We start from the raw sequence: 72,089 nt of genomic DNA, 5'->3' as shown, positions 1-72,089 counted from the left end.
CCACGGTCATCGCTAGTACCTGAAACCCTTAACACAACAACTGTAAGCATAAATGCTTAGTGAATTCCCCAAAATACTACTTACGCACATACGCCCTTGCGGTCCATGACCTTCCGGTCCATGTGTCTCAGGGGACTTCCGTCCCGACCCGGTAAACCTTCCGGTCCTACCCACGTCGAGCTTACGGTCCACATCACAATGCCTTTCGGCCCATAACATATACGCCTTCCAGCCCATATCAAGCGTAGCATACATAGCACATACAAACGGTTAACTTATCATATACAATGCATACAACTCATAACATATCCGACCTTCCGGTCACACAATAATACCCTCCCGGGTACAGTATAGTGAGAAAACTCACCTCGTGGAAAGTCTAGAATATCACGTGCTCGCTATCTCCGAATCTTGAAACGAAGACCCAACCCCGCCTAATCATAACGAAATATCAGTCTAATTAATATAGACTTCTAAGACTAGGCTTCACCCTTTTTATTATTCCGCAGAGGGGTAAAAGACCATTTTACCCCTCCTTGACTCAAAGTGCACATGTTGACCAAAACCCCAAAAGTCAACATATCACAGTACGTGGGGCGTACCGGATTCTGTACGCGGGGTGTACATCGCTGAACCACAATCGGGGTCTCAACCTTGTACGCTGCGCGTACTGGGAGTTACGCCCAGCGTAATACCCAGATTCAGCCACACCTTATTTCTGGTCTTAAATGGTTAAGACATTTCTTCAACTTCTAGATCCATCTCTCTTTAAGCCTCTTAACCCATAAAGTCGAAACCTTTAAGCCTTGGCATGGCTGTAAAGGCTTCTACACTCTCTAATACCTTTCCTTTTCAACTCAAAAGATCTAGATCTCATGCATAGCTAATCATTTACGTCCAAGATTACATTTTTATGAACATACAACTCAAATGGACCAAGAATATGATATATCTAAGCCAATGGAGACTACTTGCTCATAAAGTCTCCATCTTTGGGACCAAAACCCTAGAAATTGGTCCATGAAGCATACCATAAGAACTACAAGGCAAGATCTGAACTTTTTACCTTAGGAAGAAGCTCCAACCTTTGCTATCCACGGATCTACACTTGTACACCAACTTCTAGCCTCCATAATGGACTCCTCTTCTATTTTGCTATCTTGAAATGACACCTCAAAGCTTAGAACACTCACAAACAAGCTATGAATGAAGGAACAACTCTCTTAGGGTTTCTTTTTGAAGGATGGTGGCTGAGGAACCAATCCATCTCATTCCTTTTATAGCCAACAACCCAAATTAGGGTTTTGGGTCTTGAACGGTTACACCCGGCGTAACCTTGGGTACACCCACCGTACCCGGGTGATGAAGCGTATTAATGAGGCGCGCGAGTATGCGTAGCGTAGTCCTTGTACGCCCAGCGTACTCGCCCAACACAAAATCCCAAAAATGACAAATGAATAAAAGATGAAGGGCTAATTGGTGGTACCTGAATTTTGGGTTGTTACATTAATTAAGTTTTACTTGGATTTGAAACTCCTAGATCTTTTAAGATTCATTGAACTGTTCAATGTCATATTTCAATCTCGAGTGCGCCCTTCAGGTTTTGTGATTGGGATGCCAAGGATCACAAAACAAGGTGTGAAGTAACCATGCAAATATACTTGGTACCCTTAATATTTACCCCTTAATCGATGTGTCGGTTAACCACACACGCTCCACCGATACTATGTTAAATATTAACTTACCCTTTGCCTACGTTGTTAAGTCCAGGTTAGTGTGCCGGTTAACCACACACGCTCCACTAACCGACTTAAACAAAGTGAAAAGTGTAATTTCATGGATTAGCACCTTATTCACTTTTTCCTAAGTAACTAAGGTTGTGTATTTATAAAAGGTTTAGTTACTTAGTATTTATCATTAATACTTTTAATGAAGGGAGAATTATAGTCCTTATCCTACCCGTTCGGCTAACGACCCTCCACCGGTCAAGGAAGCGGTGGGTGAGAGTGGATACCCATTAAACTACCATTTTATAGGCAGTAACCTTATACCCCCCTTATAGACCGGCTTCGTGAATGAGGCCTACTAACGGTAAGACTGACTTTACTCTTATAGATATATATAAATATTATTAACTTATAATATTATAAAATATAAGGGTTGAATTTTAACTTTTAAAATTCTAAGGGCTAACTTGGAATTAAAGTATTCATAAGTGAAAAATTTTCAAATTCCAAAACTTGAGGGCAAGTTTTGAAACGATTCAAAACTAATGTATTCGATAACTTATGTGTTTAAAGTAGTTTTAATTAATAGACTCTTTAAGTTCCATAACTTGAGGACAAGTTATGGAAAACTTTAAACTAATAAAAGAATGTAACTTTTCTTTATTTTTGAACTTATGGAATTAATTAAGGTTACACATTTTTTTATTTAATGAAGAGACTCTTGAACCTCCATAACTTGAGGACAAGTTATGGAGTCATAAAACCATTTAATGAGTACAAGACTCTTCATTTTGTAACCTATTACAACTTTTATGAGTTTTAAGAAACTTAAATGTGACTTTTCAACTAACTTGAGGACAAGTTACAAAAGCACATTTTAGAATCAACTCTTAGATTAAAATGGATTAAAAACATATTATCACATAATTTTCTATTAATCTAAATCAACTCATAAGATCAAAATAATTAAAAAAAAAAAAAAAACTTTTGGATTCAATAACTTATGGAGTTTAATGTTTGTTTAATGATGAAACTTTTCATGTTACATAACTTAAGAACTAGTTATGGAATTCTTTAAAACATTAACACCAATTTTTATAACTCCATAAAAAAAAAGCTTTTAATCAATTTTTTTTTAAACTTTTTCATATCCATAACTTATGGAAGTTTCAAAAAACTCTTTAGATCAAACTTTTAAAACTAATAAAATAATCATATCATTTTATCTTTTACTAAATTTGACCAAATTTAACTCATATAGCAAATGATTCAAATTTTACAAATAATTAGGTTTTCACAAAAACAAGTAATTATCTTAAAATTTGACAAACATCGATTTTTTTTCCAACTTGGAAAATAAAATATTTGCATCAATATAACAGAAAACAACCCATGCCTCTGATACCACTATTGAGTTTTGAGCATTCTAACACTCCTAAGTGTACATGCAACCCTAAATACCTTGGATCTATGTATTCACTATTATACATGCAAATATGAACTTTCCAAGGTATTCATCCTAACTAGCAAAAATAGCATCGATTCATATGGATATCTGAAGGTAGAATTACATACCTCTTTGATGTAGAATGTCTTCATGAATCTTGAGTGCCTAGTGACCCAAGTGTGACACCTCAAATGGTTCACACAACCCCAAATGCACATGGAATGACTTGAGAGAAAGTGGAACACTCCTTGAAATCGTGTAGCCCTCATATTCACACACTAGTGCCCGATTTCTTGAGCCATGGGATTCTTTTATATGGTGGTTATTAGGATTAAACCATGTGACTCATAACTTTACCCATTCCTTATGCTCCATGGATTTTAACCTCCATGCAGTATCCATGGGTGACCCCATAAACTTAGTCCAACATAAGGAATCTTGGATCACAAGCCCACATATATAAGAATGAATGATTTACACAATCAACCCATATATTTAATTAGTCTCCTTTTGATCACTTAATTAATTCCAAATTAATTCTTGATCAATACTAAATAAATAACTTATTAATATATTAGAACTTAAAATATAATAATTATCCTTAAGTGTTATTTCTCTCATTATAGTTTATCCAAATGCATGATGCCATGCAACCCAAATGGACCATGCCGGGTCGAGTCAAGTCTTACCAATTATAGTTATGGACTTAGACATTAATCAAACACTAACATACCAAATGATGAAAAGGACAAGCTACAATGTATTTTAAAGGCAATGAGAATAACTTGATTTGCTCTTCCTCCTGACACATTCCGTCTTGTCAGTTCATATGATACTGCAAAAGGAATACGGGACAAACTGAAGGAATTATATTCAGGAGATGACAACTTAGAACATTCTCTAGAAACAACACTTTTATCATAGTTTGGATACTTTGTGCAGAAACCAGATGGGTATCTTGAACAAACTATCAATCGCTATAATCAATTGTTGAGCAAAATACTTAAATACAAACTTGAGCAACAAGTTATTGAAGAAAAGGTAACATTCATGAATTGTCTCAGATCTAAATGGAAGCACAAGCAGGGAAAATCACCCAAATAAGTTCTTCAAGAAGAATTTGTCTAGCTTTTGAAGCAAGTACAAGTAGGGAAACTTACACTACGAGAAGCCAAGAGAGGAGAGTTATAAGAATTCTCAGAATGACGATGAGAAGAAAGAGAAGAAGTAGCTAGGTGATTCTTTCTATATGACTGCAACTATTGTCATGGAAAGAATCATTTTGCAAAAGAGTGCATGCTACGTAATCAGAATGAGAAGAAGGAGAAGGATAAAATCAATCCTACTACACTCAGAAAATAGAAGAACTCCAAAAGAAAAATGCATCAACTGCGAAACGTGTACTAATGTGTAACACCGTAAATTTTCAAATTAAATTTTCATTTAAAATCGCATATTTCTCATAACATATTTCACATAAATCTCATTTATTTAGTTTACAAATCACAACTACATAATTTTTTGATTAAAATCCAGGATCTTCAAAACATAACTATTTCACTAGTGTGTGTACAATCAAGCCGGTGCCTTCCTGTGATCCTAAGAAAACCTGAAAAACATAACACATAAAACGGTAAGCACGAAGCTTAGTGAGTTCCCTAAAATACCATATATATCACATTAACCACTCGAGGCTATAACACTGTAAGAACCTCCGGTCCGTGTTTCTCCGTGGGACCCTCTAGTCCCATGGCTCATTGGACCCTCTAGTTCGGTCTAAGTGAGAACCCTCCGGTCTCATAGCTCGTTGGACCCTCTGGTCCGATCTTAACATCAGATAATATAGCACAAATATACATATCACATAAACAATGCACAACTCAAGTAAGCACATAAGACCCTCTAGTCACACATAAATACCACTCTAGGTAAAGTATAGTGAGAAGACTCACCCCGACAGCAAGCATGCATTCCTATACTCGAATCTCGAACTAGCCACCGCCTACACCTAGGGTAGTTATCTCAATAAATACTCGATTCTCGACTCTAAATAACCAAAAGTTATTCTTCTCTCTTTAACTCTTGAACTGGGTAAAAGACCATTTTACCCCTCCATGGTCTCCATTACTCATTTTGACCAAACCCTAAAGTCAACAAAAGTCAAACTTGAGTCAACAGTCCATGTTTGACCCGACTCATCAAGTCCACTCGTTTCCTCAGAAGTATCAAGAAGGTCCAGCTCAACTCGTCGAGTTGACCCACAACTCGCCAAGTTATCGCACAATCAAACGCATCGGGACAAACCTTCACTGATTCGCCGAGTCAGGCCATGGTCTCGACGAGTCCCTTCGATCTGATTCCTCATTCAGATGATTTCAAATAGATATATCACTCCTAACACTAGATCTGTCATCACAAGGCTCAATAAGAACGTAAAGCTTCGATCTTTACGTTCATGCATGATGTTATTGCTCCAAAATGCTAATACAAACCCTTCATGAATGATTAAGCCCAAAAACCCTCATATAGATGAATAAAGCTGGGACACCTGGACTCTAAGGACCTCACAAGGTCCAGATCTGAGGTCTAGACTCTTTGATAACTCATGCTACTCAAAAACCCAAACAAAAGATGGAAAAAAGCCCTAAAACTCCATAGATTTGAGATCTATCCAAAATAAAAAGAAAGGTGAAGACTTCATACCATCCTCAGGATCTCTAGAAAGGAAATCACTGGATCAATAGCCTCACCTCCATATCCTTGCTTGATAACCTCATCCTCTTCCTCAAATGATGCACAAGAACCACAATACGAGCTTCTCTCTCACTCCTTAGCTCAAATAGCAATTAGAGTTTGCTCTCAGGGGTGTAGGGTAACTAATGAGGCGGAAATGGGGGCGTAAGTTCCCTTATATAGGCCCTAACCCCAGTAAATTAAGGTTTCTCTGCCCAACACCAAATCAACAAGTCTGCCTCTCCACTCATCGATTCCATTCATTAATTTCCACACAACAACTCGACCGTACTCAGCGAGTTGGATTCCCAACTCGTTGATTCACTCCATAAATCTCAAGAACTCAATCATACGATAACATACCTGAAATTCCGGATGTTACAATTCTCTCCCACTTGAATTAGATTTCGCCCTCGAAATCGCTCCTCAACCACACATATCTCGAAAACTATAACCTGAAAAGCACCACTGAAAGGTCCTTGTACCAAACCCGATATCCTTCTCCATGGACACCCGAATCCAAACAAGGACTCCTAAATCCATAACAAAATCGACCTCTCTGCTGGTAAGATACCTCTTTCTGGCTTTCTAAACTCTGGAAACTCTAGTGGCCTGACCCACTGCCCGACCGACCTCTCAAGATATTACCATGTTGTTCACTCCTTGAATAACAGACCCCGATAACTCACTACCCCTCCGATTCTCACAAAACAAGGTCCAACAATCGACTACCGATCACTCATACCAGACATACTAAACGATCCAAATCACACTCAAAGGAACGAAAAGGTTCACATTACACCAGAGACCCATCCACTGCTCTGTAATCGAAACCCACCGGATCAATGAGCTCTCAATTCCATGTCCTCAGACACAAGAAATAATCATGCTCACTCAGAAATATCCTTTGTCGTCTAAAATCATAAGCTCCAGCTTCCTCCCTAATATTCCATTCAACACTTAAGCACCAAGTCAACTCATAACACATCAGTTGAACCTCCAAATCTTACCCAAAGCATGTCCCATAAAATCTCATCGACTTCCTTCTCACAACAACTATCTCGACCCATTGTGACACACAAGTCACGAAGTTCTCTTTACCCAAAGCGAATACTACAATCCAATTGTAACATCCAGATTTCCAGGTATCATAATTTAAGTATTTAGATTTCAAACTCATTTACAATTGTGTTTCAAACAAATGTTTCCTTATACTTAAACTGTTTTATGAAACCCATGCTTCCAACCTATTTTATAGATTGACATCAAGTCGATCTTTTTTTAGATATTAATTATGTCCAAAGGTTTTACAAAACTTATTTTATACTTTTATCATATAAATTGCATGCCCATATATGTATAGCTATATAAGAAATGTTTAAAAGACTTAGGAAGGCTATCCGCCCTATTTCCTTTTCGCGCTTGAGATGTGGTCTGGTGGGACATTGGGTACCCGTCCGAAGTTCGTTTAAATGTTAGTTATATATCATGTGTACATATATAGTCATAAAGGTTCTTCCAGTTCATTCAATACCTTGGGTAGCAAGGGTATACGCCCATGTTCATACGTACCAGTTACATTACTAGTAAGCTACCATAAGGGTAGTTCAGGAAGATACTAGAACTATTACTAGAACACGATATCATACAATAAGTCAGTTCATTCATGAGTCAATACTTGCTAGATAGAGAGAGATCACACGTTACAGCTAGTACACACAGTACATTACTATACATGCTAAATAGAGAGAGAACACACGTTACAGCTAGCACACGCAGAACATTACAGTACATTACTATACTATTACATAGATAGGTTTACATGATTACATTTACCTGAGTACATTTACATAAACACGCTTACATGAGTACATTTACATAGATAATATATTATGAGTTATTATTACATTTTATATGTATAGATTATGTTATATAATCCTCATTCTTAACTTTACCTTGTGATACAATCACATAATCAACGAGATAGATTGGATTTAATATCCTAGTACCAAAGGATAGTTTGCGGGATTAACCATTCCTAGAATCTCTGTTAGCTACAAAGATAAAATCACATCCTCGGATGTCAACAGTTGATACCATTACAGGTATACTTTAAGGGATTAACTATTCCTACACCCAGCTGTTAGCAACAGAGGTAAATGTACATCTACGGATGTCTTAAGTTAACATTTTTAGTTACCCTAGTACCAAAGGGTAATACTTAGGTTAGTTATATTATTACCTTTATCTTGTGACTCATTCACATAACCGATGAGGTGAATTATATTTGAGCATCCTACTACCAAAGGATACAATTTCTTATAATAATAATATAAATACCACAGTCGGGTCTTGGTAGAAGGCTACATTCACATAACCGATGAGGTGAATTATATTTGAGCATCCTACTACCAAAGGATACAATTTCTTATAATAATAATATAAATACCACAGTCGGGTCTTGGTAGAAGGCTACATTCAGAGCAGTTATGTCTTGGTAAAAGACTCCCTTTTATAATAGTAGGAATCATAGGGATTTCTAGGGTTTTTCAAACGTTACAGTTGTTCTACAAACATTTTCATACTTATACGAGCTTTCTTTCAAAACAATTTCAAGCCTTTCATTGCAAGTTTTACAAATTAAGACACATTAATACTTATGATCTCACCAGCTTTAAAGCTGATACTCCCTTTCAAAATAACTTGTATCCTCAGGTCAATGATAGACAGGTACCGATGCAAGGTTTAGAGAAGATGGAGCCCGATCAAGACTCATCTTTCATTTTGATTATACTTTAGTGTCTATTATAATTTGACAGAACACACTTGTATTAAAATTATATTATTAATGCAATGGATGATATTGTTTCTTGTTTACTACTTTTCATTGTTGTGATACTGTACATGACGTCCTCCGCCCCAGAACGTTTCCGTCGTTCATGGTTTTGGGTTGTGACAAGATTTAAGCATGCAATGGTCAAGGTTAAAGCTTTATACCTTCAATGGGTCAGAAATGGTGCCAAACTTCTGGATCTGCAAGCTCTTCCCACGTCCTTGCTTCTTCTCAAGCTTCCTTTTTCTTCAAAAGCACTATAGAACACCAAAAATCACTCAAGAAGCTCACAAATGCACTAAGGTGGCTTAGGATTCGAGATTTGCACTTCAAGGGCAATGGGGGTTAAAAATGTAAGTAACTTGGGGGACTTAAGGTCCTTAAATAGGGTACAAACCCTAAAAATTAGGGTTTGCTTCAGACATGACTACGCTATGTGTACACCACGTACGCCCAGTGTACGTGGTTAATGATCAGGAACCAAGCTGTAACTAGTACGCCCCGAGTACTAACCAAGGGACTAATAGGAAAGGGATTTATACTAGGGACCAAAAGGAAACTTACCAAAAACTTGGATGTTACAAATTTCATGTTGACACTAAAATCATCAACACCCGTCTTCACTCATGGTTAGTTATATGTAACTGTTTCGTGCATCACAAGTAAAAGAAGCTTGAAAGTACTCATACGTGACGAGGAAGGTCGTCCAACTAATAAAACAAAAAATGTTGTCTCTAAAGAAGTCCTTCAACGATTATAGATATTCATACATTTTGATTTTATTTTTTAGACTTTTCAATATAATCAATAATGCGAAGTTTGTTTCTGCTATTTTTTCTTTTTTTTTTAATTATTCTGTCATTTTTTAGGACTTTATATATATCTTTTATACGTTCCCCGCGTACACAAGTCATAATCAAGTTTATTAAAATAACTAAGCTTTGGTAATGCATTTTTAACTTTTAAGCGGACATATTATTTTTTTATTAATACATTTTTTAGAACATGTGATCCTTTAAATTGTTTTATAAAACTTATGATTAGTATTATTATGATAACTAGAAAGGTTACCCCCGCTACGCGGGGGCCAGAAGCTTTCAATGCTGTTTCTAAATCGATAAATATGACAGACGTAAAAAGTGCAATGATGAAAAACTCGGGCTTTGCCCCGGAGCATTTTTTCATGTTTTTATGAAAAAATGTAAAAGTTTTGACTGCAAGGACCAGAAGTGTCAAAATGGCTAAAGAACTACAGGGGTGGGAATTAGCAACTTTTTCGAAAATGGATCAATATTGTTAAACCATTAAAGTTTTGTGACCAAACTAAATATTGAAAGGTACTTAAAAAGTATAAAATTATTGATTGCAATGATCAAAAGTATCAAAATGATCAAAGAATGAGGAGCAAAGTTGCTAAAAAAATAGCAAGTTTATTATTCCTAAGATTCATTTCTTTAATATATATATATATATATATATATATATATATATATATATATATATATATATATATATATATATATATATATATATATGCAGTTAAGTTAATTATACACTACTTGTATTCCAAAGATTTGTGATATTTAATATAGTGCTTTAAATTCTATACATCTCTCTCTCTCTTTTATCATGGCAAACTCCTAATTTTGGTTTTGGTTTGTATATAAGATACTAGGTGTGAGCCATGTGTATTACATAAGTGTATTTAAAACAATTAAATATGTATAAACATTTGAGAAATTTGAATTTGTAAGAAAAATAAGGAAAAATATTGAATTACTAAAGTTAAAATGTTTTTTTTTCTCTTTTAAATTTAAACAAATCATTTAGATAAAATAATCAAAACAAATTAATGAGATTTTATTTTAAAATTTTGAAATTATAAGGAAAGTCAATTAATGAATTTGATATGCATTTATTATTAAATTTAAATACCATATGAAATTTAATAAAATAAGAAAACCACAAAATTACATATGGAATAAAAATTAATTCAAAATACCTACAAAATTAATGTAACAAAATGAATAAAACTATGACAAGTGGTAAAAAAAAACATTTATTTAGTAGAGAATATTTTTTTAATATGTGTAAATATGATAAATAATTAAATGTGAAATGCATTTATTATAAAAATTATTAAAGTTTTTTACATTTAATTATGGTAATAGTCTATTTATTTTTTTTATTTTTTTTAATGCATTTTACAGTAATATATATGGTAATATTCATCATACTAATTAATATAATAATTAATGTTTGTTATGTCCTATTCAAGCACATGTTAAAATATCCTTTTAAATAAACACATAAAAAATAGAACATTGAACCTCTCAAATTCATTAATGATGTAGGGATGTTTTCTTCAAATGGAGAAACATTATAATATAGTGTTTGATTCTTTAGTTTGATCCAACAAAAAGAGCTACTCCGAGCATAAATGGCCTTCCTCAGTAAAATATCTCACAAAAGAAGCTCCCCAACGATTGAGTTTGCTTACCAAAATACCCCACGCCTCTTAAGCCATACCAATTTTCAAGCTCCTAGCATCCGTATTCCTAGAAAGAACTGGAGCATTAATACCTCAGATCAGCTCAAACACTGTTCTAACTCTTCAAAAACAAATCAGTACTATTGCAACCACATGAACAGTACTATTGCTGAGGTAAATCGTAATTCTTATTAAGATTCCAGTTTTGACAATGTATATGTATAGATTTATCAGTCTTCTTAAAACCGTATATGCAGCAGGAAGAAAATGATGTTAAACATGCGGAATTGGTGAATCGTGTTCGTAAATCAATTGACAAAGTTAGTGATGAGGGTTTTGAAGATTTGATGATGATCGATGCTCTCCAACGTCTAGCAATAGATTATCACTTCAAAGATGAGATCAACTTAATATTGGAAAGGCGTAACATGCAATATACTAACACAGACTTTTTTCAGCATCAAAATCTGTATGAGATCTCCCTCTGTTTTCGAATTTTAAGACAGAATGGCTTTTTTGTGTTGCCAGGTAGGGTATTTAAGTTCTACTTCATTGTTTTCTGTAATTTAATTTTGTTCTCATGAAAATACCTTGAATGTCAGATTATTTTAAGAAATTCAAGGGAAACTTAAAAGAGTTCGACATAAAATTGAATAACGACATCAGAGGTTTAATGGCGTTATATGAAGCTTCTAAGTTAAGAATAGAAGGGGAAATCATACTGGATGAAGCTGAAACGTTTAGCTATCAGATTTTGCAGGAAAGGATGAAATTTCTTGATGAAGAACAAGCTACGATGGTCAGACGTACACTTGAGAATCCCTACCACAAAACGTTGCCGTTTTGCAATTTAAAGAACTCTATCAGGGATTATAACGGCACCGTTTTGCAAGAGTTAGCAGAACTAGAGTTCAATATACTGCAGTATATACACCAAAGGGAAATAAATCAGATCTTAAGGTAATAATCATTAAAAACACCGAAAAAACTAATCTCTCTCTCTCTCTCTCTCATCAAATTATCAACGTATGTAGGTGGTCAAAGGACCTGGGTTTGGCCAAAGAGTTATTTCTTGCGAGGGACCAACCTCTAAAGTGCTATCTTTGGGCTATGGCTGCCTTAACAAATCCCAAACTCTCGACACACAGGATTGATCTCACAAAAACAATTTTACTCATTTATATGGTAGATGACATTTTTGATGTCTATGGAACTATCAACGAACTAACTATATTCACGGAAGCCATAAACAGGTAAACGAAACGATCAAAAGCTTCTACTCTTTCCACTCGCTCTTTCTTAAATATGCTCATTTAATATATCAGATGGGATATCAAGGCAATTGACAAGCTTCCAGACTACACGAAGTCGTCATTCAAGGCTATTTATAACATTACAAATGAAATCGCCAACAATGTTTATGAGCAACATGGGATTAACCCCATACGCTCCTTGTGGAAAGCGGTATGTGTGTTAATTAATTTTTTTTGTTACTTTTTTGATATTATTAATGTAAAAAGCATGAAAGATAAAACTACAAAAATGACATTGCAGTGGGCAACACTTTGCAATGCATTTCTAGTGGAAGCAAAATGGTTTGCTTCTGGGCAAATTCCAAATGCCGATGAGTACTTGAAAATCGGAATGGTTACTTCAGGTGTAGGAGTTTTGTTTGTGCATATGTTTTTCCTGCTTGGAAATGCTACAAATGAGGAACGTTATGACCTTTTCAATGATAACCATGGGATAATATCATCGGTTTCAAAGATTCTGCGTCTGTGGGATGATTTAGGAAGTGCACGAGTAAGAAAACTCTTCAATCCTCACATTCATTATGTACAGAACATACTATAATAATTAATGATACACTAAAATTCTTTGAAAGATATGTTATAATGTGCATAACTGATTTGTACACCATATGGTTTAATGAGTCGTATCTATGTTACTATCGCCAATAGGATGAAAATCAAGATGGTAATGATGGATCATACATCACGTGCTTTCTAAACGAGCACCAAGGTTGCTCGAGCAAGGTTGCTCGTCAGAATGTTGTTAACTTGATTTCAGATGCATGGAAGAGTTTAAATAAAGAGTGCCTCGCTCCTTATCCCTTTTCAGCAACTTTTATGAAGGCCACCAATAACATTGCAAGGATGGTGCCTCTTATGTATAGTTATGATAATAATAGTTCACTTCCTCTACTTGATGATTATGTCAAGGCTATGCTACTAGAGAATAGTTGATTTTTAGATACGATATGAGTTTAGTATATGTAAAAATACGTAGTAAGATACAATCAAAACAAGCTATTACAAGCATGATATGAGTTTTAGTATATGTAAAAATACATAGTAAGATACAATCAAAACAAGCTATTACAATACAAGCATAGATACCTCGAATATACAAATAAACATAGCAACAAATTCTCTATTCTCTTTTTCCATTTAAAATTTTCAATATTTATATTCGTTTTCATTATAGGATAACAAGATGATTATAAATTCTTTACTTTGTTTAACTAGTTGGTCTTGATTTTGGAAATTTTTATCAATATATTGTTTCTTATACACACTCATCTCCATTATGGAATGGAGAATCATAATATCTAGGATTCGTTAGAAAATCAATAATACATTTCTAGGAGAAAGCCTTCTTGTATTGGGTATTAATATCTTTTAACGTCTAATTAGATAGGGTAATTATTCACATTAAGAACGGAAGCTCGTTGCTTTTTTCTTTACATATAATCAAAATGAAATTAATTGAAGTCGCAGGTTCTATCCATTTATTAATATGACCCATCTTGAAATTGACTTCGGTTTACTCTCTTTCACTAATTTAAAGAAGGTTTTGTATCGAGCCACAATAAATTATTCTTATGACTCTTAATTGATACGACATGCTATTTTTCATCAATTCCCTTTCGGGTTCGGTCGTGATCTTCCAAAATTCACCGATGGTATGATTGAATTCCTCTCTTCATCTAATGTTTAATAGATCCTAGCCGCATTAAAAAGTCGATCGAGTGCATTATCGTTGAGTTAGCAACCCAAATAAAAAATGGGTATGTAGATACAATCATAATAAAACAGAGTGATTGCAATAAAAGAATTGAACTACGAAATAAAAATATAAACCCCCTTCCCCCCTCTATATTATCCACCTTTTTCAATTAAAAATTTTAGGTATCAAAGCTAATACAAGGAACCCATCATTTGAATAAGTAAGGTAAAAATGAGATGGAAATAAATTAGATGTTTATCATGATGAATATGTAACGTATCTTCTCCTAATTAAACACACGAGACTCAAACACCGCCTCTTGAAGGGGCCAATGCCAAAAAAAATATATGGTCATGCCCTTTCCAAATGATAGATGATAGGGCAACCATCTAGGGCCCATTTTTTATAGAGACCCAAAAATTTTAAGGAGTTCATTATATATATATATATATATATATATATATATATATATATATATATATATATATATATATATATATATATATATATATATACGCCCAATTTTGAATCGCTTCATTATTCGGGATAGTGGCGTGATCATCAGTTATCATAAGGCTTAGGGCCTTGGGGAAGAAAGCTTTAGACCCATTTGGATTTGGGTGATGTTGGTTATGTGATGAAAGGGTTCGGTTTGTACTTTAGAACCCAAGGGTATTGGTAAAGGCGTTGGTTCCGGCCTTTTATAAATTTTGGCTTTTAGTTCTATTAGTTTTCAGGTTAAATAAAGTTGATAGAAGTGTAAGGGTTTTTGTTACCTTTTCGTGGATATAAAGAACGTCCAAACGGATAAAGGATGCAAAAGTTATGACCATTTGAAGTTAGAGGCCGGGGTGTTGGGCTAACGCGAGTACGCATGGCGTACCAGGTAGGAACGCATGGCGTTCAAAAAGGAAATTGGACATGAGGCAACTTGGGAACGTTGGGCATTCGTTGGGATGTTTCAAAAGCTCGATCTTAGGGTTGGCCCTTTTATAAGCATCATTATGCACCCAAACCTCTTCCATCTTTCAGCCTCCATCCTCTCTAATCCTAAGAATGAAACCTTAGTGTAACGTCCCGTTCCTGGTACGTATTTATTTTGATTAAATGTTTCTTTTTGGAAGAGCTACTCGGCGAGTTGTAGCCCTAACTCGCCGAGTAGATGTCGAGTTGGATGCGGGCTTTAAGTGATCTACTCGGTGAGTCCATGCCTTGACTCGGCGAGTAGGCCAGTCAGGAGGAAACCCTAATCCTTAGGGTTTTCACCCTATTTAAACGTCCTTATAGCCCCATCTCAGCCTCCATCACCCTCAGAGCATTCCTTATCGAAACCCTAGCTTCCATTGGTAAGTTTGAGTGATTTTTGCCTTGTGAAGGGACTTTTGGTGCACATTGGAGCAAGTGGAAGAAGGGAGAGGTTGAAGAGGTCAAGGAAGGGGACTTAGATCCAGAACACATTCGTTTGTGGTCATCCATTCTGGTAATAAAGTTTCCATCTTGATTATTGATCTATTAGATCTTGTTGTCCCTAAATTGTTGCTTTTAAGCCCTAAAACCCCAAATCCTTTGTAGAGAAACCTTATGGTTGGGTTATACTTCAGATCTGGACTCTCATTACCTTCTAGAAGTGTTAAGTTTCAGTCATATTTGTGACTAAGGTCCCTCTTGAGCTTAGAACCCCATTAAGAGCTTAGTTTGGACATTTGAAGCCCCTAAAGTTATGCATGCACGTAAAGTTTGCAACTTTACGTGATAAGCATGCCCTAGAAGCCTAGATCTGTGGTTTGGAGCCGCTGCATGGCTTAAATCAGGTCTGTATGGAAAAAAGACTGAATGAACTCGTCGAGTAGAACGTTGGACTCGGCGAGTCCTATGAAGATAGCCGTGAACTCGGCGAGTTGGATGAGCAACTCGACGAATCCGATGAAGATTGCCTTAGACTCGATGAGTTGTTCTTCAACTCGGCGAGTCGGATGAACTTGGACTCAGTATGTGTGCATCAAAGAAGAACGCGTCGAGTCTTCGCTAAGCTCGACGAGTAGAAACGGGTATAAAACTAGAACAGATGGAAGGGACTCAGCGAGTTGGTGAGCCAACTCGGCGAGTCCGGTCAACCACGAAGTTGACTTTGATCAGGAAGTTGACTTTGACCAGGAAGTTGACTTTGACCAGGGGGTAAAATAGTCATTTTACCCTAAGATTAGTTATCAGTATTTGACTTAGTGTTTATGGAAATTGTAGCCGGGGAGTTCCGGAGCAGCTGTCAGACAGTTTCAGATTTAGCATCTCGACAGTCAGTGTTACGAGGTGAGTTTCCTTCTAGTAGGAACGGGTGTAAAGCCACAATGTCGGCCCGTTGAATTAGTAATAGTTTCCGAACCTTGGTCCGATGCAGTAGTTAGAATATTTGATACCTACGTGGCTTAGACAGTGTTTATGTGTTATGTATTCCGGGCTACGACCTGATGCAGTATGCAATTTATGTGTTCATGCTAGTTGATATGTTTATACTATGTTATGTTATGCTCAGATAGTTCCCGGACTTCGGTCTGATGTAGTTAGTTCCGTACTTTGGTCCGATGCAGGGGACAAGGTCCCAGTCAGTTTCGGACTTCGGTCTGATGCAGTTAGTCCCGAACTTTGGTCCGATGAATAGGGCAGGCCCTGGTTAGTTCCAGACTTCGGTCCGATGCAGTTTCCTGACTTCGATCTAATGCAGTGGGCAAGGCCTAGTATGTGTTATATGTTATTGTATGGTATGTGGTAGTTTGGGGGAGCTCACTAAGATTTGTGCTTACAGTTTCAGTTTTGGTTTCAGGTACTTCTGCAAGTAAAGGGAAGGGCACGGATTGATGGCATCGCACACACCACAGCTTCAGTTTGTCCTGGGAGTTGTTTTAGTTTTTCATATATGTGTTTTGATACAGTCTTGATACAGTTTTCTCATGATACTTTGCTATGGTTTTGAGATATTGATGTATGGGTTTTATTTTATGATATTGACATGATGTTTTCAGTAATTATTAAACAAAAATTTTTGGGCCGTATTTTTGGGATGTTACAAGTTGGTATTAGAGCCTTGATTTGAGGGATTCAGGCACACTCTCGAGTGTGACTGGACTCAAACTGAGGAAATGGTAGAAAGATTTTCAAAAAAATGTTTTCAAAAAGATTTTGAAAAGAGAAAACCTAAAAAGAAAAAGAGTTTTGAGAAAAGGAAAAAAGGGTGTGGTGCATGCGATCAGCCGAGCTCAAGTAAGTACTCCCAAATTACCCATACAGGTTTATGTTATGTTATCAGTTCCAGTTTCAGTAGAACAGCATGATAGAATAGGACTAAGGATCTAGGAGGATGCCTTATGTGCCTGCTATATGTGTTTCAGCTTAATGAGACATTGCATGCTAGTTTCGAGTATACAGTAGAACGATAGCCTGTTTAGGTTATGCCTGATAGTATGAGCTTAGCATTGTATGCTAGTACAGTTTCTTGTTAAGAGGATAGAATTGCTTGAGTAAGTCTCCTGTGTCTGCATGTTGCTTGCTTTGTGCTTTGTGGGACTCTGAGTGATGAGAGTTAGCCATTAGGTGAATACGTCACATCACATGTGAACAGGGTTGAATAATCTCAAAGTGCTAGATTTGGCCCTATTGCGCAGCTCTTGTTTGAGTCTCACCGTTGTAGGGACGAGTCTTTTACTCGAAGGATTATATGAGCCTCGCCGCATGTGATGGTATTCAAGTGATGGCTAATTGGCATCAGAAGGAGGCTTTCAGCAGCTGAGGAATGGGTCAGGTAGAGTCAGAGATTTTCACTAGGGCAAGCCTAGGATAAGAGTAGCAGAGATCAGTAGCAGTAGTAGTGACTTGGTGGAGTTGAGGCAATTCTTGAGGAAGGTACGGATAGATGTGGAAGGTAGTAGGGGCCCATACTACTGAAAGAAGAAGATCCGTAATCGAATCGAGGAAAAACTGAGATGAGACCAGGAAACTTGTTGTAGTAGTGATTCCTCGAGATATATCAGTGTTCCTAACGTTTATTATGTTGTGTTTCAGAATGGTGGTATTACGCCCTAGACCAGCAGTCGGCAGTTCAGGTGCCGGAGGGGGATCAGGATCAGGCCCGGAGGCCGGGCAGTTGGATGAGCAGACTAAGGAGTTTCTCTCTTCAGAGATTACTCGCACCATACTTGAGCAGACTCCTGTGATCTTCGGTTCGGTCAAGGAGGATATTCTAGAGCTGATGGACGAGAGACTAGGCACATTTCGTGCAGAGGTGGCGGCCATGATGGGGTCGCGCACGCTTACTTTCAGGGAGTTCCGAGCATGTGGAGCTCCAGATTACCACGGGGCGCAGGACCCCAAAGCGAGTACTAGATGGTTAGCGGGTGTGGCCAATGCTTTCTGCACGAGTAGGTGTCCTGAGGGGGATAAGGTCATATTGGCGTCCTGTCTTCTAAAGGACAGGGCACGAGATTAGTGGGAAGAGGTCGGACATGCCATTGGAGATGACAGCTTTGGATGCTATGACCTGGGCTGATTTTACTACCAGGTTCAGAGCCGAGTTTGCACCGGTTATTGAGGTGTAGTAGTTAGCCAGATAGTTTCAGGATCTTACTCAGACTACAGAGACAGTGGCGGAGATTACTGCCAAGTTCAGGGAGAGGGCTCTTCTTGTTCCTCAGTATGCGACTAATGAGGAAATGAAGAAGGCCCGTTATCATGAGATGTTGCGGAGTGATATCCGCCAGTTTGTGAGCCGGTCCAGCTGTAAAATGTCGCATGACATGATTGCCAGGGCGAGAGAGAGAGAGAGAGAGAGAGAGATTGACCTTGAGATGGAGAGGAAGAGGAAGCTGAAGGCGGCTCCAGGTACAGGGAGTGCAGGCAAAAAGCCCAAGGGTTCAGATCACAGAGCTAAGAGTCAGCAAAGCCACGCTCGGTGTGGAAAGTGTGGGAGATTGCACGATGGGGAATGCAAGGCAGAGTGTCAGCTGCTACAAGTGCAGTCGGACTAGGCATATGAGCAGGGATTGAACAGCCACTACTACCGTCGTTGCGGCATCAGACCTGATTTGCTTCCATTGCAATCAGAGGGGACATAAAAAGTCCCAGTGTCCGAGTTTAACTACTGCAGGAAAGGTGTCAGCACCTGCTCCTGCTACTTTGAGGATTACAGATGGCCCTTAGAGCTGAGCTGAGATGCCAGTGGCAAAGAGTAGGGCTTTTCAGCTGACAGCAGAGGAGGCGTGAGCGACTCCTGACGTGGTGACAGGTATGTATTTTTCTCCTTACCTCTGCATTTAATATTGGTTGTTTCTTATGGTTATATATTTTTTATAGGGTCGTTCTCCGTGAACGGCATATCAGCTACAGTATTGTTCGATTCGGGGGCTACCCGATCGTTTGTTTCACTTACGCTTAGCAAGAGATTTAGTAGAGCTCCGGGGGAGCTAGATTGTCCACTTGAGGTTGAGATAGCAGCCGACAGGACCGTTAGGGTGGCAAGAGTACACAGAGGATGTTCTCTATAGTTGTTCGATGAGCAATTTCTAGTGGACTTGGTCCCTATTCCCTTGCGAGGGAATAAGGTTATAGTAGGCATGGATCGGTTGAGCCCCAATGGGGCGGTGATAGATTGTGAGCTACAGTTAGTGAGGGTTCGCACTCCCATTGGGGGAGAGTTGGTGATTCAGGGCGAGAAGCCACAATGCGGACCAGTTCTGTGTTCAGCAGTGAGAGCGAGGCGCTATTTCCAGCAGGGTTGCGCCGGTTATATTGCCTATGTTTTTTATGCCCGGGAGAAGGGAAAGACGACAGTTGATGATGTCTCGGTAGTGCGAGACTACCCGGATGTATTTCCAGAGGATTTGCCTCGAATACCTCCCGAGAGACAGGTCGAGTTCAAGATTGACCTGATCCCTGGTGCGGCTCCGATAGCCAAGACACCGTATCGGTTGGCTCCCCCAGAGATGCAGGAGTTGTCTACACAGCTGCAAGAGCTGCTAGACAAGGGTTTTATCAGGCCGAGCAGTTCACCCTGGGGAGCGCCGATTTTGCTTGTAAAGAAGAAGGACGGGTCGCACCGTACGTGTATAGATTATCGGGAGTTGAATAAGGTAACGGTGAAGAGCCGTTACCCACTCCCGAGGATAGATGATTTGTTTGATCAGCTACAGGGAGCGTCTTGGTTTTCCAAGATCGATTTAGGCTCCGGGTATCATCAGATGCTAGTCAAAGTTGAGGATGTGCAGAATACTGCTTTCAAGACCCGCTATGGTCATTATGAGTTTGTGGTGATGCCGTTCGGGCTCACCAACGCTCCAGCCGTGTTCATGGACCTCATGAACCGCGTATGCAGACCGATGCTGGGTCGGTCTGTAATAGTGTTCATTGATGATATCTTGGTTTATTCCAAGACCCAGGAGATGCACGAGGAGCACCTGAGGGAGGTGCTAGAGACTTTGAGGAGGGAGAGACTTTTTGCGAAGTTCTCCAAGTGAGAGTTCTAGTTGCGCGAGGTGCAGTTCCTTGGTCACCTCGTCAACCAGAAGGGTATTCTAGTAGATCCGGCAAAAATAGAGGTTGTGATGCAGTGAGAGGTCCCGAAGTCTCCATCTGAGATTCGAAGCTTCCTAGGTTTGGCAGGGTACTACAGGAGATTCATCCAGGATTTCTCCAAGATAGTTGTACCACTCACCCGACTGACTAAGAAGTCGGTGGTGTTTTGCTGAGGGCCTGAGCAACAGGCACCATTCGTGACCCTCAGGCGGAAATTGTGCGAGGCATCGATTCTTACCCTACCAGAGGGAGTATAGGATATTGTAGTCTACTTTGATGCTTCGATCGCAGGTATGGGAGCAGTGTTGATGCAGTGAGGCCGTGTGACAGCTTACGCCTCAAGATAGTTGAAGCCACACGAGGCTAAGTATCCTACGCATGATTTAGAGTTGGGGCAGTGGTGTTTGCCCTCAAGATTTGGAGACATTACCTCTATGGGGTCTGTTGTACCATTTACACGGATCACGAGAGTTTGAGGTACCTCATGGATCAACCGAATCTGAACATGAGGCAGTTGCGATGGTTAGATGTGTTGAAGGATTACGATTGTGAGATCCTTTATCACCCAGGGAAGGCCAATGTGGTGGTCGACGCCCTGAGTCGCAAGGTGGCAGCAGCCACGATCAGGGATATATGTCTGAGGATGATAGTGATTACTCCATAGTTGGAGCAGATCAGAGAGGCACAGGTCGAGTGCCTCAAGGAGGAGAGCCAGAAGTGTGAGAGGATCGTGGGCCAAGTAGCTTCCTTCGACTATGACAGTCGAGGACTGTTGACCCTTCATGGGAGAGTCTCGATGCCATACTAAGGAGGAGTACGGCAGGTACTGATGGATGAGGCCCACAAGTCTCGATTTTCCATCCATTCAGGGGGCACGAAAATGTATAGAGATCTTCGACCCTATTATTGGTAGCCCTGCATGAAGCAGGACGTCGCCTGGTATGTGGAGAGGTGTCTGACCTGCAGGAAGGTCAAGACAGAGCACCAGAGGCATCATGGCAAGATTTAGCCGTTAGACATTCCAGTGTGAAAATGGGAAGACATCACCATGGATTTCATCACTAAGCTTCCCAGGACCGCACGTGGAGTGGATTCGATTTGGGTCATTGTGGATTTATTGACGAAGAGTGCTCATTTTATACTGATCCAGGAGAGTATATCGGTGGAAAAGCTAGCCGATATTTATGTGCGACAGGTTATGGCACGGCATGGAGTGCCTATTTCAGTGGTGTCAGATCGAGACGTTCGTTTTACTTCCAGATTCTGGAAGCGGTTTCACAACGAGATGGGGACTCGTCTCCATTTCAGCACTGCTTTCCACCCTCAGACGGACGGGCAGAGCGAGAGGACGATTCAGGCTCTCGAGGACATGCTCCGGGCATGTTTCCTAGATTTCGGTGGCAGTTGGGATACGTATCTTCCGTTAGCGGAATTTTCATATAACAATAGTTACCATGCGAGTATTAACCGCCCTCCTTTCGAGATGCTCTACGGGAGGAAGTGCAGGACCCCGATTTGTTAGGGCGAGGTCAGTCAGCATGTCATTAGGAGCACCAAAGTGGTGCTCATGACGACAGAGTTGATCCAGTAGGTTCGTAGTAGACTGCAGACTACGCAAAGTCGGCAAAAGAGTTATGCCGACAGAAGGCGTTCAGACTTGGAGTTTCAGGTGGGTGACATGGTCCTCCTGAAGGTATCACCCTGGAAGGTTGTCATTAGGTTCCAGAAGAAGGGCAACTTGGGCCCCAGGTTCATTGGACCTTTTACGGTTTTGGCCCGGGTGGGTCGGGCCACCTATCGATTGGATCTTCCAGCAGAACTTAGCCAGATCCACAACACTTTTCATGTTTCTCAGTTGAGAAAGTGTTTGGTGGACGAGTCAGCAGTTGTACCCTTGGAGGATATTTAGGTTGATAGAAACCTGAATTATATCGAGAGACCAGTTGTGATCTTAGATCGAAAGGTGAAGACCTTGAGGAACAAGGTGGTTCAGTTGGTGAAGGTGTAGTGGCAGCACCGGAAGGGTTCAGAGTGGACATGGGAGGTGGAGTAGGAGATGAGGGAGCACTACCGAGAGTTGTTTCTGGAGACAACAGACTTCGAGGACGAAGTCTAAGATAAGTGGGGGAGAATTGTAAGGCCACGTTCCTGGTATGTATTTATTTTGATTAAATGTTTCTTTTTGGAAGAGCTACTCGGCGATTTGTAGCCCTAACTCGCCGAGTAGATGTCGAGTTGGATGCGGGCTTTAAATGATATACTCGGTGAGTCCACGCCTGGACTCGGCAAGTAGGCCAGTCAGGAGAAAACCCTAATCCTTAGGGTTTGCACCCTATTTAAACGTCTTTATAGCCCCATCTCAGCCTCTATCACCCTCAGAGCATTCCTTATCGAAACCCTAGCCTCCATTAGTAAGTTTGAGTGATTGTTGCCTTGTGAAAGGACTTTTGGTGCACATTGGAGCAAGTGGAAGAAGGGAGAGGTTGAAGAGGTCAAGGAAGGGGACTTAGATCCAGAACACATTCGTTTGTGGTCATCCATTCTAGTAATAAAGTTTCCATCTTGATTATTGATCTATTAGATCTTTTGTCCCTAAATTGTTGCTTTTAAGCCCTGAAACCCCAAATCCTTTGTAGAGAAACCTTATGGTTGGGTTATACTTTAGATCTGGACTCTCATTACCTTCTAAAAGTGTTAAGTTTCAGTCATATTTGTGATTAAGGTCCCTCTTGAGCTTAGAACCCCATTAAGAGCTTAGTTTGGACATTTGAAGCCCCTAAAGCTATGCATGCACGTAAAGTTTGCAACTTTATGTGATAAGCATGCCCTAGAAGCCTAGATTTGTGGTTTGGAGCCGTTGCATGGCTCAAATCAGGTTTGTATGGAAAAAGGACTGAATCAACTCGGGGAGTAGAACGTTGGACTCGGTGAGTCCTATGAAGATAGCCGTGAACTCGGCGAGTTGGATGAGCAACTCGGCGAGTCCGATGAAGATTGCCTTAGACTCGACGAATTGTTCTTCAACTTGTAACAACCGAAAAATGCCGCCAATTTAAATTTTTCAAAAACAATCCACTTTAATAACACTATTAACAAAGGTTTTCAATACATTATTCATCAGAGTATTCCCAGGTTCATTTTATAAACATAAACGCGAGGAACGGTACCATCACGCCTTTTCCTTGCCACTGCTCCCTGAAGAACCTGAAAAACATTAAACCACAACTGTCAGCCCAAAATCTTAGTGAGATACCCCCAAAATACCAACCTCATATACCATATACATATCGCACTATCTCATAACGAATCACAGAACAGTCATGCATAACGGGTCTACTGTGGGACTGGTCCGCCTTGACGGGCCTTCAGTCCACCTAGTCCACCCTCCGAGTCCAATCAAGTACCTCGAGTCTACAGTGTGGTTGGTCCGCCCGCACTGGGCCTTCAACTCACCTGGTCCACTCTCTGAGTCTACAGTATGACTGGTCCGCCCGCATCGGGCCTTCAGTCGGCCTGGTCCACTCTCCGAGCCTATCCGGACCGCTCGTTGGGCCTTCGGAACAACCGGTCCGCCCTGAGTATCTTGGCCTACAGCACAAAGCAGGACTGCCTCAACCCATCTCCAGTCCAAACAACCATGTACGCATAAACATATAATCATATAACAGTTCACATTCAAATAAGCCGATCTAGCATATCACATAGCATAACATACTCTAAGCAGGATACCGACCTAACAGGTCATTAGCATAGCATCTCCCTATCTCTCAGGATACCGATCTCAATCAGGTCTCTAACATATACCGTTCTAACTCTCAGGATGCAAGCATAACACAACAACGAAATAGCAACAACTATCCGGATCTCAATCCGATAAGGGCCGGCCTTGGTGCCTTAGACCCTGTTGATATAGTGAGGATAACTCACCTCGAAACTGCCGGCTGAGAGGATAAGATCCCGCTGCTCCAACTCTGACACGAACTCCTCCACTGAACACCAAAACATCCAATTCAATAAATGCCCTTAATTACCAAATTACCCCTGGAAGACAACTGGTCAACCTTGGACAAAGTCAAAGTCAACCCCCGACTGAACCTACTCGCCGAGTCAACCCGATGACTCGCCGAGTCCCTATGCTCAGAACTTCCCTCAATCAGCGACCCAACTCACCGAGTCACCCCAAGACTCGCCGAGTCCAACAACTCTGAGTCCACTCGCACCCAACTCACCGAGTCATCCCTTGACTCACCGATTCTCGACTCAACTAGAAAATATTGGGACTCTTCAACAAGACTCGTCGAGTCCAAGAACAGACTCGCCGAGTCTAAGGCTATCTTCAACCTACTCGCCGAGTTATTCTTCCAACTCGCCGAGTTCCAGGCCATCTTCAAGCAACTCGTCGAGTCCACCCATGTGACTCGTCGAGTATCACCGGTCTGAATCAATTCAGAAGCACTCCAGGCCATGCAATTGATCCAAAACAGATATCTAACCTCCTACAATCCATCCATCACGTAAAGTGGCAAACATTACGTGAAACCAAAGAGATCTAGGCCTTATTCACCTTAGAACTAAGGTTTGGGACATGATAGCTCCATTAACAACACAAGAACAGGGGCTTTAATGCTCTTAAGATCTTCTCCACTCCAGATCTGAGGTAGCAACCTCAGATCCATCCTTCCAACTCAAGATGCCACACAACTAAGCTTCCCACACAACTCTAAAATGAGAATCTAAGAGAACACAGCCCAAGAACGAAATATTACCTCCAAAGAATGCCCCAACAGCAATGAAACTCGAATCCAAGCAAAGCCCTTTGATCCAAGCCTCTTCTCCTTCAAGATTTCTTCAACAAGCACCTCTCCAAGCTCCAATTTTCTCAACAATGGGGTTCCTCCACGAAATTAGGGTTTCTGGGACTCAAGGGGAATCAAGGAGGCTGTGGAGGAAACAGAATGATCTTTATATAGGGCTCATTCCCCGGATTTAGGGTTTTCTTCGCCCAGCACCTACTCGCCGAGTCCATCTTTGGACTCGCCAAGTAGGTCGCTTGACACACGAACAAAGTCGCGACTCTACTCGCCGAGTCCATCCATGGACTCGCCGAGTCTCCCTTCAAGATTTACACTTTTAGCCTTTCAACTCTACTCTTGCTATTCCATGATGTTACACAACTCGATGATTCGGATGAACTTGGACTCAGTATGTGTGCATCGAAGAAGAACGCATCGAGTCTTCGCTAAGCTCGACAAGTAGAAACGAGTATAAAACTAGAACAGATGGAAGGGACTCGACGAGTTGGCGAGCCAACTCAGCGAGTCCGGTCAACCAGGAAGTTGACTTTGATCAGGAAGTTGACTTTGACCAGGAAGTTGACTTTGACCAGGAGGTAACATAGTCATTTTACCCTAAGATTAGTTATCAGTATTTGACTTAGTGTTTATGGAAATTGTAGTCGGGGAGTTCCAGAGCAGTTGTCACATAGTTTCAGATTTAGCATCTCGACAGTCAACGTTACGAGGTGAGTTTCCTTCTAGTAGGAACGGGTGTAAAGCCACAATGTCGACCCGTTGAATTAGTAGTAGTTTCCGAACCTCGGTCCGATGTAGTAGTTAGAATGTTTGATACCTACGTGGCTCAGACAGTGTTTATGTGTTATGTATTCCGGGCTACGACCCGATGCGGTATGCAATTTATGTGTTCATGCTAGTTGATATGTTTATACTATGTTATGTTATGCTCAGATAGTTCCCGGACTTTGGTCCGATGCAGTTAGTTCCGGACTTTGGTCCGATGCAGGGGACAAGGTCCCAGTTAGTTTCGGACTTTCGTCTGATGCAGTTAGTCTCGGACTTTGGTTCGATGCATAGGGCAAGGCTCTGGTTAGTTTCGGACTTCGGTCCGATGTTGTTTCCAGACTTCGATCTGATGCAGTGGGCAAGGCCTAGTATGTGTTATATGTTATTGTATGGTATGTGGTAGTTTGGGGGAGCTCACTAAGCTTTGTGCTTACAGTTTCAGTTTTGGTTTCAGGTACTTCCGCAAGTAAAGGGAAGGGCTCGGGTTAAAGGCATCGCACACACCATAGCTTCAGTTTGTCCTAGAAGTTGTTTTAGTTTTTCATAGATGTGTTTTGATACAGTCTTGATACAGCTTTCTCATGATACTTTGCTATGGTTTTGAGATATTGGTGTATGGGTTTTATTTTATGATATTGACATGATGTTTTCAGTACTTATTAAACAAAAAAATTTGGGTCGTATTTTTGGGATGTTACACTTAGCCTTCATTTGAGTGATTCTTGAGCTTCATAGTGGTTTAAGTGTGTTTTGGTGCTTGAGGAAGAAGAAGGAGCTTCTTGAAGAGTCATTGATTGGCTCGGAGCTTTTGGAACCAAGCTTTATTCAGATAGATCTAGCCCCTGGAGGTGTAAAGTTGCAACCTTGATGGTTTCCTCATATAGATTTACTTGGGTCTTAAGTTGTTATGTTTTGTACCTTGAAGAAGAAGTAACTTGGTAATCAAGCTTTGGTTGGATTTGAGCTTCTAGATCAAGATTCTTCGTCACAATTGCAAGCTAGTAAAGGTATAAAGTTCTCATATTGATGCTTTTCATCATAAGATCTAAGTTAGGGCTTGAATTATGCATGTTATGGTCTTTTGAGAGCTCCTTATGAGTTTGAGTCACTCCAAGAACCTAGGATTGTATATATTGCCTTTTCTAAGTTGGATTTGATTTAAAGATGGAGTCTTGATGCATTAAATCCTATGCTTGAGTTATTGGTCACTCTGTTAAGTTTAAGTGCTTGAAATCATGATTGGACCTTTTTGAGCCATGCAAAGACTTAAAGCCTTCGACTTTGTGGATCAAGTCACTTATATTTAGCTATTATGAGGTTTTGGACATTTGGCTTCCATGATTAAGTCATTGGAATGACTTTTGGGTAGCTATCGAGAACGTCGTGCGTACCACTGGGGAGCGCAACGCGTTCCGGCTAAGATGCTCATTTTTGGACCGGAGACGTACGCTGTACGTGCGTCTGATCAGATAGGTATTGGGTTTTTTGGACATGGACTCTTTTAGAATGGGCTTTAGTTGGGCTTTAGGGTAAGGCCCATATGAGGGTTTTGGGCCCAATTTGGAAAATTAGACCATAGTTGGGCCTTGGTTGATTTTTGGCTTTTAAGCCTTTTAGATTGTGAGATTGGACCTTAGTCTTGGACCAAGCTAGGTTAGGGGTAAAATGGTATTTCTGCCCTAAGAGTGGATTTATGGTTATGAATTGGAACCCAGTTATTTATTGGGTGTTGCTTTGATCTTGATAGTTCGGCGATCTATTAGCCAGTAGGCAGGGACTTTCTGTGTGATTCGATAGTACGAGGTGAATCTCCCTTCGTAGAATTCGTGGGTCGAAGGCACCAAAGTCGGCCCACTAGTTATGTTATAACGTGATAATTGTATTTGTGATAATTATCAGTTATGCATGTATTGTTTGATGACTCTTTAATCTATGTGTGATATCATGTGGTAGTGGTAGGGGTGAAATAGACTCGATATAAAGTTGAAATAGACCGAAGGGGTAGATCGAGCATCGAGATATGCTCGGCAATATCCAGTTGAAATAGATCGAAGTGACAGGTCGAGCACCCAGATATGTTCGGAAGTATCCAGTTGAAATAGACTGAAGGGGTAGGCCATACATCCAGATATGTGTGACAGTATGTTGTTTTGGTTTGTGGAATGGTGGGGGAACTCATTAAGCTTTATGCTTACGATTTTCAGTTTATGTTTCAGGTACTTCAATTTTCAAATGGAAGAGCTCGGAATGATTGCAGAGCACACAACACATGTTTCTGTATTATGTGATTTAGTCTGATATGATGATAGTTTGATAAATCTTGATTACCCTGGTTTTATGGGAATGATATGTATTGACGATTTATTAATCTAAAAATGAAAATTTTATGTCGTTATTTTTCGAGCGTTACTATATATATATATATATATATATATATATATATATATATATATATATATATATATATATATATATATATATATATATATATATATATAGGGGACGATTCACTTGAGAATAAAAAAAATAGAGATCTTGAGATTAAACCTCAGCCACATATTTCGCATTTGTCGTTCTAATGCTCTAGCATACCAGCAGCAACGATGTATGCCTAATCATAAATTATTATATGGCAGAGAGGTATAATCATATAGGATTATACATGTTTATACGTATATGCATAATCATAAATGATTATACATATATGTATGTTCACAGATTGAGTAATCATAAATGATTATTACAGTTAGTCGCAGAAGAGGTGGTGGTGACAAAGGTGGCGGTGGTATAAGTAATGGAGGTGACAATGGTGGGGTCGACTGGTGTCAAAGGTAGTGGTAGTGGTGGTGGCGGTGGCGATTACGGTGGTGGGGATGGTGGCGGAGGAGGAAGGAACGGGTGGCACTGTGTAATCGTTTATGATTACACCAGACCTGCCACGCCGGTACGCCAAAGGGTTAGAGCGGCAGATGTGAAATACGTGGCTGAGGTTGAATCTCGAGATCTATATATATATATATATATATATATATATATATATATATATATATATATATATATATATATATATATATATATATATATATATATATATATATATATATATATATATATATGGGGGACGGTTCACTTGAGAATAAAAAAAAATAGAGATCTTGAGATTAAACCTCAGCCACATATTTCGCATTTGCCGCTCTAATACTCTAGCGTACCAGCAGCAACGATGTATACCTAATCATAAATGATTATATGGCAAAGAGGTATAATCATATAGGATTATACATGTTTATACGTATATGCATAATCATAAATGATTATACATATATGTATGTTCACAGATTGAGTAATCATAAATGATTATTACAGTTAGTCGCAGAAGAGGTGGTGGTGGTATAAGTAATTGAGGTGATAATGGTGGGGTTGACTGGTATCAGAGGTGGTGGTAGTGGTGGTGGTTACGGTGGTGGGGATGGTGGCGGAGGAGGAAGGAACGGGTGGCACTGTGTAATCATTTATGATTACACCAGACCTGCCACGCAGGTACGTCGAAGGGTTAGAGCGACAGATGTGAAATACGTGGTTGAGGTTGAATCTCGAAATCTCTATTTTATTTGTAATCTCAACGGAACATATATATATATATATATATATATATATATATATATATATATATATATATATATATATATATATATATTCGAATATGTTATATTTAGAAGCTAATACAAGTAAATTTCTGTTGTTATAAAAAAAAATTTATGAAATTTATATATTTAAAGGGTTTTTTTTCTTTCATTCCGTACCTAAAATGTGTTTGAAATTGCCCTAATACACCCTTTTTTAATTCTGCTAATCAAAAAAATACCATAGCATGAAATGAACTTAAGAATAGTAACAACAATGGCAATTTATGCAATTTTACAATTACAAATTATTCATATTTTTGCATTCCATGCTATTACATATGGACAATTTCTTTAGTATTTTTATTTTGTCGACACAAGTACTATTTTTGTTAATTTATATTACACAAAGTCCATTTCGGCAATTTTGTATTACACCGTTACACATGAATTATTTCAGTAAATTTGTTTTTAAATAGAGACTATTTCTATAGTTTGTATTATAAAGTGAACATTTATGTAAGGTTGTAAATTAAAATAATATAAAACAATATAAAAAATAAATAAAAAGTTTGTATCATTGGCAAATAAAATTGATTGGTTAAAAAATATTAAAAAAAGAAAGAAACCCTTGAAAACCCACCGATGGGTTTGGTGCACACAGCACCGGTCGGTCTTTTTATTTTGTATTCGACTGCAATGTGGCTTTACCAAAAGGATAATTTTTATTTTAAAATAGTTTATTATATATAAAATCTAAATTATCTAAGTTTAAAAAATATTTTAAAAAAAATACTAAATTTTATTATTTTATAACTTCTTTTTCTTTACAAATTAAATACAATATTGATATATTTACGTATTGAATTTCTATTCTTAATCTATTTTGAAATATCAATTTAATGTCAGCAAAATTAATTAGTTTTAATACTTTTAATAGTTTTTAATAAAATAAAATAAAAAATCATAAATCAATAAACTTGCTATTTGTTCACATAATTTTTTTGGTATTCATATTTTAAATAATTGTGCATACTTATTCTACTTAATCGATGTTTTATAACTATAGGGAATTATAAATTTTAGAGTAAATTACACGAATGGTCCCTATGATTTAGGGTAATTTGCACGTTTGATCTCTAATTTATTTTTTTAACTCGGAAGGTCTCTATTGTTTGTTTTTGTTGCGCGCTTGGTCCCTATGTTATTTAAAAAGACTATTTTGCCCTTGATTTTTTAATTTATTTAAATAAACACACCCCCAAACCCATCCTCTTCACTTTACCTTATCCACCCCATCATTTTCTCTATTTAAATAATAGTCTTTTTATGTTAGACAGGGACCAAACACGTAACAAAAACAAATAGTAGGGACCAAACGCGTAACAAAAACAAACAGTAAAGACCCTCCGAGTTAAAAAAAATAAGTTAAGAACTAAGCGCGCAAATTACCCCTAACCACAGGGACCATTCGTGTAATTTACTCTAAATTTTATTTATTAAATAAAAAAGGATTTTAGTTGAATTGTTAATGAGAGTTAAATTTTAGATTTGGTTGGGTATAGATAAAGAATAAAGAAATTACTTTGTTCATAAAATAATTATTGTTGGATTTGATTGTGAGCGGAAAAAGACAAATTAATTGTTAATAAATAGTCTAACAAACACCATCTATATATATAATCTATATAATGTATACACTCTTCAAAATATAGGCATCATTTTCAGCATAGAGTGGCCCCATCATCCAAACACACACAAACGATAATGGCGATGTCGGCATGGATGATAGTCGCAATGAAGACGCTGTTTGGCATATTGGCTTGTGTGATGTTTGCTACGCTTCTATGGGCAACCTCCATGGATGGCCTCGCTTCTTGTATCGACCTACGGGATAAGTAAGTTCAACTTCAAAAGCTTAAATTACAGATTTTTTATTTTTTATTTTTTCTCAAAATTATCAGTATACATCGTCGGTGGTTTATTTCCTTTTAGCATGCGTTTTCAAATGAAAATTTGATTTTGAGATATTGGTAGTTATAAACCAATATTTAGTCAGCCAAATTTCTCGAGAAATCGAATTGAATTGTTTTTATATATGCATAGCATGATAGTCTGGTATGGAATTAGAGTCCAGATTTTTGGGAATATTTTTTAAAAACCAATTGTCTCTATCAATTGTAGTTTACAAAGCAGGGTTTTGGATTGGTCTTTATGTTCGTTAATATAATTTAGAAGAAAAATGGACTGATAATAATTCAATAGATCAACCGATTTAGATGGATGGATATATGGATTCATATAATTGGTCAAACGTAGGATGAAGGATCCATTTTAATACTAATATATAAATGGGTTTATGGTGGAACAGGGCAATCACGGTATGGAATTGAAAATTAGTTTTAATTTTAAGTTAGTAAATTTTTAATTTAAAAAATAAATCAATTATGTATGTTGGGAGAGATGAGATGGATAGATTTATCTGTTGTAAGATTGGAACGGTGGACGTGAAAGTAAATAAATAGATAATAAATAAATAATAAATAATAATAATAATAATAATTAAAGTGGGTTTAGAATGGTGAATGGTGATAGTGATGTTTCTCCCCCTAAGTTTGATGGGTAGTCGCTTTCTTTGTAAAAATAAATCCATCTAGATCTACCCAAATGGTTATCTCCACGGCATGTATACACAATTCGTATTTTATATTTTTGAAAAGAAATTTTCTTTTATAAAATTAGGGTTCTTCTAATTTTTTAACAACAAACGTGTAACATATAAGGAAAATTGGGGTTCTCTATTTCTTTAATGGGATAAATGAGCTAAATATAAGAAACAACAAAATGTATTTCAACATTGTTTTTTTATTTGCATCCAAGGTTATCGGAACATCGTAAATGTTATTTCTTATCTACTTTATTGTTTTCTCTTTAATAATTTTAATTGTCAAATTATTTGCAGGTGGTTTGTAGTCGCACTCATAAACTTTTACATAAATTTTGCTATTATAGGGGTAAGAATATCATTTATAAAATTTGCATTCTAGACATTGAAAATTAACCATTGCAACTACATCATGTATGAGCTAAATAATCACATACTTACACCATGCACATGTAATTTAAATATGATAAGCTATCTTATCAATTAATAATTTATCAAAAAGCTAGCTTATGAGATAATTTATTTGCTAAGATAGCTATTTTTATAGTCTTACTAAACACTAACAACAAGCTCAAAAAATAAGTTAATTTACGAACTCGTATCTTTACCATTTTCTATTATTTTAACGAATAATAAGTATTAAGTAAGCCTTTGGTGATTCCCATTTTTGTTGTAACATAATACTTGTAATCTTTAGGCTTGGATTGTCTACAAGGAATCGAGTTTGATCAGGGCAGCTGTTTTAATATCAATAGCAATTATTTTAGGAAGGTAATCTTCTTTTTATTAAGTAGAAGTGTAACGTGTTACAAGTTATTTTTCAGTTCAAAAAATCAAGTAAGATATTGTTAGTCTGTATCTTATTTTTTGTATCATCAATTTATTTATATGGCTCATTTTTCAATGAAAAATCTCCGATTATGTGGAGAAATAGTATATCTAATACATTATACACTCAAATTTTCATTCCTTGTACAGTGTTATTACATGTGGATACATCGCTTTGCAGTTCTTTAAGTTGTCACCTGAAGAATCTTCGAATGATCCATTTTATTTTGTGTTAGTGAGACATCAAAAAAGGTAAGAATCTTTCAACTTCATTTTTATTTTGAAAACTAAACTTTTCGCTTTCAATCGTCCTTTACTTTCTATCATGTTATAAATATGATGATATGTAGTTGAATTTGAAATCATATTAAACAATTTCTTAACTTTATATATTGAGAAAATGACAAAAATAGTCATTTACACTAATTACATTACAAAAATAGTCAAAAAAAACCGAAGTTGCAAAAATAACCATGAATTTCGCAGAAGGAATAGTCTCATCTGTGAAAAGGGTTTTCCATCTGTGAATGTACAAGCAGCTAAAGCACAACTGTGCTTTAGCTGCTTGTACATTCGCAGGTGGTTTATTTTATTTTATTTTTTTCTCTATATATATTGAAATTGTAGAGTAAATTCGCAGATGGAATAGCCCCATCTGCGATTTACTCTGATTCCATCTGTGAAATTGCGGGTTTTTTTTTTTAGTTTGACTATGAAATTAATTGGTTTGACTATGAAATAATATTGTTGAGCAAGAAGTTAAAGTTATGAATAGACGTGTGGTAGATAAAACTAAAAAGAAAAAAAAATCAAGTCAAAAAAATGAAAAAAAAGCATGTTTACGGGCATTATTTTGATGTTGGTGATGTACGTTTAGATATAACCGATCTACAAACCAATTGATTTCATAGTCAAAGTAAAAAAAAAAATTAAAAATAAAACCGCAATTTCACAGATAGAATCAGAGTAAATCGTAGATGGGGCTATTCCATCTGCGAATTTACCCTACAATTTCAATATATATAGAGAAAAAAAATTAAAAATAATAAACCACTTGCGAATGTACAAGCAGCTAAAGCACAGTTGTGCTTTAGCTGCTTGTACATTCACAGATGGAAAGCCCATTTCACAAATGGGACTATTCCATCTGCGAAATTCATGGTTATTTTTGCAACTTCGATTTTTTTTGGTTATTTTTGTAATGTAATTAGTCTAAATGACTATTTTTGTCATTTTCTCTTATATATTTGGCTTAGGGATGCCTTGGAACACATGAGGAGACCTTCTATTGTAACTGCAAGAGTAATCATTTCTTTATTAGGGTTCTTGATGCTTGGAACTTTTATTTATACGTTTGTTGTTCATGGATCTCCAATGCGTGTCTCAACGTAAATTTCATTCTCTTTTTATTTCTTTAAAAGTGGGTCTGGCAATGGGGCAGGTTTAAAGCGAATCGACCTTAATCCAAACCCGTTTAACACATTTTAAAATATGATCCAAAATCGCTCTGTAACCAGCAGGGTTTTGTATAATCAAACTGATACTCTTATCCATCGAATCAATAGATATCCAAATGCGTCCAGTAACCCATTGTTTTTTTGAAAAATCAAATACAAATGTTTATTTAAAAAATACATTAAATACTTGAGGACTTTCAATTGGAACTAAAAACATTATTATAATAATTTCCTATTGATTTTTGAATATTGAATGCGGTGATAGAGAATATCAATTGAAAACTTTCTTCCGATTGATAAATGATTTTATTGATTTATAAATGAAATTAGTGATTGTTTGATGAAATATTAATGAAATGATACCACAATTCTTAGTAAAAGACTGAAAGTCCAGAAGTCGACTATTTGAATCCTATGTAAAAATATTTTAGTATTTGGATTTTGCCATTTGGACTTTCGATTAGAATTAAAATTAAACTTTAGATAGGATAAAATATAAACGTATAATTCTAAAATTTATACGGGGCAGGTCATAAATGGAAAGGATCGATGATGATCCATACCCGACGCTTTTAATAAAAGGGTTAGCGGGTATGTGTTGTTAAACGGGTAAACAAATCAAAAATTATGCTCCAAACTCATATAATTCGTAAGGGTTTGGATCGGATCTGGGTCAAAATCTGCTTCATTGCCGGACCTATTTAAAAGTAATATAAAATTAGAAGGTTATTAAATTCTGCTTTTAATTCTCTTTTACATGGAATGTAAAGTTGATAATAGTAAATGCTTGTAGGTGTATGATAGCGGTAGTGATTGACTTCTATTTCCATGTTGTGGCTTTATCGGTAGGTCTCCATCTCAATTCATGATACACAAAATGTTGTTGATAAACTTTTAACAGATTTTTTGTTGTTTTAAATAACTCTATATTGTTTCAATAAGTAGTTTCATCTTGGACATAGTTTAATAGTGTCACTTTAGAAATATAAATACGTTGCAGTTTTCAACGTTAATGAATAACAAATATATTTGATTTGCTTCTTTTCAGGTGTGGGTGGCATATAAGGAATCAAGTTGGATAAGTGCTTTCTTTTGGATACTTTCACTTGTATGTTGTGGGAGGTAATTAAGCATTTATACCAACTATTCACCTTTTTTTTTGTCACTTAACATATAACTTACTCTCTTCAAATGATATGTTCACATGTTAATACTTTTTATTTTCCATCACTTTTGAATTGAAGATTCATCAATGATGTGTATACAACCATGCATATAAACACATATCTAGATTCATCTACTCTTATAATAAGAATACATGTTCTTATTTACTGATGTCAATTTTTAACTCTTTAACAGCATTGCTACATGTGTATACATCGTGAAGCAGTTGTTCTACCTCTCCCCTCAGCAACATGTTTCCCTTGTACTTGTCAATAACAGTAACACGTAAGTTGTTGCATATTGGATAAGCCAATGTTATTATTACATCATTTGTTATTCGTTTTTTATTAAAATCTTTTTTTTTTTATGTTTCTTGATATCTTTTATATTTTACAGAAACTTGCTCACAAGCGATCCGCTATTGATGGCTAATACCAATGCATAAGTAGATTATTGCAAGAGTTTGCTTTCTTCTAAATGTATCTTTTATGGTTTCACTATTATCGGACACTTTTACACTTTTGTTACTTCAGTTTGGACAATTTCATTTTTTGAACCATTAATGCCCTCTTCATACCCAACTAAGGAGGAAAAAAATTAAAAAAAAAATTAAAAAAAAAAAAACTCCTCCCTATCTTTCTTTTGACATGTTGGATGCTTTGTAGCTTTAAGATTTTTTAAAACCAAGTAAAATCCACAAAACACAAACAAACTAACAAAACTCTTCAACCAAATTTGGTTTTTTTTTTTTTTGCCAAAATGATTAAAAAAAATTACATAACATCAAAAATGATTTAAATTCTTCAAGGTGCAAGTGCAACAACCACAATCCGCCCAACAACTTGGTCAAGGTCTCATCGGCCATTAGACGTGATCCACATGTAATAACATTGTACAAAAGTGAAAATCATCGATTTGCAATTCTTTCAGTTGCACGCAACATTCTTCAACAATTAGAAGATTACACACATTTCAATGGCATTCGAAACATATTTTGAGGGTGTTAAAAAGTGAAAACATCTTGAAAGTCTAGGTCGTAACTACTAGTGTTTTTAAAATTATAAATGACCATAATTTAAAAATAAATAACCATCAAACTAAAACACAAGAATTTTTAAGAATTAGACTCAAACCCATATTGCCATAATCTACATGAGAATTTGATTAAGAAAAGCAATAGTAAAGTCGCATGTATGTTGATTCTAAAATAAAGCAAATTCCGCTAAACTTTTGCGATTAAAATTTGTTCTTCGCGGGCTATATTTATAAAACAGTCATCAACCCCACAAAACAAGGTTCAATACTTGTTCTCGAGAAACTTGTTTCTTTGTGAGTATTGATTGGCTTGTTAGTGCTTGGTCACCCTTTTCCCCATTACTCTGCGTTTAATATGAACATCAACATAGAAAAATACAAACAAGCAACTCATAATGATCTACGACCATAAAGAAAGAGAAGTTCGGATAAGAAAAGCCTTAATGGTGCAAAGAATACACATTAAGCATCATTAGGGTTTTAATCCATTGCAAAAAATGGTCATAAGAGTCACCGGTTACTAGCATAAAAGGGAAAAGAATACCTCCAGTGAAATAAGGAAAAACCACAATATTGTAAAGAATACCTATTAGGCATGTTGGTGATTTGTTATCATCAATATTATTTAAATGTAATGGGATTACTTTGTTGACAAAAAGTGATCTTAATAAATATTAAACAAGTAAGGAATGTGTGGAGTACACACTTGTTTAAGTTTGATCAAGTTTCAAAGTATATTGTCATTTATGGGCGAAGCCCCTAAACGAACGGGGGTTCAGGGGCAGCGCCCCTGGGAGCGGGGTCAAAGGGGTGGCAGCCCCTGGTGGGGTCCTAGGGGAAGAGCCCCTGGCTGGTCAGCGCAGAAATTTTTTACATAGGGTATGTTACTATATTAAAAAAAATGCATCGGAAAACTGGATTTTCAGAGAATTGACCTTTGTTTGACCCTTATCCAAACTTCCGTTTTTATGTCAATTTTTTATAGTTTTATGATGGTTTGAAACTGTCATATGATGGTTTGAAAATGTCATATGACAATTTTCAGACAAATATCATAAAGTCGGTTTTGGTCTCATATTTGCTACATACGAAACTATCATCAAAACATTCTAAGTTCTTGTCTTTCTGAGTCTTATCCGATTAAAGAATATTCGGAGTACCACCCAAATGCTTTAATTTGAAAGTGTTTAACACAATTCTCAGAATTCCAAACCTTTCTATACCCCAATTTCTAACAAGGCAGCGAAGATATCTTCAACAAATTTGATGTTTTATAGTAGGTGTATTGTTCATTCGTTATTTATCAATCAACAATAATCTTCTTAATGTAATTTTCTTGTTCCTTGGTATGTACATTTTCGGTCCATTATTTAGCAATACACAAGTGTCTTATATAATAATAAATGTCTTACATAAATTACTATACATTGATATATAACAAATTGTTGTATAACATCACATAAAATCAGTCAGGCAGTAGTTTAATAATACTATAATCGAAAATATACATTGTTATGATCTGTAGAAACAATGGAAAGTGAGGATACGGGTCTATCCACATCTAACTACTATATAAAAAAAAAATTAAAAATGATAAGACATTGATACTATCAAGACCTTCATCATCTTATATTGAACACCCATAATGCCTAAAATACTTATTAACGTTCCAGATGATTGTTAAAACGGTATTATTGTAGATGATCGCATTCAAGAATGTGTGTTATGGTTATCGGGATATCTTCATTATAAGGAGAGTATGTATATCATGTTATTGAACACTTTCATATCCATCAATATGTTATTCTAGTTCTTTTTGGAATCATTATAAATTGTTGTCTAAAGAATATATATTTATATCGGGGAAGTGTGATTATCGGCTTATTAAAACTTCATATCTCTCAAGATGTTATACTTGCTTTTTTGGGAGCTTTTTAAATTGTTTGTTTACTTTCTTAATATATGTTGTTGAGAAATCACACATAGAATATGAGTTTGTCATAATCTTCTATCAATCATGTCTATAAGTAGACTCAAATGACCACACAAGTTGATAATCACATTCCTTAGACCAACTCCAATAGAACGCTAAAAAACACCATTTTAGTGTTAGTTTTTCTTTTTATCACTCCAACCAACCTCTAAAATACACCATTTTAATGTGTGGGATACACTCAAACACCAAATTGACCTCTAAAATACACCATTTTAGTGTGTGGTTGGATTAGTTACACCATTTTAGCGTTTAAAACTCACCATTTTTATATTTTACCATTGGAGTTGGCCTTAGAAGCCTATCTATAGATTTTACTTAGAGTACTGCCGTAAAAATAACAATCACTTTGTGGTTTTCTTTTGTACCCTACTATTTTTATATCTTAGATAAGTTTTTGTTTGTTTCTAATAGGGTGAAGAACATTAAGATGAATCTCAAGTGCCCAATTAATCCCGTATTGATGCAAGAAAAGGAGAACAAGCACCCTATAAAGATTAACTTGTTTAAAGTCAACATACAATATCATCTATGAATTGCAAGATGCTAGTAACAATTATTACAAATAATCTTCAATGACTTTGATCTTATCTCTTCTTATTGGATCATCTACAAAATTAACATGGCAACACCAAACAAAAACATATATAAACATTTCATTTACTTTAAGTGAGTGGAACAAGACTATTAAGGCATCTACCATGGTCCATGTATATAAAAATCATGAGTATTCAATTCCATACTCTTCACATAATCCTACAAAATCATTCCTCATTGAAGTGTATTAATTCAAGTATCAAGATTAGAGCTTAAGTAGTTAAGTGATTGATCACATGTACTCATGTTCCAAATCCACAAATTCTCAGAAATACCACCAAAACACAAACAACTCAAAATTGAAAACAAGATTTCTTCAAACAAAATTTGATTTAAATTTTTTTAAAGTTAAGATTCATAATAGAGCTACATAACATCAAAAATTATTTGAATTCTTCAAGGTGCAACAACCACAATCCGCCCTGCAACTTGATCAAGGTCTCGTCGACCATTAGATGTGATCCTTCTTCCTCTGTAACACAACCAAAAAAATAAACAAACAATTTTACCATTTTACCCTTACATTTCAAAAAAACAAATTTCAAAGTATTGAAGTTGGGAGGAAATAGGAAGAAATGCAAATAGGTAAAAGGTTATTAAGTAACAAGTGCTTAATCCATTAAATCATTATGTTCAGATCAAGTGCTTAACACATTAACCTTAACAAGTCTAAAAAACGGTCCCTTAAGTAAGTAACAAGTAACAACATGTATATATGAAGTCTTTATATGATCAAGATTCAAGAGCAACAAATGGATTCTTGAAACAAGAAAATGCATTGATTAAAAGATAAAAGAAAATTGAAACTCACCCCTTGGGATCCATATCGATGATTTTCATGGTTTCCAATTGTTGAAGGATATGGCGAGCAATTCCACCACTGCTTTTGCAGAAATGTGGTGGAGCGCTTCCATTTCTCTTACGTCCGCCATAGATCCTCTGTAGTGCACCAACACCAAGACCACCTCTCAAGTATATTTTCCTAGCAATTGAAGCTGCAAATTGGAATTGTAAAATATGGGTTTGTTTAACTGTTTCTTCACTCTGATAATTGTGTGAAAATGGAAATAGAAAGAACTTACCAGCTCTGATGTAATACCAATCTGGATCATAAGGAGCAAGTTCCTTGAAGGTCGCAGTCTTCACGATATCAGTCCATTCAGGAAGCTCCATCTATGAAAATTAAAATTACCAAGATGATCAATTGTACATGAAAAGATTAGAGTAGAGAAATTAGGGGTAATGTTTCACCAAACACAGAATCAAAATTCATTTACAGTTAAAAAACACTAAAATTAGAGCCGAAGCTCACCAAATACAAAAGTTCAGTTCATTTTTAAGCATACAAAATTCGAGATTGATGCATTTGTGGGGGAAATAAAAAGCCACTCCGTTACTCTAAATCAACAAACCCTAAAATCAGTAGTGTTGTCGATTTTACCTTGCCAGATCGTTTGAGATGAGCGGCGTAACCCTTAACGAATTCATGCGGGGAAACATCCTTCACAGTTCTCGCTGTCGCCATTGTAGCTGCGTTGAGGCGATTTAGACCTGCACGAAGAGCAATTGGCTAGGTTTTCTTCCATAGTTGTGTCATAATATTTATGTGTGTCGATTTTGGCCCATCTGGACATATTGGGTATGTGGTCGAACCAGCAGCTCTTTAGACAAGTATTGGGCCCATCCATAAGCCGTTAACTTTAGTTGGATGTTTTGATGTCCATATAAACACAAAATAGGCATGCATCATTGAATCGTAAGTCCTAACCTTTTCTATAATATATATAAGGCTATAACTATAATCAAGGGTGAGCACAAAGAGTGGGTATCTGTTTTTAGAATCGGAAACGATTCGAAACTGTTGGTTCTTGAATTGAAACTGAAGTTACTGGTTTCGGTTTTAGTTCTTAAAAATTAGAACCGTCAAGGACCAGTTTTGATTCTGGTTTCCATTTGTTAGGAACCGTTACCCGTCAGGTAACATCCAGAACAAGTTCTGAAATATTAAAATTTAAAAATACTTAATACTTAAACAAATTGGTGGTAACAATTTTGATAACTAAGACAGTAAGACATTTGTTGGGACTATCTAACTGCATCTTGGAGGTGACATGCTAATAAATCAAATTTGCAGGTTTTTTTTAAAAAACAAATGGTCTGATGTAAATGTGAATACATGACTCTAAAACAATTTGAACATACGTGATGATAATATTTTTTGAAAATATTTGATTTTAAATAACATTAACAAGTTGATAGTCAAAATATGAACTTTGGTTTATGACTTATATTTAACAATTTTGGTTGTCTTTTAAAATAAATTATTTTTTGTGTCAATGACTAAGAATTATTTTGTATTAATGAAACTAAAAAAAAAATCATAATTAGGTTACCTAGTTTCCGGGGTTGGTTTCAAAAATTTAATAATTGCCTAGACCGGTTCCGACAAAATGGGGCGGGTGCCTACATATGATTATCCCTAGCTATAAGCATGGAAGACTACAGTGGCTTGGGGGTTCAGGGTATGCTAGTGGTTTGAGATGGCGGCCAGCTACATGGATAGAAACATTAGGTTATACGGAATGCATAACAAAACGATGTGTAACGTGACTTGCTTGCCAAGTCATGTGTAAGTTGGCTCCAAACACCACCCCCAACCTTAATAAGTGTGACCTCTCGTGACTATGGATACGATCCTTCAGAAGTGAGAGAGTGAAACGTTATCTCTCTCTCTCTCTCTCTCTCTCTCTCTCTCTCTCTCTCTCTCTCTCTCTCTCTCTCTCTCCAGCAACTTGACCATTGAATACCCTTTCCTATAACTAGTAAGAAGCAAGTGACTTGATTTTTTGGGTGATGTGGCGCACCTTCACGAGAATAATGTTGTCTTGCATTCTATATAGCATAACCGAACATGAAGAGGTATAGTGGACGATGTCTGTCCAATTCCCCAATCAATTCCCTTACCAAACATGAAGAGGTATAGTAGACGTTCGTTATTATACATACATATATATATATATATATATATATATATATATAGACACACACACACTAGCCGTTTACCCACGCAAAGCGACGAGTGCGAATATTTTTTTAGAAATTAGTTTCTTGAGGCGATTACAAATAATTTACTACATCAATTTTGTTGGATATAATCATATAACTTAGAGGATACTTCACTTAGGGGTTTAAATTTTCAAATTGTTGAGTGTGTAAAATAGTTGTCAATTGATTAGAATGGGTGTTCCGATTTCGATGATGCGCTTGATTTGTGGATAGATTATCTATGTTAGTTATTGTATGGGTTTGCAACATGCAATGCTTTCTAGCAAAAAGATCATTTATGTAGAAATAATTGTTGGTTAACATAGTGAGAAAAAGGTGTTCATGGATTATAATGACAATTTGTGAACTACTATATTGCACACATGTACAAAGAATGATATTATATATAAAAACTCATTATACAACATAAACCCAAAACTTCAAATTCCAAAACTAAAATATTAACCATTTGGATTGTGGTGACTTAGTAAGACATGTGAAGGATATGATGGATAACATATTGATTCATGTTCAAATCTTTGCACTATTCAACTCATGTGGTCATGGAAGTTCATCTGTTGTGACTCCAGAGCATAAAGCATAGCCTTATGTTTGAAGCGGATGATTACTCGGTGCTTGAAAGCTGGCCCAGAACCTTCATTAGGTAAGTTTGTTTTTCAAAAAAAAATCGAAAATATCAAAACCTAAAACAAAAATGATTCACCAATAGGAAATAAATTTGGATATTTCTAAGTTTCCTTTTAGTAGTACACTAATGGTTATTTATGACAAATAGTTTTTGGACATTGTTAAGATTTCTTTCGGTTGGTTGTTTCTTATTTAAGATAATATGTTTATTATTTTTGTTGCGAATAGTAGTATAGCGTTGTTTTGGATAAAAATAAAAAAAATGTTAGGTGTTTTTGTTTAAAAGGAAAAGTAATTTATTTTGGATTAAAAATAAATTTGCATTGTCGTTTTAGGTAAAACAGAAGTTCGTTTTCCATTAATTGAAAAAGAAAAATACTTTTTTTGTTTTCAGATTAAACCAATCTATTTAAACAAACACTCATACGTAGAGATATTAAAAAAATTATCTAAAATTAATTCATTATTCATACTATTCATTGACTTAAGTAAACAGTAAATTTTAAAGATATGTATGTAGAGTATACTTCATTTCCCTTACTTTATATACTTCATTTCTCCAGCATCATATTTTTTTAATTTTAAAGTTTTATAGAAAACAATCATACATCAATTAAATTTGAAGGGATATATACAGTAAAGCCCCGATATTTTCATCCAATTGACACGAAAATCCCAAACTAATTTTTTTTGACACAAAAACCCGAATTATCGGCATTTATTAACCCGATTGACCTTTTCTGCCGGTGCATCCGGTTTACTTGGTGAAGTGGCACCAAATGCTTACATGGACCACTGATTTATTAAATGAGAGGCTTATGTGGAGTTGTCGACCTTACTTAAGCACCATACCGTCAATCCCCATGAACCCTAGCTTTGTATTTTTCAAAGGAAAAGACGAGAATGTCGTCTTCTTCATCTATTGGAAGCAAGGTTATGCGAAGGTTCAATCCCCTCAAAGGACACATTGCGATTGCGGTGACTTAGTTGGAAGGCGGACTTCATGGAAGACAAGAAATCCTGGAAGAAGATTCATTGGATGCCCAGATTATAGGGTTAGTTGTTAATGTTGAAATTCTTCATCTTTTAGTTTTTTTTTTCTTTCTTTAATCTTGGATTATCCAGGATTCGAGTAAAGATTGCAAATTCTTTGATTGGGTGGATCCTCCACTCCCTAATCAGTGGTATAAGGACTTGCTCTTACAATTGCACAATGGGTGGAATGGAGATGTTGTAGAACAAATGGAAGAAGCAGTAGTAGAAGTTGTTCCAGCTCAAGTGCAAGGTGCAGGTGGTGTTGTTCCCAGGTGGTCAATGTTCTGGCTTATTTTGGGTTTATGTTTTGGTTTGTATTTTAAGATAATGTATTGGGATATGTAGTCACTATGTACGATGTTGTTTCTTTTGCAATGTAATGAACATTTTACTTATGTTGTATTGAATTATGGTAAAATCAAAGTACCACAACTATGAACCACATATAAATAATAAAACTGTCAATAACCAAGGCTAACCTGCACAACCAAACTTGAAATAAAATATGACATTGATCAATTGTGACCATTGGTTAATGCCCTTGCTTAATTACCAGTAACTGTTTACAAAATATGAACCAATATAAGAGGATATGTACCACCATTTACAAAATATGAACCACAAAGTGGTATGCAAAATATGAACCAAAAGATGGTATGCATCAGTTTACATAGTACCACCTTTTACAAAATATGAACCAAAAGATGATAACCCCTATCACTAATCTATAACTAATGCCCTATCTTCACACATTCCTATACCAAGAGGGTCAACCACCTTCTTTTTCAACTTCTGAAGAATGATCCTCTCTGAGGGTCTCCTTGTTCTTTGTTTCATATTATTCCCAGAATGCCCTTGTTGTACTGGATCATTCACTGGAACACCTTCTTCATCTTCTTCTTGTCCATCTCCTTCATCTCCTTCTCCATATTCTTTTTCTCCATCCCCTTCTCCTTCTTGTCCATCTCCACCTCCTTCCACTCCATCTCCTTGTCCATGTCCTCCTTCTTCTTCATTACCCTGTCCATCTCCTTCTAGTCCACCTTCAACATTGGCAGCCTAAAACACAAAAAAAAAAATAGTAAAAAACACTTAATCATATACATAAACACTAAATGAAACCTTACCACATATCCAAACTCTTCTAAATGAGCTTTTGTAATTCCAAGGCATCTCATAATGTCTACATCAGTGTAACCTGATTTCCTCAACTCTGTAATTTTTTGTGTAATGTAGTCCATATCTACCATATCCAGCCCATCTCCATCACTCATCACATCTACATCCACCATCTCTTCAGAATTATATTCTTCATTGACCTTTTTTTGGGGTGGTACTGTATTTGAGGTTTCACCTCTTTCAAACCAGCTATGAAAGCCACCCCCACCTCTAGGTACCCTACCACCTCCTCTATTTCCCCTTGTCCCCCCTCTACCACGTCTTGTCCATTGGGTTAGACTAGGGTCCAATCTTGGCCTGCCTATTTTCTTATTGGGTTTAGGATTTGGTTCAACATGTGGATTTTTACAGGTTTTCTTGTTGTGCCCGTTTTGTTGACAGTTTTGACATTGGACAGTTCTGCCCTTTGAGGACACTTGAGAGAACTTGTCATCCCTCTCTGATACATGCCTTTTCCTTTTCACAGTAGGCCTGCCTGACATCCTCCTCTCTAAGGGGGGTAAGGGCTTAATATAAGGAGCTTCTGTCCATAAATTGTTGCCATTAACAGGTAGAATGTTATAACTATAACTTGAAATGTACATCGCCTTACCAAACCACTTGCTGATAAATGTCTTTGGATCCTGATGAGTTAACATGATAGATGCTTGGGCATGGACACATGGTATCCCTGATACATCCCAAAGTCTACATGCACAACTCATTTTCTCTATGTTGACTCCATATGATTCAAGACCATTTCTAACTTCAAATTCATTTTGTCCACTAGGGTGTACCCTCCAAAACCTGCAAATAAAAGTTGTTACTAAATTAGCATAAAAGTTATTAATAACTTAGCATAAATGTATACAAAACAAGGAGAACTTACTTCAAGTCCTCACCAAATTCTTCCATTTTCTTAATTGCAGATGGACACACATCTCCTTCCCATTTTTCAGCTAACTCCCTGAGGTTGTAAAACCTATCCATCATATATAGCCTTATCTCTTCAAGCATGGTCAGTAGTGGCTTCTTCCTAGCATCAAGTATAACTGCATTGAAGCATTCTGCCATACCATTTTCTACAGCCTCACAGGCCAATCCAGTGGAAAAGAAAGCCCTGCACCATGTATTTGGCTCCCTTTGCCATTAGATGTTCATAAGCACCTGGGCTAATCTGTCTTATCTCATCCATGTGATTCTTGAATTCACCCTCTACAGTTGATTTGGCAGCCTTCCAGAATAGGTTCCATAACTGAATTCCACTATATACTTTTCTGAAGTTGGCATAGATATGTCGTGCACACTGTCTATGCTCAACATATGGTAACACCTCCTTTGTTGCCTCAAGAAGACCCTTATGTTGGTCTGAAATTACACACATGCCCCTTCCTGCATCCATTCCAAGGTCAACCTCTAACAACTGAAGGAACCACTTCCAGTTAAACTTATTCTCAATTTCAACTACAGCCCAAGCTATGGGAAAAACGTGATTGTTTGGGTCCCTACCTATGGCTGTTAATAATTGTCCCTTACACTGCCCTTTCAGAAAAGATCCATCGATCCCTACTACCCTTCTACAACCCATCTTCCACCCTTCTTTGATTGATTTGAAACATATGTACATCCTTTTGAAAATAGTTGTACCATCATTGTTGTCTTCGACACAAATTTTAATGGTGCTGTCTGGATTGGATCTTAGCAATTCACCACCATAATCCCACACCCTTGCATAGTGATCACCTAATTTTCCCTCAATCATGGACATTGCCCTACATCTAGCCGTATAACTCCTTACCCATGAAATCTTAGTGTGAAATTTGTGTTGAACTTTTTCTTGGATTTCCTTAGCTTTCAAATTAGGTGTCCTAATAAGTTCTTTAAGGAATTTTCTAGCTAACCATGTTGGTCCCATAAGTTTTCCATTGTTAAAATTCTTGACACATGTATGATGTGGATACATTTTCTTTATTTGGAATGACTTTTCAGTGCTCATCCAAGAGGCTTTAACATAATAAGGGCAACCGAATTTCTCATGATCACTAGCACACACACAGTGTAGTCTAACACTATCACATTTATTAAACCTAATCTGATAACCTTTAGATATGGCATGATTTGTTAAACAGAGTTTAAGTTGCTGTGGAGATTCATACCTTTCTCCCTCTTGAGGTTTCATTCTATTCCATGTCACATTTGGATCATGTGTGGAATATTTAAACTGAGCTTCACTGTCATTTTCCTCTTCATCCACAACTTCATCTACATTTTCTTCCTCCTCCTGTTCGTCATCCAAAGGTTCTTCTTCCACGGGTGCTTCATCATCTTCAACATTCTCGAATAATGGGATAATGAAGTCTTCATCTTCATCGTCAAGAGACAGTGAGTTCAAGAACTCATCTCTACATATCCTACTCTGTTTCTTTAGAAGGTCTTCATTTAGTTCCACGTCGATCGTGTCAAAGTCCAACACACCTTCCATCTTCAAGGCTCCAACTCGTATCTCCCTTGGACTCGAATTCGTATCTCCTTCACAGTAAAAACCCTAGAATTGTCGCAGTAGAAAGAGAGGTTTTTCCAGCTCGATTAACCCTTCTTCATTTAATGATGTCCTCGTCATCTTCCAAGTAAGCGTTAGTAGCCACATCATCTCGATTACCAACTATTAAATGAGTTACCGGCAAAAAATGTCAATCAGGTCAATAAATGCCGGTAATTCGGGCTTTTGTGTCATAAAAAATTAGTTTGGGACTTTCGTGTCAATTAGATGAAAATATCAGGGCTTACTGTATATATCCCAAATTTGAATGACAAACCATCAATCCCATTTTCAAGAATAGAACGTGTTATTATTGAATAAATATGTTCAATCCTTTAATTAAGTTTTTCATAAATCCAATAAACAATCAAAACTTAGATAGTTTGCAATTCACATTACAGGGGGACAAAATAAATATAAAATAATATTTACATAATCAAAATGTATAATGCTATATTGAACTTATAAAGGAGAACCAAACATATCAGTTCCAGCAGCAAGCGAACAATTAAGCGCATAACACATGCATAATTGTAAACAAACAAAAAAAATACCATTCTTTTTATATAATTAGAATTTCAAAAAGTACAATGGTATTTAGCATATGTGAAATGGCCCTATTAGCTGGAATTAGAGTTACACATGCGACAACAAATGAAAAAACTTATTATATTCCCCTTTTACTTTTCCTTTTTTCATCAAAATATTATAACAATCACTATAACTCTTGTCCTTCATTTGAATAGGATAGAAGTTTGAGAGCAGGGACTACATTAACCACTTGATACTTTACATATCCATGCTTAAAAAAGACTTCACCTACCAATAAGCATAATCAAAATAGAAAAACTACAATAAAATAAACAAAAACATTGGGTGGTTGAATATATAAATAAAATATTACATAAATATACATTTAAATCAAAAGAAAAAACTAACATTCGTCTAATTTGTTCAAACAAAAAATGTCACACCCCCGAACCAGACGGTGGAAACGTCCGGGGGCTTGCGCGTGACTTTATCTTGAAATATCATTACAGTGAATATAATTAAAACATAACATCATCATCATCACACATGTAATATTACAACATTCATTGTTTACATCAAGTAATGTATTTGAATATTACATGCCAAAATAGTAAGAGTATGATGAAACAAAATATCACACAATATCCATTAGTTTGTTTCGTTCATCCTGCTTCAACAGTATCCTGAGAATACAAGTTATTTTGAAAACGGTCAACATAAAAATGTTGGTGAGTTCATAAGCATGTTTGTGAAAATGATTTGTATAACTTTGAAAACCACCAGAAAATCCGATATTTTCTGAAAAATTGTTTAGTGTGTTTGTGTTAGATCTTGTATTAATGCATGTATGTTATTGTTTATCTGACTAAAAAGGTAAAGAGAATGTAGAGAATGTAAGAGCACGTAAAGAGAATGTTTCCAGACAACCCGACGTTGCCAAAAAAAAAAAGATGTCTTCCGTAAACTTCATAACGTTAATTCCTCTAAGCGAGCCGTCATAACCATACTAAATAATGACAATTTCGCCTGTCTTGGCGTCGTTGGATGCCGACGGATAAATAGAATAAGGTTTTTGTCACCCTAGACTGGCCTAGTCTAACTGTAGCGAACAGCTCAGGTGTGGGGTGTCATCCCCGTATAAATCTATACACAAATCCTCGTTCTCCCTCCAGGAGACTCTGGTTATAACTACAGGCTACGATCGTACACTTAATAGGTGTCAACCGATAAAAACTTGCTAGATCCTTAATCGAATTTACGCGAAGAAAAATGTATAAACTCATTCTAGGACCAATGATCCATGTAAGTGAACCACGAAGGCGTCGCTAAACATGTAAATCATTTCAAGGCCCAAATGGAATGAGATTATATAACATGGGCCCGAAATATATATGAAAGGACAACTAAGGCCCATTTCACATATAAAGTATTTACAGGCCCAAATAGCACACAAATAGTATCCAAGGTCCGTCGCACATGTTAATGGGTCAATAAGGCCCAATAAACATGCAAATAGTATACAGGACCTATCACACATAGAAATGGGTCACTAAGGCCCAATAACCTAGAAAATGATCAAATTAAATCCATTTGTTGGTTTATCATTGATTTTAGTTCAAGTATTCACTAAAATAGCATAAAACGAAGAACGCGTATAAAATCCATTCTCAGGCCCAATAAACATGTAAGTGGGCCACTAAGGCTCACTATACGTGTCTATTATTTCCAGGCCCAATAAGGATATGAATATCATTTTTAACCCGTTTATTATTGTTTTATTTATTTTAGCTTGATTATTTACAAAGTTGATATAAAAAGTCCTCTTTTTTGTAAAAATGACGTTCTTGTCCCAATAAGCATAACATTTACAATTAGGCCCAATTTTTGTAAGAATAACACTTTGATCTCCAATTTTGTTAAAAACTTGTGTTGATGACTACTTTGTGGTAAAAATAACATTTATAAACTCATTTTTGTCAAAAATATCATTTTTGCTTGATTTTTGTGAAAATGCACATTTTTCTGGTTTTTGGCTTTTCCGACCTAGTTTTTAAAGAATTTGTAGAAAATTCATCGTAAGTTGAAATTTGGATCCGTAAATTCTGGAAGTTTGGAAATCTTGTCTACTTTGTTAAAAAAAACTTATCTTAATTTTTGATGGCCTCAAACTAGTGTGAAATTACTCATCTTCACAGGTTGGTCCGAAATTATTTCAAATATGATAGGCAGTTTTGTAAAATTCGTCAAAAATTGTAGAAAAATCGTATGAAAACGTGCGAGTAGTCATTTTAAAGGTATAAACCTGAAATTTATCCATGTAAAAAATTTTTGAAAAATACTTCCATTTGAATGGTAAAAACAGCCCGAGATTGGACCAAAACGTTTCTGTCAAATGCTGTTTTGTGAGTTTAGTTTATAGATCTCTAACCACAACACTCATTTTTGCTATATCAAGTGTATAAATCCAGTATATACTAGTTTACATGTATTATGTTTGATAAAACATACTTATCTCAAGATTCATGTAAAGATCCAAGTGATACACTTCAAGCTTCTGAACATATTTGTAGATTAGTGAAGAAATCACACATAATCACCAAATGTTTCAAGGAAATCACACATAATCATGCATATACACATAGATCTACACAAATAAACTTGTATTCTCCCCCAAAAACAAGTAAAAACAAAAAAAGGGGGTATGAACTCACCTTGGGGTTTGGTTCGGTTTTAGTGAGAAGATGGAAGGAGAATTCGGCCTAGCTTGCTTTTTGATAGGAGTTTTCGAATTCAAGATGGATCTAAGAGACATGATCCACGAAAATATGGTGTAATAGGAGTGATTTTTGAAGAGATTAAGAAGCTAAACCATGTATCTAAGCAAAACTTACCAAAGATGATGATCTAGGTGAAGATCCTCTTGAAACTACACCAAAACTCAAGAAATTTGAGAGGAAATGTAGGAGAGTTCTTAAGAGACTTATTGTGAGAGTTTTAGAAAGTAAGAATAATGGTGAGGAGGCCTTATGGCCGTGAGTTTTGAAGAGGGGAGAGGGAGAGAGAAGGATTTCCTAGTTATATGAGATATCACCTTGTTATATGTGGGGTTTTGGTGCATGGGTGACCACCATGCAATATTGAGGTGGCACTTGCTCATAATTTCCCATTTTTTTCTTTTGTCTAGTAAACACCTTGGGCCAAGAATTTGGGCTAGGAGGAAGGAGTTGAAGTGGTTTGGGCTCAATCTTGGATTTGCTTGATTTTTATGAAGTTTAAGAATACTTTTCGGTCCATTGGGCCTTTAAGGTAGTTCGTGGCTCAAGTTGTATAACGAAATGGACATTATGGCCCAACAAAGCCTATTAGAGATGAAAATGAATTATTTTAGGCCCACATGGCCCAAAAAAATCTAGTTTCATGATTGTGGGTCCAATTAGAGCCCAAATAGTCAATTTGAAAGTTTATTGGTCCATTAGACCCACTAAGAGAATCCTAGTCCATAAAGAACTTGAGTCGAGATTTCTAGGGTTTCTAACCCTTATTTGAACATATGTGTAACACCGTAAATTTCAAGACAAATTTTTTTATTTAAAATAGTCATTTTACTCTTAGAAACACTTGTTTAAAATCTTATTCATAGTCAATTTACAAAACATAACTCCATTTTCACTTGCATAGAAAACCAGGATCCTCCAAAATATGACTCTTTCTCTGGTGTGTACAATCAAGCCGGTGCCGTCCCGTGATACTGAAAGAAACCTGAAAAACATCAAACAAAACACTGTAAGCACGAAGCTTAGTGAGTTCCCCAATATACCACACATAACACATATTAGCCACTCGAGGCTATAACTCTATGGGTCCGTGCACCCAAACTCTTTGAACCCTCAGGTTCTAACTCTGGGAACCTTCCGGTTCCAACTCTATAAACATGCACAACATAAATCACGTAGAAATAATGCAGTACAACACATCACGTACATATAGCATACAAATACTCTGAACACATAACTCTGGTTACCTACTCAAGGTAAAGTATAGTGAGAAGACTCACCTGGCAAGCAGAAAGCAGATATCCCCACACTTGAATCTCGAACTCGCCACCGCCTAACACGTAAGGCAAATACTCTCATGAATATAACTCTCGAGGCTAGAATAAATCCTCTCATAACACCCTCTTATGGGTAAAAGACTATTTTACCTCTCTCTTGGCCCAAAGGCCACATCGCTGTCCAAACCCTAAAACTCAACGGCCAACCCTTGGTCGAAATCAAAGTCCTCAGTCTAGGTCAACCCTTGACTGACTCTACTCGCCGAGTCAACCCTGTGACTCGTCGAGTTCCCATAATCAGAACTTCCCCATATCGCGACTCAACTTGTCGAGTCACCATGAGACTCGCCGAGTCCCACAACTCTGAGTCCACTCACACCCAACTCACCGAGTCATCCCTTGACTCACCGATTCTCGACTCAACCAGGAAATATTTGGGACTCTTCGTCAAGACTCGTCGAGTCGAAGAACAGACTCGCCGAGTCTACGGCTATCTTCAACCTACTCGCCGAGTTGTTCATACAACTCGCCGAGTTCCAGGCCATCTTTATCCAACTCGTCGAGTCCACCCATGTGACTCGCCGAGTACCACCGGTCTGAATACATTCCGAATCATTCCAGGCCATGCAACTGCTCCAAGACATAGATCTAGCCTCCTACCACTCATCCATCACGTAAAGTGGCAAACTTTACGTGAATCCAAAGAGATCTAAGCCGTTTGCACATTGGGGCTAGGGTTTGGGACATGCAAGCTTCACTAAACACTCCAACACAGGGACTTTCATGCTCTCTGATTCTTCTCCCTTCCAGATCTGAGGTAGCAACCTCAGGTCTAACCTCTAGACTTCCCATTTCATCCATAGACAATTTCTCACAAACCCCAAAATGAAGAAACAACATAATCAACAGGTCAAACCGAGATATTACCTCTAAGTGATGCCCCAACTGCAATGAAATTCGAATCCAAGCAAAGCCCCTTGCTCCAAACCTTCAATCTTCCTAAAATTCCTTCAACCATTACTTCTCCAAGCTCCAATTCACTCAACAATGGTGCTTCTCCGCGATTTAGGGTTTTCTGGGGCTCAAGGGGTGATAAAGAGGCTGGGAGGAAGACATAAGGATCATTATATAAGGCTCAACCCCGAGAATTAGGGTTTTCTCCACTCAGCGCCTACTCGCCGAGTCCAATACACTGACTCGCCGAGTCGGCCACTTAACACGCGACCAAGTCGCGACTCTACTCGCCGAGTCCACCCATGGACTCGCCGAGTCGCTCTTTCCCAAATTACTCTTTTAGCCCTTCAGCTCTACTCTTGATATTTCGGGGTGTTACAATTCTCCCCCACTTAAATTAGGCTTCGCCCTCGAAGCCCACAGTAACTCAACTCCAGAATTACTCCCACAACGTGCCACCTGGCCTTAATCGGACCAGATCTCACAAGGCATACCCATCGAAACTCGAACACACCTTCCCTTTCCTTACGGTGTCCTGACCATTGTCTCGAACCGGGCACCGAATGTACCCTCTGATGACCACACACAACGATCCGAGAATTACCCATGAAGTATCTCTGTCCCAAATCTCAACAATCACTCGACCCATAAGGGTTAGAAGACATGAACCATCGGATCCCCGATTCGAATCCCTCTCTATCCAATCCGTGACGACGGAAAGACCCACTCTTAAATCCCAGAGCAACTCCCATGAGTCCTCTTCTTGCAATCACACACCCATGCCGCACCAACCTTCGCACTCTCGGGTTAGGAAAACCCGTCACAATGATGACGTCTCTAACATCCCCAGGAGACACCCACCACTACGCACACAGCCCTCGATCAGAATCAAGTTGGGAGTCCCAGACTCCATCCCTACATCCATCCTGAGACTCTTGGCTCTACACCCGCGGAATCCTTCCGCGTCCTCAGCAGACATCCCATCATGATGTCATTCCATACCGCTGTCACAGACACAGTGTTCGACCACCATACTCCAAATCATCCATTCTCACTACAACTTTCACTTCCGCGAATCAACACTTTCCCCAGTAAATGAGGATCCAACACTTCCTCCCATACAACAGCACAAAGGGTGGCATACCAATGCACTAATGATGGCTGTTGAAATAGGATAACTCAACCAAGGATAAATACGTGCCGCAACACCCTCCGAAATCTAATACACATGCCCGAAGCATGTCTTTGAGCGTCTGAATCGTTCACTCCCTCTGAGGTGTCCTCCGACATCATCAGGATAAGCTCTAGCTCATCACATATCCCTCTTCGAGACTGAGCACCAGGTCAGCTTTTGACTCCACAGCTGAGCCTCCAAAGGTCACCCAAATCATGATCCAAATATCCCACTAACTTCCTCCCCGTGACCACTATCCCGACCCCGTGACACGCAAGTCACGAAATTCTCTTTTCCTTATGCAAGAAAGTATAATCCAACCGAGGATCGTCTCCACCCTGATCTCTGGTTTCTGCTGCGCATATCCCTTGCCATCTCACCACATTCCCCGACAGAGACGGGGACCCCAGTCTCGCCCCCGGTCCAACATCCAGGCTCCAAAAACTCAATACTAGGGCTACTCAAGCCCAAAACTCTTCCACATCATACGCTGATCGGAGAACATTCCATCATCACACTCTCTTGCCATCTAGAGAGCACTACGACTCCCCACGGTATCACAACACCCTATGACTAGTGAGTACTACGGCTCCCCGCAGTATCACAACACCCTCTGACTAGTGAGTACTACGGCTCCCCGCAGTATCACAACACCCTCTGACTAGTGAGTACTACGGCTCTCCGCAGTATCACAACACCCTCTTACTAGTGAGTACTACGGCTCCCCGCAGTATCACAACACCCTCTTACTAGTGAGTACTACGGCTCTCCGCAGTATCACAACACCCTCTGACTCCACTAGCTCGTGCTCCACAGACTATCATAGGCGGCTACCCATACTCGTCTCGAATATTCATCACAGACTCTGGAGGCAATCGTCATAACAGATGCCCACCCTTGCGAAGATCCACTCTCCCAAGTAATCTCCCTGGATGCCCATACTCGAAGGGCTATCACTAGTTCCATAGATACCTCGGAACACCCCCACCGATCATCACAAGATCCTGCCACAACCACAGGTTTCCTGCCCCAAGCACCATATAGATGCAATAATACATTCCCTCTGAACCCCATAACTAGATCTTCATTTTTCCCAAGTTGCAACTTCGGTGTATTCAATTTCCCAACTGCAATACGAAGAAACGCTAACGCTACGAAATACGCTGATAATTCTCCGAAACCCTTTTTCCTGCCACTCAAAACCCAAACAAGGATACGCATACCGACCCGGGAGTTGGCTGCCCAATCATTCTTTATCTACTTGCCCCAACACTGACCAATACCAGATTCCTGACTAATAAACACCTGTCGTGGAGACATTCATCCTCCTCAAACAAGTACCTCCCGCGTTAACTCACTCTGACCCCTTTCCTCGATCACCGACATCTCTAGTCTCATGATTTCTTACCTCATATCTCTATACTCCACTTATAACTGCTCTTGACAAATCTCTGCTTTCTTACATACAGCACCCGGTTCTCCCCCACTTAGGGATCGAACCATCACCAAATAGCATGCAACTAACCCATAACTATATTCTCCAGCAAAATCGCACCTGCCCCTGGAAAGTGCTACACAATGCCCGATAATCCCCCATTAAGGAAATGAATCGACCTCATATACTCTGAACCTCTGATGAACTCCTCAAGAACTTCTCGTCACGTCTGCCTCTAGTCGTTCCAAATCTCGTACTAATTTAGTACCAAACAACTCAACTACTCGATAACATCCCTGGCTCATAGACTGAACCATAAAATCATTGTACCCCTCACCTCAACTCATTAACCAACGCTCCAACACCGGGATCATCCCACGAACAAGGACCCACTCCCATATACAACACCCCATGGATAGAAAACTCTCTGCACCACTAAACTCGACTGAACTCCCCACTGATACCACTACCATACACCCGACTATACTCAATTAGGTATAGTGTGGCCCTCGACTATCTTAGTCCCAACTGACTATCTGCTCATGATAGATCACTGCCTCACGGCACACATGTTACCTGATACTCTGGGGGAAATCATCATCAATGACAACCTGCAGGGTTTACCCCTAAACCCAAAACAAAAACATCATGCTTCTCATATTCTCACACTTACATAATTAGTACCTCCCCGATCATAGGAGGTGACATCTCTTTAATCGACTGATCACTCAACTCAGATCGAAATTCTCCCTTCCACTGACTCCTTACTAGAATACTCTGAGGGACTCTCGATCTCCCTCTCAAGGGATGCCTCTTCGAACTTACTCGTGACCGAATAACCGGAGAACCACAAACATCATTCACTACGAACCATGGTACTCCTTCCACGACATCTCTTCTCAATATGCCTCGATGTATGGTACCCTAACCATGACATTACTCCCCAATTCGCTCCGATGTATGGTACCCGGACCATAACATCACTCCTCAATCTGCTCTGATGTATGGTACCCGAACCATAACATCACTCCTCAATCTGCCCTGATGTATGGTACTCGAACCATAACATCACTCCTCGATCCGCCCTGATGTATGGTACCCGAACCATAACATCACTCCTCGATCCGCTCTGATGTATGGTACGCAAACCATGACATCGCTCCTCAATCTGCTCTGATGTATGGTACCCGAACCATGACATCACTCCTCAACCTACCCTGGTGTATGGTACCCGAACCATAACATCACTCCTCGATCCGCTCCGATGTATGGTACTCGAACCATAACATCACTCCTCGATCCGCTCTGATGTATGGTGCGCAAACCATGACATCGCTCCTCAATCTGCTCTGATGTATGGTACCCGAACCATGACATCACTCCTCGATCCGCTCCGATGTATGGTACTCAAACCATAACATCACTCCTCAATCTGCTCTTTAGAACTTCAGAATACTCCCTGTATCAAGTATGGGTCCTCTGCTTTCAGTAGTACGGGCCCATACTACCTGCCACATCTACCCATACTTTCCACACGGACCATCCCAGAGCTTCTAAATAGCTGCTCGACCTGCTCTTTCACCAATCCCATCGCGCGTGCTCGCTCCCCAGCGAAATTCTCTATTCTACAAGCGCACTCGTCTGGATAGGGTTATTCCCTAGGCTCTTCCGTCGTCCTCCCACTTCTTTGCTATCAGCTGCTGAAGAGCTCCTAATGATGCCAGCCATCTACCTCCTGAATATCGTCATATTCACTTGGTAGTTGTCTCCCATCATCGAGAGTTCCACAAAGCACAAAGCAAGCAGCATTCGAGCATCGAAGGATACATAGGACCCCTCTCCGTGATAACTCCACCTTCTCAGCTCATCTTCGAAAGTACCACCGAACTCTGTAACTCTACCCCTCATGGGTTCTAACTGGATACTCTCACTCATCACATACTTAAAACATAACACATATAACAATGAGTCCTAGGCTAAGGCATCACAAATCAGGCCACTCTAGTCCTAACATATGAAATACCTAGCCTGTCTCTAGCATGCAATAATATCTCATAAAGTGCATCATACATATCTCATAACACAAAAATAAGGGTATTTTGGGAAATCACCGTTCGGGCTCTGGCTGATTGTACACACTGCTCCTTCTTGCTTTCTCTTTGAACTCTTATTCACTTTTAGAAAATTATTTCTTTAAAAACTTTTCGTACTTCCTCAGTTTGAGTCCAGATTTACCCGAAGGCGCATCCGAATCCCTCAAACCAAGGCTCTGATACCAACTTGTAACACCGTAAATTTCAAGACAAATTTTTTTATTTAAAATAGTCATTTTACTCTTAGAAACACTTGTTTAAAATCTTATTCATAGTCAATTTACAAAACATAACTCCATTTTCACTTGCATAGAAAACCAGGATCCTCCAAAATATGACTCTTTCTCTGGTGTGTACAATCAAGCCGGTGCCGTCCCGTGATACTGAAAGAAACCTGAAAAACATCAAACAAAACACTGTAAGCACGAAGCTTAGTGAGTTCCCCAATATACCACACATAACACATATTAGCCACTCGAGGCTATAACTCTATGGGTCCGTGCACCCAAACTCTTTGAACCCTCAGGTTCTAACTCTGGGAACCTTCCGGTTCCAACTCTATAAACATGCACAACATAAATCACGTAGAAATAATGCAGTACAACACATCACGTACATATAGCATACAAATACTCTGAACACATAACTCTGGTTACCTACTCAAGGTAAAGTATAGTGAGAAGACTCACCTGGCAAGCAGAAAGCAGATATCCCCACACTTGAATCTCGAACTCGCCACCGCCTAACACGTAAGGCAAATACTCTCATGAATATAACTCTCGAGGCTAGAATAAATCCTCTCATAACACCCTCTTATGGGTAAAAGACTATTTTACCTCTCTCTTGGCCCAAAGGCCACATCGCTGTCCAAACCCTAAAACTCAACGGCCAACCCTTGGTCGAAATCAAAGTCCTCAGTCTAGGTCAACCCTTGACTGACTCTACTCGCCGAGTCAACCCTGTGACTCGTCGAGTTCCCATAATCAGAACTTCCCCATATCGCGACTCAACTTGTCGAGTCACCATGAGACTCGCCGAGTCCCACAACTCTGAGTCCACTCACACCCAACTCACCGAGTCATCCCTTGACTCACCGATTCTCGACTCAACCAGGAAATATTTGGGACTCTTCGTCAAGACTCGTCGAGTCGAAGAACAGACTCGCCGAGTCTACGGCTATCTTCAACCTACTCGCCGAGTTGTTCATACAACTCGCCGAGTTCCAGGCCATCTTTATCCAACTCGTCGAGTCCACCCATGTGACTCGCCGAGTACCACCGGTCTGAATACATTCCGAATCATTCCAGGCCATGCAACTGCTCCAAGACATAGATCTAGCCTCCTACCACTCATCCATCACGTAAAGTGGCAAACTTTACGTGAATCCAAAGAGATCTAAGCCGTTTGCACATTGGGGCTAGGGTTTGGGACATGCAAGCTTCACTAAACACTCCAACACAGGGACTTTCATGCTCTCTGATTCTTCTCCCTTCCAGATCTGAGGTAGCAACCTCAGGTCTAACCTCTAGACTTCCCATTTCATCCATAGACAATTTCTCACAAACCCCAAAATGAAGAAACAACATAATCAACAGGTCAAACCGAGATATTACCTCTAAGTGATGCCCCAACTGCAATGAAATTCGAATCCAAGCAAAGCCCCTTGCTCCAAACCTTCAATCTTCCTAAAATTCCTTCAACCATTACTTCTCCAAGCTCCAATTCACTCAACAATGGTGCTTCTCCGCGATTTAGGGTTTTCTGGGGCTCAAGGGGTGATAAAGAGGCTGGGAGGAAGACATAAGGATCATTATATAAGGCTCAACCCCGAGAATTAGGGTTTTCTCCACTCAGCGCCTACTCGCCGAGTCCAATACACTGACTCGCCGAGTCGGCCACTTAACACGCGACCAAGTCGCGACTCTACTCGCCGAGTCCACCCATGGACTCGCCGAGTCGCTCTTTCCCAAATTACTCTTTTAGCCCTTCAGCTCTACTCTTGATATTTCGGGGTGTTACAATATGAGATATATTTAAATGAGAATGAAGTATAGGCTTTTACAATGGATGATGCTTACATGGGAATAGAATTTCCTAGCAAAATGCCAGCTGTGACATCATCCCCCCGTTAGAGGGAATTTCATCCCGAAATTCTTTCGAAAGATAGGTTCATGAATGAGAGAATAGGTGAGGGTACTTCTGTTTAATCTATACTTTGTGTTCACTTGTGAATTTCGATCCACACTTGGCGCTCCATCGATCCTTCATAATTGGAATGCGGCATTGTTTTGTACGCTTTACTTCCTTATCCAATACATTGACTGGTTCTTCGATGAGCACGAGATTCTTGTTTATTTCCACCTCTTTCAAAAGGAATGATAAGAGTTTTGCCTGGTAGGCACTTTTTCAAATTCGATACTTTGAACACAGGGTGTACTTTGTTGAGCTCTACAGGCAGCTGCAGCCCATAAGTCTTTGGACCAATCTGAGCAAGAATCTCGTACAGTCCGATGTATTGTGGGTTTAGTTTTCTCGGTTCCTAAAGCGAATCATTCATTTCCAAGGAGGCTCCTTTAATAACGCGCGATCCCTGACTTGACATCCTAATGGCTTACGCCGCTTGTCAGAATAGCTCTTCTGTCGGTCTCGCAATACTTAAAGTCAAGCTTTGATTTGGATTATCTTCTCTGTTGTTTCGCAAATGGTTTCTGGTCTCATGAGAGTACTAGCGAGTGGTCTGCATTTATGACTATAAAGAGTTTCGAAAGGAGAAATCTTGATGCTCGTGCGATAGTTGTTATTGTATGATAATTCAATCAAGGGCAACTTGTAACATCCTAAAAAAACACAGTCTGAAAATTTCGTTTAATTTAATGATAAAACCATAGTCAATAAACCTCATATAGAAATCATAAGCAATGTATCTCAGAATATTATAACAACTGTCAAATATATCAGAGTAAAAACATCCTAGGCTGAACAAATGGTGTGTGCACTGCAATCTTCCCGAGCTCCTCTTTTGAAAACTGAATACCTGAAACCAAAACTGAAACTGTAAGCACGAAGCTTAGTGAGCTCCCCCAAACTACCACATATCATACAATAACATATAAACACATATTGGGCCTTGCCCACTGCATCGGGACGAAGCCCGGAAACTGCATCGGACCGGAGTTCGGAACTGACTGGGACCTTGTCCCCTGCATCGGGCCAAAGTCCGGAACTAACTGCATCGGACCGAAGTCCGGAACTGACTGGGATCCTGTCCCCTGCATCGGACCAAGTCCGGAACTAACTGCATCGGACCGAAGTCCGGAACTGACTGGGACCCTGTCCCCTGCATCGGACCAAGTCCGGAACTAACTGCATCGGACCGAAGTCCGGAACTAACTGCATCGGACCGAAGTCCGGAACTGACTGAATCATATCATAGCATAACATATCAACTAGCATGAACACATATATTGCATACTACATCAGGCCGTAGCCCGGAACACATAACACATAACCCATAGCACATAAATTTTTGTCTGAGCTACGAAGGCATAAAACATACTAACTACTGCATCGGACCGAGGTCCGGAAACTACTGCTAACTGAACGGGCCGGCATTGTGGCCTTAGACCCGTCCCTACTGGAAGGAAACTCACCTGATGTTGCTGAACTGCTGCTGCTAATCCTTGACTGCTACCTGACTTCTGACTTCGACTGCTGCTCCACTAGCTCCTCAAGCTACCAATATCAATATGACACTTAGTCCAACTGACCTCTAAAGGTTACTAGGTCAAATCTGGTCAAGGTCAAAATCCTGGTCAAAGTCAACCTTCCGGGTCAACCCTACTCGTCGAGTCTATCTACTGACTCGCCGGGTTCATATGCCCTGAGTCTTTCTTGTTCGCGACTCGACTCGCCGAGTCTAACTAGGTCCAAGTCCTGTCCTATCCAACTCGCTGAGTCACCACCCGACTCACTGATTCGGGTCTCGACTCGAAGGGTTTAGGGTTTCGCGATCTGACTCGCCGAGTCCAAGAACAGACTCGCCGAGTCCTAGACAATCTTCAACCAACTCGTCAAGTTGTTCATCCAACTCGCCGAGGCCATGCCTATCTTCATCCGACTCGACGAGTTGTTCATCCTACTCGTCGAGTTCCTCCTCACCTTCAAGCTACTCGCCGAGTCCACTCGAAGGACTCGCCGAGTCTATCCATTCCTCAATCCATGCAGTGGCTTTTCGAGCCAAATTGAACTTCCAACTCCTAGATCCATACTTCTAGGGCCTATTCCCCACGTAAAGTGGCAAACTTTACGTGTAGATTGAGAGATCTAAGCTCAAAACACACTACATTCGGGTTTATGGCAAACATGCTTCTTCAACATATCAAAGGCTGATACTTTAGGGGATTCTAGACCAAAACCAACATGGATCTGAGGTAGCAACCTCAGATCTGAACCTCCAACTCGAATTGGTTACATATCATACCAACAATGGCCAAAACCCACACATAAGAGTAGATCTATATGGAAAAAGAGAGTCCAAGCAACAACTTATTACCTCCACTTGGTCTGAAATGACTCCACAATCCAGATCTACAATCCCTTCTTGCACCTCCAAGGTCTTTCTTCCTCCTCCAAGCGTAATGCATCCTACAAGGCAAAATCTAGCTCCAAAAACGGAAATGGCGGCTAGGGTTTGATGTTCTGGGGTAGAGAGGCAATAAATGAACCCTAGGAAGGAGAATGAGACACTTAAATAGGCTCCAAGTTCCCGGGTTTAGGGTTTTCCCCGTTCAGACCCAACTCGCCGAGTCTCCCTGGCCGACTCGCCGAGTCGGTCGCTTTCACCACAACCCGGATCCCGCTCGGACTCGCCGAGTCCCTCCATGGACTCGCCGAGTCTCCCCTAAACTTGAGGTTTTCTTTCTTTTCTTGGCTTTCCAAACTTTGGGGTGTTACACAACTGGGCATCCCATGAATTGCTAAATTCAAACACTCAGGCTCGAAACATGACTTCGAGTGTTTGAGTGGTCCGTTCGCTTTGGCTATTGGTTTGAGGGTGGTAAGCAACGCTAATACTTAGTTATGTTCCTATAGTCTTCTGAAATGACTATCAAAGTCTTGAAGTAATCCCGTAATCTCGATCCGAGATTGTAGATACTGATACTTCATGGAGTCTCACGATCTGTATTAGCAGAAAATGGGCAGATTGGGTTAAACTATCAACGATCACCCGGGTAGTGCCCAACTGAACTCTTATAATAATAAGCTTTGTCTTTTGACTTCGAGGGTTTTATCCATCCATGCAGTGCTTTCTTCGCGATATTCTCCGGCTTGATGCTTTCAAGGCTGGTTGCAGATGTTGACAGTGTTTTGTTCTTGCTTCGTGAGTAGATGAGTATGCTATTGATGAAAATAATGAAAAGGCTGACTAGGAGTGGTTGATAAAACTTGGTTCATAGGGTCCATGAATAGCATGGGAGCATTCGTTAGACCGAAGGGTATCACAATGAATTTGAAATGGTCGGGACGAGTTCGGAAGGTAATTTTTGGAATGTCGTCTTCTCGGACTCGTAGTTGGTGATAACCGGTTCTTAGATCTATTTTAGAGAAGTAACTAGCTCCTTGGCGCTGGCCAAATAGATCGTCAGTCTGAGGGAGTGGGTATCAGTTTTTGATAGTGAACTTATTCAATTTCTTAAAATTGATGCACATTCTGAAGGATTCGTCTTCTTGAAGAACAATACCGGAGCTTTCCAGGGTGACAAGCTTGGTCCGATGAATCCTTTGCACAACAATTCTTCTCAATTGACTGGATAACTCACGAATTTTGGCGGAAACTAACCTATAGGGTGAATTAGCAATTGATGTGGGTCCTAGTATTAGGTCGATTTGAAATTCGACCTGTCTTTCTGGAGGTATTCCCGGATGTTCTTCAGGAAATACATTCGGAAAATCGCATGCTACCGGAATACATTGTATGCTTACTTCTTCTTCGGTCTTGTCCACAATATGAGCAAGGAAAACGTAGTTCTTCTGGTGCAGGCACTTCTGTGCCTTGATGCACGAGATAGGATGAGGATTGATGTTAGGTTTATCACCATGGGTTATTAGAGTTTTGTTGTCACACCCCCGAACCAGACGGCGGAAACGTCTGGGGGCTTGCCGTGACTCAATTGTATACCATAACATTGAATATATATATGAAACATAACAACATTCGTTACCATTCATCAACATAGTACAACCGGTAGTGTTTACATATCAACCATTGTTTAAACATTACATTCCCAAAAATTAAATTGTTTGATTCATTCATAAATAAACCGCAACCGTCACTGAATGTGATTTCCCTTGATTCACTGGTTCCCTGAGAATACAAGTATTTTGAAAAACGTCAACATATGAAATGTTGGTGAGTTCATAAGTAGTGTTTAAAATCGAATGTTTGTATTGTTTGAAAAACCACCAGAAAATCCGATATTTTCTGAAAAGAAAAGCTTTTAAAAAGGTTTGTGAAGATCCATAGGTATGCTTTGTTTGTTTCTATACTTAAAAAAAATGTTCATTGAAGTTGTATGCCTTTCAAATTTGTATGTATTGAAAACCCTAGGAAAACCCGATGTTCTCCTAGTTCCTTGAATTACGTGGTGTTACATTGAAACCATTGCATAGCGTATAGTGTCAGTCCCGGGCGACGTTGGAAGGTTCTCGAGCAATGATTATTTACTACAAACCCACGTTACACAAACGCCCAGTTTGTAGTTATACTAACGACTCCGAAGGCGTCGTCAGTACTAATCACGTTATCCAATCGCCCTGACTAGGTGTAGTCCCACATCCGAAGAGAAAGAGGTCACGAAGACCCCGGTAACTCCATTAGCCGGTTGGGGATAAAATGTACGAGGGGTCCCAGACCCGCCTCGCATGAAATGTAGACCTTACTAGCAAGACCAAAGGACCCTTGGGGACCGGTGGTATACAAGCCATTGAAAGTCCATTTACGTTGTGTCGGATCGGTAAAACCCAACACTCCGTAAAAAAATGTCTTCGGGCCTTAAGATCAGGTCATTGGGCTAGCTAGGCTCAACGAACAAGATTTTACACTTGTGGGGCCCGAAGATGGTGCATAGATGTCTGTGCACACTCGCATGTGTATGTATAACCGAACGTTACTTGTATGAATTATAGTGTTAGTAGTTGTAGATTTTTATTGGCTCGAGACCGAGCCAATTCGTTTAACAACGACTTTTGGTATTGTAATGTATTGTATTTCGTTGATAGTTGTGGTGCCATTATTCGATCAAATTGTGTATATTGAACTAGCCTTGAAATATTCCTGTTTTCAGCCCCTCATCATTTGTAAAATTTACATTTTCAACCCTTTATATTAAATACTTCCCGGTTTAGTCCTTAAACTATTTTTCTTGACATTTTAACACCAAAAATTATTGAAATTAATATTTTTCAACATATTTTTCATAAAAACAGTTTAAGTCCCTGAAAATGCAATTTCCACGGTTTTAACCCCTTCTTTTCGCAACTTTTACAATTTTGGCCCAATTTGGAAATTTTTTACAACTTTGGTCCTTTTTAAATTTAAAAAGCATTTTAAACCTTTGAAAAGGAGTTGGAACACTTATAGTCCACTGTTTTGCAGAAAGTTACAGTTTTGGCCCTCCAAAACAGAAAAATTCGCATAATGGGCCTTATTGGGCCGAAAGTTACATTTTTAGCCCATTAAGCTTACAATTTATGATTTTAGTCCCCTAAATGAGTATATTTCCAGAAATTTATTTATGAAAACTGTTTTGGCACACTTCATCCATCAGAATCTGTGAAATGTCGATTTGGGCCCTTATTTTTGCATTTTTCACATTTTAGGCCCAAATTTTGTGTTTTTAACCCAAAGAAAATTATTACTAAACTACTTAGCCATTTTTCTTGAAGCACTTTGTGTTTAGAAATATATTTGAAGTAAAAATCCTGTAGCACAAGTTATATCTCGGTTTTGATGAGTTTTGAGGCTAGATCCAACATAAAAACACATAAAGGCATACATATAAGCATGGAAATCATACAAGGCATACAAACACATATAGATCTACACTTTCACTTGTATTCCCCCCCCCCCCCCACAAAACTCATAAAAACAGAAAATAGGGGGTATGAAGCTCACCTTGGGGTGTTGATTCGGTTTTGCAAGGAAAATGGAAGGAAAAATGAAGTGTTTTTGGCCTTGGCTCCCTTTGATGAAGATCTCGAGTTGTGAGATGGTTCTAGGGTGCAAGATTACGATTTTTGCATAGATTAGGAAAGGATTTTGATAACAAAAGAATTTAAACCATAGATCTATGCATAATCTTACCTTAGATGATGATTTACTTGCAAAATCCTCTTGGAAAGTCCCTAATTTTCGAGATTTTTGGAGAGGGGAGGAAGGAGAGTTCTTGAGTGAATCTAGAGAGAATTTGAGATATTTTTGGTGTGTGTATGTGTATATGGCCGAGAGTGAGAGAGAGGAGAGAAGAGAAGTGATATTTGAGGTGATGTGCATGGAGGAATGGGAAATATTGCATGGATATCCTTTGGGTAATAGTGAGGTGGCATGCCTTAAGTCAACACTTCCATTTCTCTTTGGGTTTGGGCCTTTGGGCCGAGATTTTTGAAAGGGAAAAGAAAAATTTGGGCTTTTTCCCTTTAAGCCCAAAATTAGAGGTAGTTTGGGTGCTTATTGGCCTTATAAAATAAAATTGTGGTTTTTATGCTTTATTAAGCTAGGTTAGGTTAAATTATGGATCAAAACTTGTGTTTTATTTCATTCTAGGTTCTACCTAGCCCAAAATATTGAAATAAACGAATTTGGGTCCAATTAGAACCCAATTAGGGTCCTAAACCCATGATAGTCCAATTGGAAGTTCATTGGTCCATTTGGATCCAATAAGGAAGTCCTAGTCCTAAATGGACTTAACAAGAACTTCTAGGGTCTCCAATTGTTTGATGACTACTTATAGTACTTGTATCTTGTATTTGATTGAAGTTTTTGATTCACATGTACTTGAATGCATAGATTACATGGCTCAAAATTTACAGTTGTGACATCATCCCCCCGTTAGAGGGAATTTCGTCCCGAAATTCTGTTTGAAAGCTAGATTTGAGAAAACTAGAATAGGTGAGGGTACTTTCGCTTCATTTGATCTTCGCGTTCCCACGTGAATTCTGGCCCACGCTTTGCGTTCCACCGTACCTTCATGATCGGGATGCGACTCTGCTTAGTACGCTTCACCTCCCTGTCCATAATTTCGATTGGTTCTTCGACGAACAGGAGATTCTCATTGATTTCGATTTCGTCAAGAGGAATGACAATGGTTTCATCTGATAGGCACTTTTTCAGATTAGAAACATGAAACACGGGGTGTACACCGTTTAGCTCTGTGGGTAGTTGTAGTCTGTATGCTACTGGACCTATTCGGGCGACGATTTCGAAAGGTCCAACGTATCGCGGGTTCAGCTTTCCCCGTTTTCCGAAACGTATAACCCCTTTCCAGGGTGAGACCTTCAACATTACTCGATCACCGACCTGGAATTCTAAGGGCTTACGCCGTTTATCGGCGTAGCTCTTTTGTCGGTCACGCGATGCCTGTAGTCGAGCTTTGATCTGGACAATCTTTTCTGTGGTCTCGCGAATGATTTCCGGTCCCGTTAATGCTCTGTTTGACGTATGTGTTCTTGCTAGCTGGGTGTCACCTACTTCAGCCCAACATAACGGTGATCTACATTTACGCCCGTACAGTGCTTCGAAAGGGGCCACCTTAATGCTCGAATGATAACTATTGTTATATGAAAACTCGATCAACGGTAGGTGGGTATCCCAAGACTTTCCGAAGTCTATCACACATGCACGAAGCATGTCTTCAAGCGTCTGAATGGTTCGTTCGCTTTGACCGTCCGTTTGTGGGTGATACGCTGTGCTCATATCAAGATGAGTTCCCATTGCCTTGTGGAGCGACTGCCAAAAGCGTGACGTGAACCTACTGTCCCTATCCGAGATGATAGATTTTGGCACCCCATGAAGCCTTACAATCTCTCGTAGGTACAACCGCGTCAGCCTCTCCATCTTGTAGGACTCTTTGATTGGCAGGAAATGGGCAGATTTCGTCAGTCGGTCGATTATTACCCATATGGTGTCCAAACCGTCCGACGTCTTGGGCAGCTTGGTCACGAAGTCCATAGAAATCCCTTCCCATTTCCATTCGGGGATTTCCGGTTGCTGCAACAATCCTGATGGTTTCTGGTATTCCACCTTTACCTTGGCGCATGTAAGGCACTTACTAACATAAGTTGCGATTTCCGCCTTCATGTTAGGCCACCAATAGTGCTGCTTAATGTCCAAATACATCTTGTCCGAACCAGGATGAATGGAGTATCGCGTCTTGTGGGCTTCCTTCATAACGATCTCCCTGAATCCTCCGATTTTTGGAACCCAAATACGGTTCATGAAGTAGTATACCCCATTCTCTTTGACTTCCAGGTTCTTCTCCATACCGCGTAATGCCTCACTAGTTCTATTTTCCGCTTTCATAGCCTCTGCCTGGACTGATGCAATTTGAGCGGTCAGATGAGACTGAATGGTTATCGAGTGCGTTTTCGTACGGCGATTTGTGTACTCCTTCCGACTTAATGCGTCAGCTACCACGTTGGCCTTGCCTGGATGGTACTTGATCTCGCATTCGTAGTCGTTTAACAACTCCACCCATCTTCGTTGTCTCATGTTCAGCTCCTTCTGATTCAAGATGTGCTGGAGACTTTTGTGGTCCGTGAAGATGGTGCACTTCGTACCGTACAGGTAGTGCCTCCAAATTTTTAGAGCGAAGACCACAGCTCCCAGTTCTAGGTCGTGGGTCGTGTAATTTACTTCGTGCGTCTTTAGTTGGCGGGACGCATATGCTATCACTTTTCCACGTTGCATGAGAACGCAACCTAAGCCTTGATTTGACGCGTCACAGTAAACTACAAAATCTTCCGTTCCTTCGGGTAGAGATAGTACAGGAGCGCTACAAAGAGCTTGCTTCAAGGCTCGAAACGCAAACTCTTGTCGGTCTGTCCACTTGAATGGCACACTCTTTTGCGTAGGCAAGGTAAGTGGCTTGGCGATTTTTGAGAAGTTTTGGATGAATCTCCTATAGTAGCCTGCTAGGCCTAAGAACTGACGAATCTCTGTGGGCGTAGTCGGAGTTGCCCATCCTTCCACAGCTTTGACCTTAGAGGGATCCACATGAATTCCATCTCGACTAACTACGTGACCTAGAAAATTCACGCTCCGTAGCCAAAACTCACACTTCGAGAGTTTGGCGTAAAGCCTTTCCGATCGCAGCGTTTCTAGGACTTGTCGGAGATGTTGGCCATGCTCCTCTTTGCTTCGAGAATAGACGAGGATGTCATCGATAAACACAATGACGAAGTTGTCCAAGAACGGTCGACAGATTCGGTTCATTAGGTCCATAAATGCGGCGGGTGCATTTGTCAGACCGAAGGGCATTACGACGAATTCATAATGTCCATAGCGGGTTCGGAAAGCGGTTTTAGGAATATCTTCTTCTCGGACCTTGAGTTGATGGTATCCGGACCGTAGATCTATCTTAGAAAAATAGCTAGCTCCTTGGAGCTGGTCGAATAGATCATCGATTCGTGGGAGTGGGTAGCGGTTTTTAACAGTGAGTTTATTCAACTCTCTGTAATCGATGCACATTCTGAAAGATCTGTCCTTCTTCTTGACAAAGAGCACCGGAGCTCCCCATGGCGAGTAACTAGGTCGGATAAATCCCTTGTCCAGAAGCTCACTGAGTTGGCTGGACAATTCCTGCATTTCAGCAGGTGCCAATCGGTATGGTGATTTAGCGAGAGGAGTTGCTCCTGGGACGAGGTCGATTCGGAACTCAACCTGTCTCTCTGGGGGTACTCCTGGAAGGTCTTCAGGAAACACGTCCGGGAATTCACACGCTACCGGAATGTCTTGGATGTTAATTTCTTCTTTGGTCTTGTCCACTATGTGGGCCAAGAACGCTAAGTTGTTCTTTCGCAGATGTTTTTGTGCTTTGATACACGAGATAAGACGAAGATTCGTGCTAGGTTTGTCTCCGTAAATTACTAGGGTTTCGTGATTCGGGAGACGAAGGCGAACGGCCTTCTCGTGGCACAAAACCTCAGCATGGTGGGGGCTTAACCAATCCATGCCGATAATCACATCGAAACTCCTAATTGACACTGGCATCAGATCTATTCGTAAAACGTGTTGGTTAAGGGTTAGGGTACATCCAGTGTAGATTTCCCTAGTGGATTCGGTCTTCCCGTTGGCCATTTCCACCGTATAGGCTTCATTTAGCTTTTGGGGTTGTTGTTTTAATAAGTGTTTAAACTTCTCGCTTACGAAACTCCGCTCCGCTCCGGTATCAAATAAAATGCATGCATAAGTGTGGTTTAGGAGGAACGTACCGGTCACAACTGCGGGGTCCTGAACTGCATCACTCTGACCCATAGTCAGCATTCTTCCTGCTCCTCTGTTTCCTGAGTTGTTGTTGTTAGGGCAATCTCGACGGAAGTGTCCCGTCCTTCCGCACCCGAAACAGGTGTGACTAAGCCCTGCATTGTTGCCACCGGCATTGGTGTTGTTGTTATTGCGGGGGTTGTTGTTGTTCTGGTTGTTTCCCTGATTCTGGTTCTGAGAAGGATAAGTCCTGCAGAACTTTGCAGTGTGTCCCCTTCGGTTGCAACTGGTGCAATGGAACTCCCTACATTCTCCTTGGTGATGGAAACCGCACTTGTTGCATTTGGGATGAGTACCGGAATAGGGTCTTGAAGTGTTTGAAGCAGCTGAGGCTGGAGCATGTGGTGTGGCTGGAACCGGTGCAGTGACAGCGTTAACTGCCACTGTTTGCTGCTTTTTAGAGGCCTCGGGGCCCTGACGCCCCTTTCTCTTGTTGTTCCATCCTTTCTTACCATCACTCTCCTTTTTCTTCTAAGTCTCTACCGGTTTCTCGCCCTTTTTGTGGTTATGATCATATAACCTCTTTGCCAATCTCTTCGCACTGTCAAAAGTTTCAGGGTTCGCAGCTATCACATTTCCTTGAATGGGGGATGTCAGTCCCCAAATGAATCGTTCAATCTTCTTCCCCTCTGAAGTGATCATACCCGGGCACAACAGAGATAGTTCGCTGAATCTCGATATGTAAGCATCGATGTTCCCATTCTGCACCGTGAGATTCCATAGTTCCTGCTCCATCTTCTGTATTTCGCCTCGGGGGCAGTACTCAGCTGTCAACATCTCTTTCATCTCTGCCCAGGGAATAGAGTTGGCGACCGGGAGTGTCATAGCTTCCACATGACCATTCCACCAAGTGAGTGCTTGGTCCACCAAAGTGCAGGCCGCGAACTTCACTTTCATCTGCTCGGGGCACTCGCATATCTCGAATACCGACTCTACCTTCTCGATCCATCGCTTTAGGGCGATCACTCCTCCGGTACCGTTGAAAGTTCGGGGTTTAGCGTTCGCAAAATCCTTGTAGGTGCACGTTTTAGTGAGTCCTTGGTTCGTCCCGTTGTTCGAACTTCCAGATCCTTGCCCGTTACCTCCTCCGTTGTTCCCTCGGTGAAGTTGTGCCATCGCTGCTGTGACCGCAGCAGACACGGCTGCCTG

At 39.0% G+C, this 72,089-nt stretch overlaps 4 protein-coding genes across 7 annotated transcripts; 2 read left to right on the top strand and 2 right to left on the bottom strand.

Annotated features, from left to right (window-relative positions):
* The first annotated feature begins 11,081 nt into the window (after positions 1–11,081).
* Positions 11,082–13,660, top strand: LOC145043995 ((3S,6E)-nerolidol synthase 1-like). Of its 2 annotated transcripts, none has more exons than XM_078992799.1 (7): positions 11,082–11,405; positions 11,492–11,759; positions 11,834–12,191; positions 12,266–12,484; positions 12,557–12,695; positions 12,786–13,034; positions 13,193–13,660. In XM_078992799.1, the coding sequence occupies exons 1-7, from the start codon at positions 11,181–11,183 to the stop codon at positions 13,475–13,477; spliced, it is 1,743 nt and encodes a 580-aa protein (XP_078848925.1). In that variant the 5' UTR covers positions 11,082–11,180; the 3' UTR covers positions 13,478–13,660. The 2 variants fall into 2 exon arrangements, with proteins under 2 accessions (XP_078848925.1, XP_078848924.1); XM_078992798.1 differs by having other exon boundaries at positions 11,489–11,759.
* An 18,038-nt stretch (positions 13,661–31,698) lies between these two features.
* LOC145039571 (uncharacterized) lies at positions 31,699–36,677 on the top strand. Of its 3 annotated transcripts, XM_078987605.1 has the most exons (9): positions 31,699–31,898; positions 32,963–33,014; positions 33,363–33,436; positions 33,644–33,745; positions 34,750–34,881; positions 35,744–35,795; positions 35,999–36,072; positions 36,310–36,399; positions 36,511–36,677. In XM_078987605.1, exons 1-9 carry the CDS (start codon positions 31,768–31,770, stop codon positions 36,557–36,559), a joined length of 756 nt encoding a protein of 251 aa, XP_078843731.1. In that variant the 5' UTR covers positions 31,699–31,767; the 3' UTR covers positions 36,560–36,677. The 3 variants fall into 3 exon arrangements, with proteins under 3 accessions (XP_078843731.1, XP_078843733.1, XP_078843732.1); XM_078987607.1 differs by lacking the exon at positions 34,750–34,881; XM_078987606.1 differs by lacking the exons at positions 32,963–33,014; positions 33,363–33,436.
* A 3,373-nt stretch (positions 36,678–40,050) lies between these two features.
* On the bottom strand, positions 40,051–41,328 carry LOC145043994 (small ribosomal subunit protein eS19x-like). The gene is made up of 4 exons (XM_078992797.1): positions 41,181–41,328; positions 40,822–40,912; positions 40,551–40,734; positions 40,051–40,211 (listed from the first exon to the last, which is right to left on the bottom strand). Exons 1-4 carry the CDS (start codon positions 41,262–41,264, stop codon positions 40,136–40,138), a joined length of 435 nt encoding a protein of 144 aa, XP_078848923.1. The 5' UTR covers positions 41,265–41,328; the 3' UTR covers positions 40,051–40,135.
* Positions 41,329–46,715: 5,387 nt separating this feature from the next.
* Positions 46,716–48,107, bottom strand: LOC145040873 (uncharacterized). The gene has a single exon (XM_078988763.1). The coding sequence runs from the start codon at positions 48,105–48,107 to the stop codon at positions 46,716–46,718; it is 1,392 nt and encodes a 463-aa protein (XP_078844889.1).
* Between the last annotated feature and the right edge of the window lie 23,982 nt (positions 48,108–72,089).

The sequence above is a fragment of the Lactuca saligna genome, chromosome 4, assembly GCF_052625555.1.
Source record: "Lactuca saligna cultivar CGN05327 chromosome 4, ASM5262555v1, whole genome shotgun sequence".
NCBI classification, from domain to species: domain Eukaryota; kingdom Viridiplantae; phylum Streptophyta; class Magnoliopsida; order Asterales; family Asteraceae; genus Lactuca; species Lactuca saligna.
The sequence above is the reverse complement of the archived record's forward strand: the minus strand, read 5'-3'. Positions and strand labels throughout refer to the sequence as shown.

Bases quoted from the DNA above. Each gene is read 5' to 3' on its own strand.
- LOC145043995 (XM_078992798.1), top strand. From the start codon at position 11,181: ATGGCCTTCCTCAGTAAAATATCTCACAAAAGAAGCTCCCCAACGATT. The intron at 11,406-11,488 runs GTAAATCGTAAT...CCGTATATGCAG, and splicing joins TGAACAGTACTATTGCTGAG to CAGGAAGAAAATGATGTTAA. The intron at 12,696-12,785 runs GTATGTGTGTTA...ATGACATTGCAG, and splicing joins TACGCTCCTTGTGGAAAGCG to TGGGCAACACTTTGCAATGC.
- LOC145039571 (XM_078987605.1), top strand. From the start codon at position 31,768: ATGGCGATGTCGGCATGGATGATAGTCGCAATGAAGACGCTGTTTGGC. The intron at 35,796-35,998 runs GTAGGTCTCCAT...GCTTCTTTTCAG, and splicing joins TCCATGTTGTGGCTTTATCG to GTGTGGGTGGCATATAAGGA. The intron at 36,400-36,510 runs GTAAGTTGTTGC...TATATTTTACAG, and splicing joins CTTGTCAATAACAGTAACAC to AAACTTGCTCACAAGCGATC.
- LOC145043994 (XM_078992797.1), bottom strand. From the start codon at position 41,264: ATGGCGACAGCGAGAACTGTGAAGGATGTTTCCCCGCATGAATTCGTT. The intron at 40,913-41,180 runs GTAAAATCGACA...TAATTTTCATAG, and splicing joins ATCTCAAACGATCTGGCAAG to ATGGAGCTTCCTGAATGGAC. The intron at 40,212-40,550 runs GTGAGTTTCAAT...GTTGTGTTACAG, and splicing joins ATCGATATGGATCCCAAGGG to AGGAAGAAGGATCACATCTA.
- LOC145040873 (XM_078988763.1), bottom strand. From the start codon at position 48,107: ATGGAAGGTGTGTTGGACTTTGACACGATCGACGTGGAACTAAATGAA.